Source organism: Lichenostomus cassidix, chromosome 2 (genome assembly GCF_008360975.1).
Source record: "Lichenostomus cassidix isolate B80296 chromosome 2, HeHo_3.0, whole genome shotgun sequence".
NCBI lineage: Eukaryota > Metazoa > Chordata > Aves > Passeriformes > Meliphagidae > Lichenostomus > Lichenostomus cassidix.
In genome coordinates this window covers 148313099-148383760 of record NC_139482.1, presented here as the reverse complement: position 1 = coordinate 148383760, position 70662 = coordinate 148313099, and the positions used below count along the sequence as shown (strand labels likewise).

At 49.5% G+C, this 70662-nt stretch overlaps 1 protein-coding gene across 2 annotated transcripts; it reads left to right on the top strand.

The window, feature by feature from the left end:
- The first annotated feature begins 24060 nt into the window (after positions 1–24060).
- Positions 24061–66285, top strand: PTP4A3 (protein tyrosine phosphatase 4A3). 2 transcript variants are annotated; one of them, XM_085053671.1, is made up of 6 exons: positions 24061–24195; positions 55248–56072; positions 57382–57474; positions 60726–60856; positions 61188–61262; positions 61732–66285. In XM_085053671.1, exons 2-6 carry the CDS (start codon positions 55968–55970, stop codon positions 61847–61849), a joined length of 522 nt encoding a protein of 173 aa, XP_084909797.1. In that variant the 5' UTR covers positions 24061–24195; positions 55248–55967; the 3' UTR covers positions 61850–66285. The 2 variants fall into 2 exon arrangements, with proteins under 2 accessions (XP_084909797.1, XP_084909798.1); XM_085053672.1 differs by lacking the exon at positions 24061–24195 and adding an exon at positions 49440–49568.
- Positions 66286–70662: the final 4377 nt, after the last annotated feature.

The window sequence follows — 70662 nt, the reverse complement described above, 5'->3', positions numbered from 1 at the left end:
ACTCTGGCAATGTGTGAGTGTGGGGCAGGTGGCAGGTGAACTGGCACATGATGTGTGACAAGGAAAGCTGCAATAAGAGCTTCAGCTGTTGGGAGGATACCAAGGAGGAAAAAAACACCTTACATCTGCTCTGCAGCAAGTCTCAAAAATTTGGAAGGCACAGAGTGTCCAAGAGGGCTGCTGGCATTGCTGGCACTCCAGAGAGGTAAAGCAGTGGTGTTGACAGAGGATGAAGGCAGACAGGAGGTGTCACATCACAGCCATGAGCTGTGACCTCTTCCCAGCCATGAGCTGTGACCTCTTCCCAGGAGATACCAAAGCACTTGGGAAAAACTTGCACAAACTGGGAAAATGACCTCAACTCCAGCAAGAAGCTTGAATGAGTGAGGGAGAGGAAGGAGCAAAAGAGACAGGATGCTTTCAAGGCTGGAGAAGAATCATCTCTTGAGGAGCCAGGATGTGCCTGCTCTGCAGTGGGGTGGCTCTCCATCTTGCTTGTCTTCCCTGGGTTTTACCAGCACAAATAGGACTTCAAAATCCCCCATGAGGTCCACTCAGAGGATTCAGGACTAAGGTCATGATTTGGGGCTGTACTGTGAAGATGTTCAGGTCTGAAAAGGGATGGGTTATTTATAAGGAAGATGAAGCAACCAGCTCCCTGCTCAGCCTTGTTTTTTCTTGAGGAGACAGATGTTTGATTCCAGGATTTTGGCAGACATTTGTGCACCAGAGACATGAAGACCACAGAAAGGAGAGAGCAGACAGACAAACATTTACACTGAATCCCAATTATATTTGCCTCATGGAGGTGCAGCACATATAAGAATTTCAGAGAATGACATAGCCTCTTAATTAGCTGAAAAAACTAATTTATACAGAAATTTTATAGAAAATCTTTCTTTTGGAAATAAGTAGCAGCCCTATTTAAGGCTGCCTGTTCATAAACAAACCCAGGTCAGTGGAAATTTTTCAGATTTATAGGTACACTAGGATTTACATGGTTTATTAATGATCAGCAATGTCATATTTATCAACCTATGGGCCAGAAAAAAAAATGAACTGATGGAAGCTAAAACCCGTGCTTGGTTGTGCTGACTGCTCCCACCATGGTGACTGGTATTCCAGTCAGCCCCAGACACTGAAAAATCCTGAGTCAGGCCTTAAAACCCACATGGCCCGCTTGAAAACCACAAGAGAATTTGACATTTATGAATAATAATAACAAAAACAGCAGCAGCAACAACCTTGGTGTCTTACCCTTGGTTTCCTGCTGTATTTCCAGCTTGTAATTCTCAGCTAGAATTTATTTTTGATCATGAAGTCTGAGAATATAATGGGTTAGAGGGTCCTAGGAGTTGGATGTATCAGAAAAAGACTTATATATTGCAAAACTACCAGTAAAATTACACAACAACACTGTGCTTGGCATCTTTACAAAGCAGGAATATTTCTATTTCCTGCACTTACCTAGACAAATCTACCAGACATCTTTCCTCTCCAGCATCTAAGGGACTTTACAGGATAGTAAAAACCAAATTAATAAACCCAGAAAAGAAGCAATAAATGATTGGCTTGGAAAAAAAAATTACCATACTTTTTCCACATATTTGAGCTGTAAAAACCATCAAGGAAAAATTAAGCAACTTTATCGCTGATTTCAGTCTGTGGGCTTTGGGAGAACAGGGCATTGCATCCCAATGACCTTCTGCACATGAAACATTTATAGACCCCTTTTTGTGTGTGTGCATTTGGGCATTTTTAGTTGTGTCCTTCTCTCAATTTATTCAGTTTTGCCTTGAAAAGGCGGAATAAGAGAGCAGCAATGGGAAAGCCAAAAATATCCTTGATTTTCATTTTCCTAAAATGGCCAGTTTGGATGCAAAAAGAAAAAAAAAGTTTTGCTTGGTGGATTAAGGCAAATGCTCCATTTTGAAATAAAAAATGCTGTTTCCAATCCAAACAAACCTCCTGGCATTAGGAATTATGTGATTGGATTGTGCAAGCCGAACGTGTCCCAGCAGACTGAGGAGCAAAGGGAGCAGCTTTGGGCATGTTCAGGGCTGCAGTCACAGTGTTGGCCTCTGTCCCCTTCTCCCTCCCTCTTTCTACGACCTTTAACCTGCTGCCTCAGTTTCCCTTGCTGTAAAACACACTAAAAATAGCAACACTCCTCCCAGAGGAAGCTCTGAGGAGTAATTAAGTAATGCCTGCAAAGTGCCAGCCAGCACTAATTACTATCATTATGCAGGAGAGGAGCAGCCAGGGTTTACTTTGGTCCTAATGGTGCTTGTTTCCCTGGACTCGATGAGCCACGGCATCAATGAGCCACTGATGGGGCTGTAAGTGACTCCTCAAGGCACGGCAGCAGGTTCTGAAAATATAAACATTAACAAATTAATTTAGCTCTGCAACAGCCTCCAGGAAAGTGAAGGCTCCAGCCTCCCTCACAACACAGCATGCTGGGGAAATGGGAAAGTTATTCCCGTTATTCCAGGCTGATAAAGTGCCTGGGTTGAGCTGTACATCCCCTCTCACCCTTTGATTTGCCCTGCAAATCTAATGTGGTGGCAGCAGCATTGTGGTGGCTCTGGTGCAGCAGCTGGAGTCATGCCCTGGGAGCAGGGAACTGGGAATGGGTCCAGGCTGGGGCAGGAAGGATGGGGGAAACAACCTGGTTTTCAAAGGAGGGAAAGAGAAGGAAGAACTTAGCCTATGGAGCAAGAGTCAACGTGTTCCTTCTACCTTCTGGCCAAAAATCAGGTCCTGGCCAAAATCTGGGAATGGTTTAGAGAAGGATCAGAGATAGGGACTTTACCACATTCATCTTTGGAACAGAGATTTCTGGTGGCAAACAAGCCTTTAGTGAACCCAGAGGTGTTAAGCAATAGAGGATCCAAGCTTTGCAGTGCCCAAATAAACATTTCTCTGACTGAGAGAACAACAGCTTCTCTGTTGTCCTCAGTTTTCACATCAGGAGAGGCTGCCGGGTCAATATCACTAGAAATTGTTGATCCCATGGCAGGGGGGTTGTAACTAAATGATCTTTAAGGTCCATTCAAACCTAAACTATTCCATGATTCTATGAAAATTCAGTGGGGTCCAGAACACACAGTTGCTTGCAATCTGCAGAGGTCCACCCTCTGCAGGGTCTTTCCCAAAGGATGCTCCAGAGGTGGGCATTGTCCATCACCACCACACCACCAGAGCCTGCAGAATGATAAACAGCTTTCTTCAGGTTTGAAAGAGGAATTCACATTCAGGCTAAGTGCAGGCTGGGAACCTGAGCTCAAATTGAATTGCACTCCCCAGTTAGACAATTGAAGGGAAATGGAGTTGCTGATTGCTGTCTATCTGTGAAGACCAAACGAAGCAGAGAGAAGGGAACAGTCCTTGGCCTGGACATATTCCAAGGCAGTAGCAGTAAAGACAAGGAGCTATTCCAACAGGAAGAGATAGTGTGAAGGAAACCTCTTTCACAGTTCTTTCCTCTCTGGCAACAGTTTTTCGAGTTAAATATTTATATATGTATATATGCAGTCATGTACAGACCCTCACAAAGCAAGGCAAAATGTCAAATCTTAATGTCTGAAAAGTGGATCTAATCAAGAAAAATATCTTCAATCTTGAAATTTCCCTTACAAGATTTAAAAATGTTTTATTTCAAAGAACACCTCAGCTTTCTAAGTACAAAGTGATTTATAGATTATGATTTGAAGTATATTTGAAGTCTCTTTTCAACTTCCCAAAATGTTCTGAAGACAAGAGGGTTCAAATTTACAAACCCCTGGGAAAGAAGGTGCCCCTTTAGAGCCAGATGGGCCTGATCGCCCTGCTCACTCCAAAAACCCTACAATTAGTAGGATAATTTGGAAAACCCAGCCTGTGTTACCCCAATAAGACATTAGATGTCACCCATGCACTGCATTTACTGCCCGTCCCCCTCTCCTGATCCCCACATGGGAAAGTCACGTACAGCCCATTCTCCCCTCACCCCAAGGTGATTCAAGCTTGGAGGATCTCAGGATGTCACACCCAGGAGGCACCTGGAGCACCAGGAGAAATGCCCACAGCCTGGCTTTGATATCTCAGCCTGGAAGAGGTGGGATAGGAGCAGCATCCAAGCCCCAATGGCCTTGCAGGACAGGGGTGGGTCTTTGGCTACAACCCAGCAGAGCCAGGACTCAGGAGGTCCCAGATGCTGATGTTTAACTCTGTGCTGTCCCTGACCAGTGCCAGCCGGCACTGCCCATGTCTGGGCAGGCTCTGAGGGGGCTGAAGGATTTGGAGACAAGTCCCCACTGGGATGTACCCCTAATTTGGCCAGAAGAGAGTACAGCTGTGTGGAATTTAGATGTTCTGTGCTACACTCACGTCCATGGCCAGGGAATGGGTCCTCAGAGGAGACTGGAGCCAGAGAGGGCACAGAGGGACAGGGATCAGCCCCATGTTTTAAGGCAGCCAGGGTGCTCTCTACCCCCCATACGTTCCCCTGGCTCAAGGTCTCCTTCACACGCCCTCTCCTCCAAGAACTGCTTTGCCCTCTCGTTCCCTTGCTAAAGGAGGAGAACCAAAACCCTGGGAGAGAGCCAGCTGAACAGCCCCACGCTGGGAACCACCCCTGGTGCCACTCGGGCACTGTCCCAGCCCTACACCAAGTGGGGCAGGATCTCCCTGAGGCCTGACGGGGCGGGGAGGAGGAATCCCATGGATTGGAGAAGGAGGCCGACCTCATTAAAGCCATGGAAATCCCCTTCCACATTCCCGGCTGCGGTGTTTCCTCTCTCGCAAGAGCGTGAGGCGCTGGCAGGCGGGGGGAAGCACTTTGGGGAACATGTTTACAGAACTCCTGCCAAACCACAGGAAGTCCCAGCTCCTGGAGATGAAGAATGGGAGGAGGAGGAGGCAGATGTGGCCAAGGCTCTGTCAACTCCTCTCCACTGCCAGTGGCAAACAAAAGCCAGAGCACAGCAGCGCTGTTGTGCCTGGCCATGTGGGATGCAGTAGGGCCTGCAGTGTTCTCCCTTTGCTGTTTTATCTCAGAGCAGCTCAAGCCTACCAGCAAAGGGGGAGAAAAGCACCTGGGAGATATAGGTAATTTTTCTTCTAGTGTTAAGTGTGCTTCATGGAGTGCTTCTGGCTGTGGGAGCTGAGAACAAACTCATAAATGTGATCCAACAACTCACCATGTAGAAAGCTGACACTCAGCTGTATTAAAATATTTTTTTATGATTTCTAAATACCATTTATCAGTTTCATCTTGTTTACCCATCTGAGGGATGTCATCTTGTGCTGTTCTCCTGGGCTCTCCCTGAAGGACTGGCAGCAGAGTCATCCAAGCATCCAAGGAATCTAGTGTAAGGTGTCCTTGCCCATGGCAGAGGAGTTTGAACTACACAATCTTTCATGGTCCCTTCCAACCAAAACCATCCTCTGAGTCTATGATTTTATGAATCCGCTGCTTCTCCCCTCACTCCCAGCCCCAACATGCCACTTGTCCAATGACAAAATCACTTATCAGAGATTTGGGCAACAGCCTGAAGATGCTCCTCCTTGATCAGAAGGTGTTGGACACCCCTACAAACATATCTTGGAATGGCAAAGAGCTCTTGAGGCTGCGCACCACGGGAGTCTCCTCTGCTGACTCCACCTGAGCAGGATTTGGGCAGCAGGTCCAAAATTCAGTACATGTTTCACATTCCTTTTCATTTCATTTGGGACAACAGCCTTACAGCAGCCAAGGATGTTTCTTTATCTCACACGATCTCACACTCTGGGTGGCTTTGGTTGAATCCTTGGTGAAGACCTTGCAATCACAATGGCTTAATGGCTTTAACCTGAAGGAGGGTAGGTTTAGATTAGATATCAGGAAGAAATTCTTTACTGAGGGTGGTGAGGCCCTGGAACAGGTTTGCCCAGAGGAGCTGTGGCTGCCCCATCCCTGGAAGTGTTCAAGGCCAGGTTGGATGGGGCTGGGAGCAACCTGGGATAGTGGAAGGTGTCCCTGCCCATGGGAGGGGGCTGGAATGAGATGGTTTTTAAGGAACATTCTGACCCAAATCATTCTGGGATTCTATGATAGGTATCTACGGAGACGTACTACCCACCATTCACCAAATACTCGGCACAGCTTCTCCCTGTCCTCACCATTTCACTTGTTTAATGAGAACAGACACTCCACACCCTGATTTATCTATCAACATCTGCAGGGGCACAGACAGGCAGCAAAACAACCTACCTACCAAAACATTGCCTCATATTGCTCAAGCCAGTCAGAACTACAAATTAATCCATAACAGACTGAATTTAAGACCTAAAGAAAAATGCAAGTTCATTTGCTGGACATCCTATTTCAAAATGAATAATATAGCTCTTGTTTAATAGCCACTAAAGAGACAGATTTAATAAAAGAGCAAAGTTACCAAGAGGTTTCAGCTGACAGTGAATATCATATTGAACAGAGTCAGGAAGAGAAGTTATTGTAGTCTATATAATTAGTCCCTCCCTCCACCCCTGTTGGCAACCACTTTATCAAATTACAGATGTCCAGACTGAATTAAGTGTTGCTGGAATACCTTGCAGTCAAAATCTTTGCGCAGTGTTCATTATCATTAATTAAGTGTATGCAATCCCAGTTCCCAGAAGAATGTCCTTGTCTATTAGCTGAGCTATATTTAAACTCAGGAGAATTCAGCATACATTTTTAATAGAAATTCAACAGACAGTATTGACATTTCTTTTTGGTTTACAGCAGCCTTTTACGTCACAAAAACCATCATGATGACCCAGAGAGATTGTGCTTGTCCTCTTCAGCTAAAACCCCGGTTCTTTAAACCTTTCCTCCTAAGGCAGATATCTGAGATCTTTCTATCACCCTATTCTAGACTTAGATCCAGAAATACCTTGCCCCACTTCTAAGTAGTAAACTTTGAGTTTCCTACAAGGTGATATGCTTGTTTACCCCTCCCTGTATGCTCTTTACTCTCTCCAGACGGTGGATTTCCTGAGTCACTTGTCTGTAACCCATTGCCCAAACCGGTTGCTCTCCATTTTGTCTTTGTGCAGCTGAATGTTCCTGACTTATTACACCCCACGTGCCTCCCCACTGAATCTCACCCTACTTTGCAAAGGCCATTACCCCACAAACTGAGGCCATCCTCCATCCCAACCTCACCCTCCGGTGCCTTTCTCAGTCCTTCCCAACTCTGCATGTCCTGCAGATTGAATAATCCTCCTCTGGATTCATCCATCCACCTGCAGACCCATGTTTACCATCACCATCCTGCTCAGAAGTCCTGTTAACAAGCATCTGAGTCGTGCTTTAGCTTTTTTAGAAGACCACTGATGAATGCCCTGCTGGAACCAACGCAGCTACTGCATCTCTCCTTTCCAGAACAACTCCTGCAAAGAGAATTTGATTGATCCAAAAGTTTCCTCTTGACCAGTCCCTCATGGCTGATACTCATTTCCTTGGTGCCTGCCATGTGTTCATAAAATGGTCATTTAATTACCTGTCCTTCACTTGTTTTTTGTAAGAGTGTGTGTTTCCTACCCTGTTGACTCCCATTTTGCTGTACAGGTACTGTACACCCAATCTTGCTCTTCCTCATCCTCCCTGATCCTTAGCATGAAAGAGCCCTGTTCCAGGTCACCAGGGGGGAAAAAGCCTCTTCTAAACATTCCCAGTGCCTTCAGTGAGTGTTGGGGTGCCATTCCTAACCTTAGGCCATCAGACCCTAAAATAACACTGCAAGCATACAAATAACACATCATCAGCTTCACCACAGGTCTGCAGAGATTAGACTCTGGCTCGTAACATTGTGGAGACTAAATGTCTCCATCCGTGGGTTAAAAAAATACTGGTGATGCTTATCTGTTCCGAGGAACACCTGTGAAATGGATTCACACATTGAAACAACTTGTGTTCACCTCATGTGAGAAATGAGAACCGGGGATTTCTTCAGTGCCTCCCAGCCAAACCCATACCCCTTTCATGGGAAAACATTCCCACGAAGGCTGGGCTGAGAAGCAAGGAGAAAATCCAAATGCAGTGAAGAACTGTCTCTCCCCAGAGCATCCCACAGGGGTTTTGTGTGGGAGCTCGCTTGTACCTGAAGATGCAACTGAGACCAGTGCTTAGGTGGCCTCAGGGGACTTTAAAACACACTTGACTGAAGCACCTCCATTAAAAGCTGCTCCCTGGGGTCCTTATAAAACCAAAGAAATGGCAGAACATCACTCCTGAGGGTCTTTAGGGATCCTCAAGGTAGCGAGCGTGAATCCCTGTTAGTGGGGATAGGGGTTTTCTACCATTTGGGGGCAAGTTGCTCAGTTACAACAGGGAGTAATCAGAGCCTGCATTTCTCTCACTGCTCAGCTGAGACCATCTTCAGACTGCCCATCTCTCCTGTGTGAGATAAAATTCATCCCAAAGCCAGTCCCTCCTTGCCAAAGGATGGAAGTGGTCCAATGCAAACAGGACAAATAAACCAGCCAACGCCAGTTCTCTGTCAGTCAGTCAGCCTTCCCTCTGAAACAAAAAGCAAAGCAAGTCCCAAAGGTCTCTCCTGCTCTGAGCATGGCTTTACAATTATAAATTATCCCAAGATTATCTCTGTCCCCAGTGCTGCTGAATTCACCTCCGCTGTGTTTGCTGGGGGATTAATTGCTGCTGCGTTGGCTGCATTGCAGAACAAAAGCTGGGGATGCAGCAAACTCCTAATTACCACCATCATTCAGCAAGGGGTGATAAATTTGAAGCCAAATACACAGGAAACACTTTTTGGTTTAGCACAATCTGCAATTAGCCAGCACAGACCACTACTGGGAAGAGAATCAAGGCAAACAAGACCAGGCATCCAAAAGGTATGAGCAAGAACAGGGATTATGGTAAAACAGCAATGTCCAGAGCTGACCATCCTGGCACCAGCAGGGACCATCCAAGCACAAACAGATGCTTCTTGCTCTTCCCACATCCTAGCATGCTGTTTTACAATGCCTGGGTGCAACATCCATCTTATTCCTTGATATCCTTCACTTCTACACTGTCAGGAAACTGCACTGGTGCAATTTCTAGGACTCTGCATTCAAAAGAGATGCTCCATGGCAGCCCTCTCATCCCACCTCTTTCCCTGATGGACCACACATCTCATATGGGGAAATGTGGAGCTATCTGAGGAGAGAAGATACACAGAAGTCTGGTGCCATTGCAGAGCACTTGGGCTTGCTTTCCAGATAGAACTCTCTGGTTCTCTCCTGGATATCCTGCCTGAGTGTGAAGGAGGAGTTTCATCTCCAGAAGAAAAATCTCCCACTTGCAGAAGTCACCCACAGCCTCACCATCCTCATCCCTGGTGGGTAAAAGCAGCAAACACACTGCTCCTCACTGAGTCTGGGCTGGATCAGATGAAAGCTGAGATCCATGGGATTGTAGGAAGGCCCTGGACACCAGCACTAGACCAGCACTGCTGTCATCCCACTCTGGTGCTGCAGGACTTCCAGGCACATGGAAATGTGGTGAGAGCTCTGGATCCAGAGGCTCAGATGAAACACCAGAAGCTCCACAGCCCTGAGTGGGACTGGGTTGGAAATCTGTCAAGCTTTCTCATGAGATTTCCTCTCTCCCTCCTGGTTCTGTTTGGACTGGAAACACCATGAGAATAACTTTCCTCCTTGCATTTCAGCAGTTTTGCTTCCGGGCCTGGGCTAAACAAGGAAGTGCAGAGGCGTGGGAACCAAGGGAGACACAAACACATGGGAGCACAGGATGAATGGCTCCAAATCCCTATATGCAGCTCACTGCCTCCATCACAGGGGTTCTCCTGCCAACTGAATTCCTCTGCGTGGGCTGACAATTTCAGGTGGAGGTGATTATCTGTGGGTCAGATCCTTCTCTCCCTTAGGCAGCAAAGCAATCCCAAGAATAACTCAAATTTTGCTGCTGTGAGACAAGAACATTTGGACCAGGATCTTGATGCCTTTTAAAGACACAACACCCAGCCCACAGCAGAGCACTTGGACACAGAGCCCAAACCTCCAAACCTTTGCCCTTCAGTGGTAAAAGGTTTGACTTCTTGATGCACTCATCATCTCAGCACCCTGAAAACAGAGTCCATTTCAGGTGTGGAGTACCACAAACCAATCCATGGGAGGCTGACCCATTCCTCCAGGATCCAAACTTCTTCACTACTCCATGCCTTCAGCACCCACTGACAAAACAAGTTGTGCCCACAGGAGCAGGTATGGCATGTAGGGATGAATAATGATCCTATCACCACATACATATTTCAGGATAAAATTCCAGCTTCACCACAGCCTAACGCACCACCCAACATGTGTTTACACCAAACATTCAGTATCTCAAAGCTACAAAGAATGAGGAAATGGGAAGGAGCTTTTCCCATCCCAAGCAGCTTGCAATTTAAGGCATTGCTCTTTCCCATAAGTCCCCACTGGTCTGGCATAGAAATCTCTTTGGGATTATGTGGATCTATTCAGCAGTTCAAAGGTTAATTGGAGCTACACCAGCATTATGAGCAAAAAGGAAGGGACAATTTCTAGCAGCAAGGTCATGTATCTACTGAGCACATCCCTCTGGAGCATTCATCATTATTTAATTATCACTGTACTAATAGCTAGCATGAATTAAAGTATACAGGGTCTCTTAGGCTTTGTGGAAGAAGCAGACCTTCTGTTTTTTTTAAGGACCTCAAAACAGGAGATGGTGGAGCATCCTCCCAGCCCAGCTGGCCCTGTCTCTGAGCACTTGGGGCAAACAACTGAACTTACTTGACTACACAACTAGGCAAGATTGGCCCAGACCACAGGCAAAAAAGTTCCAGGTGAACCTCAAGGACATGCGGACAACACTGGCACTGGCCAGGAGAGGACTCAGTGACTAGAGAAGCCATTTAAGTGGCTTTAATTTGAAAGAGATTAGGTTTAGATTAGACATTAGGAAAGAATTCTTTACAGTGAGGGTGATGAGGCCCTGGCATAAGTTGCCCAGAGAAGTTGTGGATGCCCCATCCCTGGAAATGTTCAAGACCAGGTTGGATGGGGCTTTGAGCAATCTGGTCTAGGGGAAAGTGTCCCTTCCATCCTGCCAGAGGCTTCTCACTGAGCAGGTTACATCTGAATTTGAGCCCATGAATACCTGTTGCAAAACCACCTTCTCCTTCTGAACAGTGCTACCTCGTACCAGCACCTAGACAGGTTCTGCTGTCCTCTTGTGTGCATCATGTTCCTGCTCTGAACGCATCCCCTGAGGCACAAGCACAGCTCCTCCATGTCCTTGGCTCAGAGAGTGAAGCACAGCCCTGAGCCGTGTCCTCCTCTCCATGTCAGAAGAAGCAAGAGAGGCAGAAATGCACCCAAGAGACACCCTGTGACTCTGGTCCCTGCCAGCTCTCTCCAATCTGCCCTGCCCAAGGCACTTCTCCCTGTCACAGTCTGGCACATCTATTTCAAATGCGGAGGATTGCCACATATCACAGGGAACAAGAACCAGATTCCCACCGGGGAAGCAGGGCCCTGGAGCAGAGTGGCGTCAATGACATGCCCTTGAGGTTCAGAGAAGGAGGACACAACTGCTTGTTAATCCTGCTTCCCAGCTGGTGATTTCTAGGGATAACCTAGCCAGGGAATTCTAGGGAAAACGTTAAAAGAATTTCTAGTAATGTACTGTGAGAATAAAATCCCCATTGCTGCAGCTCACAGGGAGGCAACACTGCTCATTGCACAATAAGCCATATGAACCACTGAATAGAGATCCAAGGATCAGGAAACAAGCAGGAAAGTCTCCAGCAAAACCACCTCTTTCATTTCTTGGTTTTAAGAACCCAGATGTGACCCTCTGTGCTAGGGTAGATTACATGGTGGCCCTAAATCCACCTTTCAGCCCCACTTTTCAGGAATCCAACATTTCCTCATGTTATCTTGTGCTTCTAATTCCTCATGCTCACATGTTCACCCCCACCACATTCCCCTCCTTGCCCTTATCCCAGGCCCTCTTCCCAGCTTCCCCAGCCACCATGAGCCCTCAGTCTGTGCTTGACCTCTCAGCATTGCAGTCTCGAGCCCTTTAGACTTTGCCTGTGATTCTACCCTAAGTGCTAACACTTTATTACTTCAAAGATGTCTTGTCTTAGAGGAGAGAAAATTAAGACACCTGGAAGCACAAGGGAAGGCCACATGGTTGCAGCCACAGTGCTCCGTGGTCATCTAGATGCTACCTGGCACAGTCCTGCCACTGAGGACCACGAAATGAATCAACAGGACAGTGCTGCACCTTTACACAGGCAAATAAAAGAGGCAGAGGTGAAGGCAAGTCATGAAATCAGAGCTGCATTACTCAGCATGGTCAGTTTGTCATTGCAGCACGATCCACTACCTGAGTCACAGGAGTAGAATTCATTCCACTTAAATTTAGACCTCAAAAATGTAGAATCTTATGTCTAGCCACGCAGATTCAGCTTCTTTTACAGTCTGTGATTCATCTGACCTCTCCTAGACACTATTGTAGATTGAATCACACTCTGATTCTTCCTATTTCTCTGCACTGGCAATGAAGGGAGCCGACGGTGACTAGTTCATCCAAAGCCAGACATCTCAACTCTACATGCCAAAATAAGAGCAAAGGAATCCCACTCTGGGTATTGTCATTTCTCCCTAATTGAAGGGCTTAAAACTTTCAAAGCAGAAGGACAATGACAGCTGAATTTGTGGTGGGGCTTTTCATGCCAACATTCAGAGACTGTTTCTTCCCTGCCAGCTCGCTCAGTTTAATTCATGGGAATGTCCAGAAACAGGAACCCCTGGAGCACAGCAAAAAAATAAGCCAGGCTCTGACATTTGAGTGAGCAACCAGTTCTTAATTATTTGACTAACACAAGAATTGTGCAGCAACCATATGCACTGAGGGGTTTGTGGAGGTTTCTTTGTCACAGGGACCTCTGTACAAACCTCCACAAGGAAGATGGTCTGGGGCTTCTGCAGAGTTTTGGGTACAAGAGCACAATGCCAAACTGCAGCTCTTCTCAGGGTTTTTGAGGAATTTATTAAAAAAATGCCCTTAAATGTAATTTAAGGGTCAGGAATTGGGTCAGGAAGGATCAGGAAAGGTAGGTTAATGCTGATAAAGTAGGAGATGCATCATAGGCATGACACAAACCCTCCCATGTTCTGCAAAGGGCTGGAGCATGCTGGAAGCAGGACTGATGGGAAAACCACAGGAATGGGGATTTCTGCACAGAAAGACACAATTACCCTGGGAGGAGGCTGCAAAGAAGGTCTCTGAGCCATGAAAATGGAGACAAAATTACTCACAAGCCTCTGGATGTTGGATATCTGTGGAGATAGGGGCTCTCTTTTCACTAGAAGATAGGTCAAATATGACTGGAAATTAGGGTTTTCTCATTTCAGCTCCCCACCCCCTGAACTATTGCTAGTTGAGGGCTCTGAGGCAGAGCAGAGCCAGGCGGGAAGGAAATGTCTCAGGCTGTGCCCAGGGGCTGCACTCAGACCCCACAGGGCTACGGCAGGGCCAGGAGGAGAGCACTGGGGAAGGAAGTCTTACAACAAGGTCGGACAACAGCTGTCTCCAGGAATGAATCCAGGAGCAGCGTCCTCCTGGGATGGGCCAGGAGGATCTTGCATTGACTGACTGCCCTTCCTGAGTTTGGGAGGAAATTAATCTCCCACCATGGGCTCCAGTTTATTTTTACATTGCAAGTTAGCCCGAAGGGAAAAAAAGAAAATCATAAAAAAAATTCTATTCCCTAAAAGGAATCACAAATTTCACAGCGACCTAAGGAGATTAGTCAAATCCCTGTGACCGTCAGCAGTTTCACTTAGGTCAAAGCCTGGCATAACTCAATCTCTGTGAGAAGGGAGGAGTGGCGTGGACTGCCCAGCTCAGCAGGCTGGCCAGCCTCTCCAAGAGGGCCCTTCTGCAATATCTGGAGGGAAATATCCCTTTTGCAGTCCCACAGCAAACAGTCAGACTGACCCGGAGTGCAGACTGCGAAAGGGAGCATTATCTCTTGCAGATACCACAGTGAGACCTTCCAAGCTGGGAAGCAGGAGGAGGACCAATTTCCCAGGCTAGGAGACATCAAAGGCTGTGTGAAACCTTCCGAAAATGCTCACCCTGAATTTCTCATGCATGGGTGGGCATATGGGATAACTCTCCATAGGGTCAGGGAAATGTAGAAAGTGGAGCAGTTGGGTTCTGATTCGCCTCTTGCTCTGGGGGAGAAAATGAAGAGAATTTCACTCAAAACCTAAAAATAAATATGCCACCCATAGGTTTGCACAAAAATTGGCATGAGTTAGGTAACCTAAGGCAGTTTTTGGATGAGGTCATTTCCATCCCCGGGCAAACATGTCTGTGTTAATGGGCTCACAGAAGCATCAGCCTTTCAAGCTGTGCCCCAGACTTCATCCAGGGGATCAGTAATGTGGTGCTGCTGCTGTGGTGCTGCTGTTGCAATGCACTCAGTGGGCAGAGAGGTGTTGGAGAAAGAAACTGAGGACAAACTTTTGGATTTGGAAGTGTTCCAGGCAAGGTTGGGTGGGGCTTGGGGCAACCTGGTTTAGTGGAAGGTGTCCCTGACCTTGGCCCAGGGGTTGGAATGAGATGATCTCTAAGACCATTCCAGCTCAAACCATTCTGATTCCATGATTACTCTAAGGAGAAACAGGGCATTCAGCTCATACTCCACAGCTTTAAAAAAAAATCTGCCTCTTTCTCAGTGAAGGGAGGGGCCCTCTTGATAGAAACCCAACAGAAAATCTCCTGCCCTGTTGTGCAAATACACTGTATTGCTTTACATGGTACCATGAAGCCAAAGAGGATGGGAAATTCCAGTGTCTCCCCTCCACTGCAGAGAGGCAGGAGGCTTTTGCAACTGTTTCTCTCTCCCTGATAAAGCTGTTGGTGCAGTTCTTAGAAGAAATAACAATTTTTGCAATTCTTAGCTCTCTTCACAATGACAGTTGCTTTCTCTTCATAGCTTCTCTGTCATTTGAACCCTTCCAGTAGTACCAGACCTCAAGTTTTCAAAATTACAAGTCAGGAACTGGGAAATCCTTACACTGATTTAGAAACTAAAAGACTAAAAACAAAACAGCAAGAGACACCCCAACTACAGGGACTTTTGAGTTGCTTCTTGTCTTTGAGCTTTTAAAGTCAGGAGTGGGACAGTCCCATTGCAGTTTTTCTGAGTACCATCACACCTGCTCTTCTGTTGTTTCTTTTCTCGTGTTGAGCTCTCTTCAGGGAAGAAAGCATCTTTCTGTCCTATGAAAGTGCAGTATTTAGCACAAGGTGGTCTTCAGGAAGGATGCATCTTCTGGGCACAGGAAAAATGAAGGTGAATTGTTACCATCAGCTGTTTTACCTATGAAATACATAATCCCAGCAAACATTTGAGGGAAAATCAAAACAGCAGATGGGATAAGGAAGCATCATTGTCCATCGCAGCTGTCAGCAATCTCAGTCTTTGGTATTTGCTCCTGACCCAGTGAGAGCTTTCCTGTGGGGGGAAAGGAACAATAAAGAACAGGGAATCATAGAACCATAGAATCATAGAATGGTTTTTGTTGGAAGAGACCTTAAAGATCATCTCATCCCAACCCCATACCATGGGTAGGGACACAGTCCAGTAGACCAGATTGCTCAGGGTCCCATCCAACCTGGCCTTGAACACTTCCAGAGACAGGGCAACCATATCATCATCATCATTGTCATAAAAAAATATATCCCTCCCTCCAATGTCAACATGTCAGAATATCTTCTGCTATTCTTCTAACATCAGGGTGACCAAAAGCACGATTTTGCACTAAGTGGGCTCAGGTTAGAGGAAATGTGGCCCTTTGCTCTTGATGATTTCACCAACGTGACATTTGTTCTCATGCCTTTCTCCAGCTTCCACCCCCCCAAAAAATCTGGAAATGCAGTTTCCCTAACTGGAAACACACATTTCATAATAACATTTTCCAGACCACTTTGCAAGCGGTAAAGTGAGACAAATTTTTTCAGCACAGCTTAGAAGCTCACTGCTCTTACCTGGCCCCTCCATGTCTGTATCCTGACATATTCCTTCAGTAATCCCCAAGTCCTCATGGCTTCATCTTTTCGTGGTGTTTGTGTCTTTGCCCTTCTTAAATAAACTATTGGCAGTTCCTATGGTAACATGCCTCATTCTTTCTCTCTCCTCTCTAAAAGTCTCTTCCCATTTAACAGGCTTTTAAAAAGGCTCTATTTATACTTTCTTTTGTTATCCTGCCCCTGCTCCCTTGCCGTCAGACAAGGGCAGGCACGGAGCAGTGCATGCACTACCCTGTGTTACTAATAATGGCCATCCATAAACACGAGAGCGAGCCGTGGGGATCAAAGCTGCGACCTTCATCGGTAGATGCTCTGCTTCTTAGAGAGAAAAAAAAAAAAGGAAACCTGAGACACGGCAGGCTCGGGAGGGAAGCACTGTTTGCAGGGCCATCCCCACCCTCCCACTCTCCAGCAATGTGGTGAGGGGCTGCAATCCCCCAAAGCAGCCAGCATGTGAAAAACAGCCTCGCTGTCTCTTCAGGCAGCTTCCACCTCCCCTCTTTCCTCAGTGTCAGACATTCATCTATATTACCGGTAATTGGATAAAGAGAAAAATATGAGCTGTGCTTCTTTTTGCTTCCTATTCCGTGAAAAGAAAAGCTCCCCTCCTCTCTGTGCTTTTTAGTTTTAAATCTCAGGGCTGTTACCAAGCATCAAGGTTTATTTCTTTAAGGTTCATTATATCATTTAAATGCAGATTATAGTTTATCTTAACCCTCAGCTGAAGTAGGTAGGTGTATTTTTATGATGACAACTCATTGTTTTTCAGGCATTTCTCCTAATGAAAAACAAAGGATCTGAAACAGTCCAAGTGCAATTTGGTTCCTTTCTCCATTGAGAGGTTTCACTTGCACGGTCAGGCTGGTGCCAGAAACCACACTTTTTTTGTCATCTTTAGGGTGTTCCAGGAAACATATTGTCGACAGATCTCAATTTTTCAGTAGGAAAAGCAAGCAGAAGAATGACTCCTCAGCCCTCCCCTTTTTTACTCCACATGAGGACAGCTTTCAGGGCTTCTTTATTGATGAAGAATGACCCCAACAGTTGTAAACCCATTTATTCATTCTTGCTTGTGATTTCTCCTCCCCAGCCAGGACAAGAAGCTGTGATGCCCTCAAAGTGCCACTGCAGAAAGGGTTAAGGTATGTCAAACTACAGCCTCAATAAGCAGCTCGCAGAAGTGTCCTGTCCCCAGGGTAGGATCAGTGTATGAGAATTTGCTCAGATCATTTAATGTTTGTAACTTGATTTCCTGCCGGAAAGCTTCAGTGGGCGGAGTTTCTGCTGAACCAGACAGAACTAGAGCTATTTCCTTCTCCAGATTGCTTGTGCATGTCCAGTCAAGCTCAACTGAATTAATAGCAACCGGCTTGTTTCCCCCACACACCCCTTCCCATTCACCTTTTGCAGTGAAAAGACGGGAAGTGAGTGATAATCTCGCTGCCAGGGCCTCAGGAGATGGGATGATCCCACAACCTTGGGCAAGTCCCGTTCTTTCTCTGCACCTCTGGTCTACTTCTTGTTAAATTCTGGAGAAAGGATGTCCTAATGACCCAGCTCCTGCCCTACTGATTTCCTACATGACCTTGGGAAAGTCACTTAACATTTGCCTGCCTCCACCTTCCATTAAATGGAGAGGAAATCAGCAGAAGGCTTCCCTCACTCTGCTGCCACCACCGGTATTAAACCACAGCCCATTAGGACTGAAAGTAGGATTGTTTCCAGTTTAAGCTTAAAGACCAATCAGTGTTGTCTCCTGAACTATGCAGATCTCTGGTGGATCACCTGAAGCACTTCTGCAAGAGCCCTGTTAGCCCCACCACACTCCCAACTGCAAATTGATTCATTCATCTCCTGCCTTGGCCATCCCAGGAACCATCAGTTTCTTTCACATTCATCACTGAATGCAACCAAATCTCCTTGGAAAGGCCAGATCCTGCTCCAGGTGCTTATGTTTTTTACCAAAGTTTTAGGTTTCATCAAAGTAGTCTGAGCTAAACCCCATCAAAGATGATTTCATCAGTGCTAAGAACATCTCCACGACAGTGAATGCTGGACCAGCCAAGTGGGATCCCATGGGTCTCACAGAAGAACAAATGGCTGGGGCCAGAGATCTACCCCAAGTACAGCCTCAGGACTACACTGGTTTGAACGGTGTCAGGTCAAGTTATTTGAGGTTCAACTGGTAATCCAGACACTTCTTTACTGAGGCTAAGGTGAAGGTCAACAAACTTCCTTCCCCCAGTCATATTTCAGCAGCACCATTCGAAAATCCTCCCCAGAGTAAACAGCACAGTCACCCCAAAACAAAAGAAATTTAGCACTGTGGGGTTTTTTTCTCACACACACTAAAGAGAAAATTCCTCTGAGGTGCAGAGAAATTTCTGAGTGCCCTGTTTCTCACCCTTTTCCAGTTGCTGTCTCCACACTAGCCTGTGAGCCCCAGTGCTGGACGCCTGGGGCAACACCCTCTCCCCCCACCCAGATAGTATCATGTCCTTAGGATGTGTCTACACTCCCAGGTGGAGCTGGTTACGCAGAATAGTCCTTTCCTTAGGCCTGGCTAAGTCTGGAGGCCTGGGCGTGAGATAGAAAGTAGGCACTGTTCCTTATCATACAAGGAAGATTATGCAAGAATGTCCTGTAATGAGGAAAACGAAGGTGCTTTGAATAGGTATGTGGGGCTGGCTGCAGGTAACTTCTGGCAGCAGCAGGGCTCTTGCAGCATGGACCAGCCCTGGTTTCCAGTGCCAGATGAAGTGGGGCAACCAGCTGCCCCACACCAACCTCCTGAAACCAAACGATCAATTCACCTTCTTTCATAAAAAAAGCACAAAGTTCGAGGACCTCATCACTGAAGGAACCATCACCAGGACCTAAAGCTCAAAATGTTTATCTGCTACTGTTAGTTCCTCTCCTTTCTGATTGCTGGCTCGCGTGCGTGGGAATGCAACATGTATGGTTTCATTTTCTTAATTGCAATCACCCTGCAGACCACCTTCAGGCACACTGGGGACCACCAGTAGTGCAGGGACCACATGTGAAGAAGCCCTGCCCTGGGAGACCCATCCTGCCTTCCCTGATGTGGTTAAAATGCCATTCCAGATGGTGGTGCTTGCAAGGATTTAACGATGTTCTCAGCCCAGAGGAGAGCCCTGGACTCTGCCCTGTGCCTGAGAAAGCAGGACTGAGCTTCAGCTGTGTAGGAGGGCAGCTGTAAGAAACCAGGATATCTGCAGCGATGGTAGAGTTCCCTTCATCGCCTCCCCCATCTATTTTACATGCAAGTGCAACCTCTGAGTCTCTGGACCCAGCTCTTTCTGTTCTGAAACCTTTGCTGGCTATTAATACCTGGGGAATCTGTGAAGTAGGCAAACAAGGTTTTGATGAGTGTGGGAAAAAGAAAGGCGTTACCACGTATGAGTGAACTTCAGTTTCGCTCATGTGCTGAATTAGTCAGTGCCTTCAAGTGAATTCCAAGTGCTGGTCCAGCTATTAAACAACTCTTCTTGAAGAGCTAAGTGCTCCATTTTTAGCCTCTACTGGAGGAAAAGCTAAATTTAAAAAAAATAATGTCTCAATCAGAACTATTACAAAGGTTTTGAGGTTGGGGTTTTTTGGTGCACTGTTTTGGGGTGGTTTTTTTGTGTTTTTTAACTTTTTTATCTCTCTCAGAAAAAAAAAGCATCCACTAGTCAACATACAGCAGTTTCTGGGACTTCTTCAAGCTGGAGAAATCCAGGTCGCTTGTCATGCCTGTGAATGTGATTTCTGAGTCAGGGAACCTCATCGCGATGTTGCAGCCCCAGAGGAACACGGTGTGATAACTGCTTTACAAAAGGAGCAGAAGTACCTGGTGTAGAGGGTCAAGACATTTGCTCCGGTGGCTGAGAAATTCGGTGGAGGACTTGCTCAATTTGAACAGTGTGTGGATGGGAAGGAGGTATCAGTGCTGGAACATCAACACTGTCATCTCAAGAATTCATGTTTCACTTCCTACCCTGGAGGAGTAGTTCCTCCTGCAACCTTTCCAACCCAGAATTATCACTTTTCTGCTGCTTCCTCCTCTAACACAGTGGCTGTGAGAAGTGCTGTCTGCTGGTGGCAAAAAGCAGAGCCATTTTTTCCATCAGTTCACTGTTAATGGTGTCCCGGCTTGAAGAGACTAGAGTTTGGCTGAAATGGAAATGACAGAAGGGGCAGGAAAAATAAAAAAATATTAAAGAAACTTAGACAAAGCAGGTGTGTGGATTCCATTTGCATCCTTTCTGCAAACACAGAGGCTGCGTGGGTTAGATCCAGGAAAGTGTCCCAGCTGTAATACAAGCACTTTGACAAGCACACATTAAAATATAGCCAGGCTTTCCACTAACACTAAGGCAAACACAGCACGCTGGGATTAGCATCTGTGCAGAGGTTACAATCCTTCCACTTTGCTTTTCAGTGCATTACGCTGAAAAACATGCTCAAGGATGCTCACGTGCACAGGCGATTGTCGATATTTGTGCTGAAAATCCATTCAAATTCAGAAATTACAGCTAGCATGAAGCCTACTTGATCCTCTTAAGTCTGTGACCTGATTGTGGAAACATTTCTCTTTGCTTGTTTTTCTAAAATACAGAGAAGCAAGGCAGGGGCTTGACTGAAGATGGATTCAGGCTTGCCAGGAGACCTGAAGGTGTTCCCCAGTTGCATTGCCCATCAATTTTTTAATGCCTCCATTTCCCCTCCAGCTTACAACAGACAAAAGCTCCCCTACTCAGGATATTCTCTGATTCTGTGGTGCCCAAGAGCAGCAGCCAAACTGGTATGAATTTACACCCCCGGCCAAGAAGCAACGCTCCCAGGCACAGCAACCCTTCAGCCTCACCCATGCAAGAGGAATCAAGCTGGGTTTGACAGCACTTCTGAGGGAATGTGGTGGAGCCTCATGCTGTTGGCCCTTTTTCTTCTGCCAGAGCTGTCAAACTGAGGTTGTGCTCGAACACTACAATTTGCCATCTGACATTTCAGATGGGAAGCAAAAGAACGGCTTTGCCAACCATCGCTCTCAGGTTCTCCGCTAAGTAAAAAACAGATTACTGACATTTGCTGAGTCTGAGAGAAAGGCGGGTCTGTTGTTTTTACAAACAATAAAGGATGCAGAAAAACAAACACATTCCCTCAGAGCCAAACACAGTTCCCCACCATGCCTGGGAATCCCCATGGAAGAGAAATGGGTCGTGCAGTTTCAACAAGAAAAGATTTGACCAAAAATACCCAACCAAGTAGAGCAACTGCAATGTTTTACTTTGGATTTTTTTGTCTGGGTTTTTTTTCAGTTTTCAGGTTTTTTTGCTTTTAAAGAAAGCAAAGGACTTCTCTGTGAGTCTCACCATCACCAACATTAGCAGGAGGATTTCTGCCTTCCAGAGCTTTCCCTGTGCTTTACCAGACTGATTTTAGCACCACTGAAAGTCACGCTCTGAGTTTTCATTAAAAAACATTGATGTGAAAAACAGATAATTTTCTCACTTCAAGAAAGTAGCAGGGAGTCAGACAGCAGAGCCTAAATGTCAATAGCAAGGGAAGTCACAGGTTTTTTTCTGTTCTCAGCAGACTTCCTTGCAAGGTGTGAATTTGCTGATGCCTAACCAAGGTTAAGCTTATGCTCTGCCATGAGAGGGGAAGGGGAAGAAGAGGATGAAAATCCCTTTCATCCAGCTGTGGGTTTCAAACTTGCAGACACCAAATGTCTTGAATATCCTTTGAAATCAATCAACAGATTCCAAAGTTTTATACGAGGATCCTTTTTATGCATTTACACATATACACTGTGGTTGCATAAGATTAAACATGTTAAGAAATGTTGGTAAAATTATTTCCTTCACTTTTTTTTCTTTTTTTTTCTTTTTCTTTTTTTTTTTATTTGTGACACATTAGGAAACTCTGAACCATTCATTTCTTTTTTTTTTCCTTTTCTTTTTTTTCTGTTGGAAACAGTTATATGCCAAATCAGCCCTTCTCAGGTCCTGCTGGAGGATTTGCTGTAGGTCCTGACAAGTTGGGATGTCAAGGCTGTGTTGTGTAACAGCCTGAAGCTGTGTCAGGGAAGGTTTCGGTTGGATATTAGGGAAAGGTTCATCACCCAGAGGGTGTTTGGGCACTGGAACAGCTCCCCAGGGAAGTGGTCACAGCACCAAGCCTGACAGAGTTCCAGAAGCATTTGAACAACACTCTCAGGGTGTGATTTGCAGGGTTGTCCTCTGCAGGGCCCGGAGTTGAACTTGATGATCCTTGTGGGTCACTTCCAACTCAGGACATTCTATGATCTATGATTCCAGGTCATCCCTTAACCACAGAGGAGGGCTGCATACTTTGAACAATGTTCTCAGAAATATAAAGCATTGTCAGACTATTCTGGTTTAGAGGACACCAGTTTAGTGCCTTTCACAGAAGAGGTAAAAATATCCCTGAAATGCAGTAACATCTGAGGATCTCCTGATATTCATCTCTACATATTTGTGTCTCCTGAGGAATCACCTCATCCCTCTGTGCCTGTGACCCCAAGCCCCCTATTATTCTTTTCATGTTTTTGAAGCCCTTGGCTGCCTCCACAGTGACTTCTGCTACGAGAGTCCTTGACAAGTCAGAAATAAATGAAAACTTGCAATGGCATCAGGTGCTCTGCTCCCATTCCTTTGAATTTATGGTGGTTCTTTACACCATAGATCTAGACAAGGGCTGTAGACATAAAGGTTGACAACCCGAGGTGAGGCCCTTGGCCACAAAGGCTAAGCAACAGCAGCTCCAGAATTGCACCAGCCCAAGTCTGCAACACTCTGGATGCTCCCACTGTGCCCCACACATACCCAGAATCCCTAACAGGAGATGTTAAATATATCCTTTACAGCCTCAGAAATGGGCAGCCTCCCCCCTTCACCAAGCCCAGCTCTTGGGGCATCATGGACACCTCCCCACAGTGGCAAAGGACACTGCTGCACTGAGACTAGGCTTGTGCTGCCTGCCCCTGCCCCCAGGACTCCTCTTTGTCTTCCTCAGCTTCCTGTTGGTCATCTTTGTTGTCTCCTGCTTCTTGTTTTCTTCTTCTCCTCCTTCTTTTATTTTTCTGCCTTTTTCCCCTTTTCCTTCTCCTCCTTCATCTCGTTGTTCTTCTCCTTCTGCTCTTCTTTTTCTTCATTCTTCTCTCTCTTCTTTCTCCTCTTTGATTTCTTTCTTCCTCCTTTTCCTCTTCCTTATTTCTCTTTTCCTCCTCCTCTTCCTCCTTGTCATCACCATGTTCTTTCTTCTTCCTCTTCTTCCTCCTCCTTATCTTCATTTTCTTCTTCTTAGAATCACAAAAACACAGAATATTTTGCGTTGGAAGAGACATCGAAGGTCATTCAGTTCAAACCCCCCTGCCATGGGCATGGACACATTCCACTATCCCAGGTTGCTCCAAGCCCCATCCAACCTAGCCTTGAACACTTCCAGGGATGGGGCAGCCACAGCTTCTCTGGGCAACCTGTGCCAGGGCTTCAGCACCCTCACATGGAAGAGATTTTTCCTAATATCCCATCTAAACCTGCTCTCTGCAGTTTAAAGCAATTCCCTCCTCTGTCACTCCAGCCCTTTGTCCAGGGCTCCATCTCTCTTGGAGCCCCTTCAGGCACTGGAAGGGGCTCCAAGTTCTCCCTGGAGCCTCCTCTTCTCCAGGCTGATCAACCCCAGCTCTCCCAGCCTGGCTCCACATCAGAGGTGCTCCATTCCCACTCCTTCCATTTCTTTTCCCTTTCCCCTTTCCCTCACACTCCCCTCACCCCTTGACCACGCCCACTCCTAAAGCCCCGCCCCAAGGACCCGCCCACACAGGCCTGAGACCACGCCCCCTCCGCGGTCTGTTCCCTTCCCATTGGCTGTCGCAGGCGCCACGTGACCCTGCGGCGGCGCGCGCGGGGGCGGGGCCGGGTGCGCGGGCGCGCTCGGGGCGGCGGCGGCGGCGACTGCATGTGCGGGCGGGGGGCGGCGAGCGGGGCCGGGCGGGCGGCGAGCAGAGCCGGGCGCGGGGCGAGCGCAGCCCAGAGGAGCCGAGCGGAGCCGGCGGGCAGGTCAGTACGCGGGCGCGGAGGCGGGCGGGCGAGGGGAAGCGGCGGCGGCGGCCGCACGTGGGTCCGCCCGCGCAACAATGCGGGCGGGAGGGGTCCGTGCGCCGCCGGCTACGGGGCCACCGCGGCGTGCGGAGGAGGCTGCGCCGGGCGATGTCCCCCCGGAGCGGGGTGATGGCTCCGCTGCAGTCATCCTGGGGCTGTGGTGGGGGCGCAGCAGCGTGCGCTCCCCCCCGGCCCCCGGCGAGGCTGCGGCACCCTTTCCCTTCTGGTTGAACCCAAAACTAAGGGAGGGGAGCTGCAGCCCCGGTGCGGGGCGAGTCACGCACGCTGCTTCCTCCCCGCCATAGCCGCGCCGGGAGCCCACGCGCGATGCCGCAGTCCCCCACCCCACCGTGCGGGTACGGAGCGTCCCGGCAGACCCCATCCCGCCGCGCTCCGTGGGCGACACGCGGCGTGGGCGCTGCCAGGGCTCCCCGGGGCCTCTGCATCCCCGGTCGGGGCCGGACGCAGCGATCGGTGTCACAAGGGGCCCGAGGGGGGAAGCGCAGTGATCCGGGCTGTCCGGTCTCGCCATGCCTGTGGATGTTTCTCTCTTCGCGAGGAAACGGCGTCAAACGGATGGGGCTGCCCTGCATCGGTGGCTGCGGCAGGGATGGCCTCTCCTGGGTCGTGTTTAGAGCAGGCTGCCCTGGGAAGTGGTGGAATCGCCATCCCTGGAAATGTTCAGAAAACATGTAGGGATGGCACTTGGTGACATGGTTCAGTGGTGAACGTCGTGGTGGTGGTGGTGCATTGATGGTTGCACTTGGTGATCTTGGAGGTCTTTTCCAGCCTGAATGATTCAGTAATTCTGTATTTGAGCATGTCTCCTTAGGCTAACCAGCCTTTCCTGGCCTTCCATGGCGTGGGGGCTTGGGAATGCCAGTAGTTCCCATTCCCCGGGCAGGCAGGTCACGTAGCAGGAGGACACCCCATGCCATGCCTTGCTGTGCCGTAGGTAAGGTGGATTTTTGCATGCTACTGGAATTACTAATCCAAGCAATTAGCCGGAATCTGTCAAGTTTGTGCTGCTGCCAATTTCTCCAGTTCATTTGGTTACAGCTTCGTCTTTCTGCTCAAAGGAGCTGAAACATAAACGGGGCAACTGAGTGTCTGGAGCTGCTGGGTTGGGTTTATGTGAATCCTTCTGGCTGAGGGAGGATCAGCAAGAAAACTGAGTGTTAATGAAGTTGTGTATTTATTAACAGCGGAGGAAAGAGAGCAGTGTGGCTAAATGGGGCTTCTTTGTATATGAAATGTCATGAATCTCCCTATCAGGTTTTGAGCTGGATTTAAATTCCACTGTTGTAATGATCACCGATTTTTATTTTTTTTTTATCACATCATTGCTAATAGTGTATGTTGAAAATGGTGCACGTGGATTTAAAGCTTAGTGCTTTGTGGACCCACCAATATTTATTTACATCCAGGGGCTTAACAGTGTGCTTTCACTAGGCTTCAGAGTTAACCACCCAGGGCTGGCTGGCAGGGGCTGATGCAGCACAGTCTCTGACACAACCATTTTTTTGGGAAGTCAGACACGACCAAATTTGACAGTTGGGCAAGTGAACAACTTTTAACCTTTGCTAAGTGCTAGAGCCTGAAATTTGTTCCTTTTAGAAATACTAAAACGTTAACTTTGGTTAACTTGTGTCAACAGTGTGCCATGGGCCGTTGCCTTGTTGGCTGTGCTTAGGGAGAGGGCTGTTTGCAGAAGCAAAAAGCTTTTGTTACAGCTATTTTATTTTTATGTGTGCCTTGATAGCTCAAAAATCACTCATCGGCTTCCAGTCAAGGCGATCCTGGATGAGAAGCATCCACTGGGATTGGCCTGTTAAGTGCATTTCTTTGATTTGACAGCAGAAGTGCCCATAGAAACATCAAAAACCCCAGCATTTAGGCATGTTTCCAGCTCCATCATCCCCTGCAAGCCATGGATATCAGTGGCTTGAAATCCAGCAGCACTTGTTGTTAAAATAGCAAACAGTAAACATTGTCTCCTATCAATAACTTTAATTATGGTTTGGGTTTTGTCTTAAATAGACACATGTTGTCATAGGGAATCAAAGTTTAGCATCCAGACATGCTCAGCAGGGTGGTAGCGTCTTTGGACAGGGTGTAACATGCTTTTATAGCATAAATTAAAATAAAAAAGAGGTTTAGCAGTGTAGCATGCTGTTGTGTAAGGAAACTGCCAACTTTTGGGCTGAGACCGCATGGTTTCTGGGCATCGTGTGCCGCGGCGTGTGTTGGCTGGTGGCGTTACCAGGCAGCTTTGGACGGGGAGAGCGAGTTTTACCGCTCTGCAGCTGAACCCTGACGGGATTTTTCAACCATAAAACGAAGTGCAGAGGAGGCTTTGTGTGTGCCACGGATAGCCAAACCGAAAGCAAAAATAAACACCCGCGAAAGCTGGGTTTTTTTGGTCATTGACAGAAAAGGAAAGTGCCGGTCTAGGGGCGGGTGTGAAGTCTCGTGTTCGTTACGCTCCTAATCGGGAAAATACAGACTGTGGCACATGGCAGTGGCGTGCGTGGCTAATTTTACATCTTGTCTTTTTCCCTTCTGATTTAGCCCAAAATTAAGGAAGGGAAGCAGCACCCACTGGCCTATTCAATGTTCATTTTTGCCAAGTTACGCCACTTTGTGAACACGAGACACGACCGGATTCCTGTGGCAAAGAGCCCTTAAAATTTCAACAGCTCTACCTATAAATATAGTCACCGTGAAAGGCAATCCGGCTTTAAAAGAAAAAAAAAAAGCAACCATGCTCTTTTTTTAGTCCCACTGTATCTGCCTGACTTTAGTGCCATGCGATGCATCTCCAGCCAGGCGGTGAAGCCGAGGCGGTGTGGAACATTCAGTCTCCCAATTCCTCTTGCTAATTTATGTGAAGAATGGGTGCAAGCAGAGAAAAAAAAATCGTTTTAGTTGTCCTGAAGATTTTTGGGGATGGGATGGTGAGGCTGGATCTCTGCAGCCACTTGGCTTTTGCAGAGAGACTTTTGGTGATTGCTTGATCCTGGTGAGTTCCCAGGAGCTGCTGCACCACGGGGCAGTGCAGGATGGAGTCTGAAGCATCCCTTGGCTGCAAAGCCATGTCCCAGATGAAAATTAAAGGGAAAAAAAGAAAGAAAGAAAGGAGCTGGCTGCCACCTTGCCCCAGAGGTGTCTGGGCTCACCCACTGCTCTCTGATGCAACCACAGCAGCCCAGGGAGCTGAGGGGTTGGTTTTGGACATGCCCAGGATTGCCCAGGGACAGGCTGGCCTCGGCGGCGGGTACAGCATGTTCTGGGCACTCCTCCAGGCCAGCGGGATCCCCCACCAGCCCCAGATGATGCAGTGGGGTGATGGCCACTGGCACATCCTGGTGGAGAAGACAGCACTGCCTGCGGGGCTGGGATTTAGGTGGAGAAGCTCCAAGGGAGGATGGTTTTGCAGCTTGGTGATGCTTTTCAGCGTGCCCTGCACTTGCATGGCAGAAATCCACCTTTGTAGCCAGAGCAGCTGGGTCACCCTGCAGTGCCAAAACCTGCTGTGTCTGCTTGGGATGGGGCACAGGATGGGCTGGGAAGCGTGTGGGAGTGGGGTGGGAGAGCTCGGCGCGGGGAATTGCTGCGTGTGCACTTGGGCGAAGTGCTGAGCCCGGGCTGCGCGGGAGCTGCAGACAGAACCCACACGTGACCGTCTGAATTTCAGATGATTGCTGGACCACTTTGCCAACAGCCTCTCACGGCTCATCAGCTGCAATATCACTTCTTTTTTTCCCCCCCTGTTTTTTTTTTTTTTTTTATTTCCTTTCCTCTTCCCCACCCTGCCTGATTTCCAAGCTGAAGCAGGAGGGATGAATACGACACTGAGGGTGGCTGCAGCTGCGCAGGGTTTGTATCCAAATGGTTTCCTGGAAGGCAAGTTTTTTTGTTGTTTTTCAATCTTAAAAATATTTTTACAGCGAGTGTCTCGTATCGGGGCTGTTTGGATGTCAGGTTTAGTTTCCCATGACATGGAGTGATCAGAGGAGGGAGGGGAAGGAGGGGCTGGGTGCTGCTTTATGTGCAGATCTCTCTGCAGCGGTATCATCGCCTATTGATGGTAAATGTGTTCCCTCTCATCTCTGCAATAGTTCTAGGAGATTTCCTCTTTTACGTCACTGCAGTTAATAAGATGTTTAACTTGGGAGCTGGGGGCGATGTGCTGTGTTATCATGTTGCAAGGAACAGGGGGTATGATGAGTTCCCGCACAGACTTGTGCTGGGGAGATCATATCAATGCTGGGGAGAACAGCTGGGTTTGGAGTCAAACCACTGCCTTTCACCCTTAATGAACCTGACCTGGCTGCATCTTATTTTTTTTATTGTGACAATGATTGTTTTCCTTCTAATACTAAGAGAAGCAACTCAGTCCTCTCTATCTGCTGCATTGCTGGAGTAAAGGGTGCACCTTGATTTTATTAAGCAGATTGTGTCTGCCTGCCTGGACTTTGGCTCTTTTTTCCCCTTTCTTTGGAGACCCTTGAAGCATTTCATGAGAGCACCTGATGGCTTTTTGTGGTGATGTTGCAGGTGCAGTAACTGCAAAGCTGGAACCCTCCCCAGGAAAGTCCTTGACCGTGTGTTCTGTGTATCACTGGTTGATTATAGAGTTAAGAAAGTGTTGCTGCTGTCGTGCTAGGAATAGCCTCCCTCCTGCGACAGTTTGCAAGGCCAGGTCGTCAAGAGCAGGCGAGTTGGTCAATAAGTGTGCTAAGCAGCACCCTTGGGAGTTCTGAACCAAAATGGGAACACTTGTGTCCTTCAGCTCCTCCTTCCTTGCCAAGTTGTTTTCTTCCCCCAGCTCCTTCTCCAACTTGCCACTCAAACCCTCTCCATTCTGCTGTGTTTTTCCACAAATGTTTTTCAAGCATGGCAGCAGGGAGAGGAAAGCTACGAGTGCTGCAGGGGGCTGATGCCTATCAGGCCAGGCCTTACCTGTGGCTTTGGGGGCCCCTACACTTCGGTGACTTGGTGGCCACAGGTGGGTTCACTTCTGGCAGCTGTTGGGCTTGAAGCTGCCTCTGTCTGCCACCCATCCCACCTGCCTGTACCTCTTGCAGGGCTCCCAGCTCATCCCCAGGGCTTGAGTCAGGTAGGGTGACCACGGTGTCCCTATGTAGGTGTGGAGGGAGAAGGGCTCCATAGCCCTCTCAGAGGAATGGGGACGTGGAGGGTTTGCAGGAGGAGCAACCACAGCTCTGGTGGTGGCATTTTCCAGCCTTCCAGCAGAACCTGTCACTCACAGTCCTGACGACATTTAGCTGCTGCACTGCTGTCACTGTTTTTGCTTCAATAACCCTTTTCAAGACCAAAATGCTTCTTTAAAAAAAAAACATGCTGCCAGCACGTTGGGATGTTGATTTGCCTTTTGGGAGGCTCACAGCTTCCCAGTTCTGCTTTTGCTCTGGGGAAGAAGCAACATGGTTGGGTGCAATTTTCAGCCCTCATGGGAACAGGGTCTTAAAAAATAACCCTACCACATCCCAGCTCACACCCTCACTGCTGGAAGTGGGAGTTAATTTTTCTCGCTCCTGCCATGCACAACAACCCCTCTCTGTGCTTTTGCTGCAAGCTGGGACAAGGGGAGTTTTGGGTGCAACTCCAGGCAGTGCTGGCTCGGCACATGTCCCCAAGCGTCCCAGCTGGGTGGCTGCCCGGGGCCCCCTTCATGCAAACAGGGTCAGCAGCTGGGAAATTGCAGAGCAAAGTGCCTCCCTGGTAATTCCCAGCTGCCGTTAAAGCGGCTTTAAAATAAATTCCCTCAAAGAGCAATTCCAAGTATTTGAGGGTTTGAACTTTTCCGGTGAAGGGTTTGGGAGCTGCTGGCTACCAAGCTGCACCCTGGCACACCGGGGAAAGGCACCAGGGCAATTGCCCTGATTATCCCAACATCTAGAAAACACTTTTAAAATGTCTGTGTGATGTTTATTTATTAGCTGCATGTGCAACACAACAGTCAGAAATGGGGCGCTGCTGGAAGCAAGGTTGTGTTAAACTGGGAAGATGGGTGGCTGAGCAATGTCCTGGGCTGGAGGCAATGCCCAGGCTGAGTGACCCTCACTGTGCCATCCTACCTGGGCACCACTGCTTACCCAGGGGTGCAGCCCAACCGGGTGCCCCTTGCCGCACATTCCACAGCCAGCTCTGCTTGGTAACGTGGGCACAACAGAAAACAAACTTTGCAGCAAGCTTTGCTCTCCCAGAGCCCCTGAAGCTTGCTTTAAAAAAAAAAAATACTTTGGAGCAATGTGGTCTTTCTTTTTCTCATGCTCATGAAAATTCTCATACCAAACCAGTAACCTCCGCTGCCCCCGGTTCATTATTTTTTAAGGTGGCGTTAAGGGGCATTTAAGGGAAGGCTTGTCCCAGCCTCTGTGTCCCCTCCTGTCCTACATCCCATCATGGCAAATTACAGCTTCATCCTGCTTGTGTGACAGGCACTGAAAGGGTGATGTTTGGTCAACAAATAGCAAAGTTGGTCTCATCCTTGAAAGGCTCTGGCTGTCCCTGTGCTGGTGCTCCCCAGGGTGATGCGTTGCTCCATCCCGGCTGGTGCAACTTTCTTGTCACAGGAATGTCCCCATGAGGCTGAGTACCCTGAGCTGGGGACAGCCAAGCTTTTCCCTGCAGAGACAGTGCTGGGCTCTTGCCCAAGTCCCCTCTCCAGGGCCCTGGCACCAGTGCAAGCACAGCCAGGCTGAAGGCTGGTGATTAAACCCATGATCCAGGTCACTCCTGCGCCTCTCAGTGCCCCAAACAATAAGGATGCTGATAGCAGGACCACATCCAGCTGGGGATATTGCACCTCTCTAAGCTGGTTCAACAGGTTTGGTGATGAACTGAGCTAATTTGGGGTAAAATCACCCCGAGAAAAACCACTGCGGCAGGGGTTTCTTCCCCACATGCCCTGCATTGCCATGGCTAAGCTGCTCCCAGCTCAAACTGATTTCCTTCATGGGCTGACCTTTACTCTGGCAGCTTCTTACTGAACTTTCTATTGTGTCTGTAACTCTTTAAAAACTTTTTTCTGTGTGGACATGACATAGCTGTCTCCTGAGGTGTCAGAAAACACATCTTGCTTCTTAAGGAGAGGTATGGAAACCTGTGCATGGCACAGGGGGGTTTGCTGTGGATGGGACAACACTGGGTGCAGTCCCAGCCCAAAGTCACATCCACTGGACCACACATTAAGCTCCCTTTTTTTTTCCCTCCCAAACTAATCCCTCCAGCCCCTTAGATTTTTTTGCTGTTTTTGTTGTTGCTCCTCTCTGAATTCCTTCTAATTTGCAGGCTCACTGCCAGCATCCAAAATGCTATAAAAAGGGACTTGTTCTTCAAGCTTCCCTCCGGTACACAGCATTTGCACAAATAGCAACACGCTTGACAAGTAGGTCTGATTCCCCCTGCTATTACCAAAATGCTTGTAGGGTGCTCAGGGAGTAGAGCCACTGTCTCAAGACAAGCCAAGTTGAATTTCACACAGGGCCCTGAGCCCAATTCCCAGCCGGTGTTTAAGCTCCTGTCAGCTGGAAAAATGGAGCTGTGCATTTTTATTTTCCTCCCTGTACAGCTTCCCTCTCTCTCTGAGAGTGAGCAGATGTGCTTTGCATCCCTCTGTATCCCACCAGAGCAGGTGGGATGTGGGCTGTGGCAGAAGACACCATGTCCTTCTGAAGGCAGCCCCAGGGCCACCACCATTTTTTGGCTGGTCCCCCTCCCGCCCCCGTTACAAACAGCCATGACACAAACCCCCTGCCAGCTTCCTTCTTAAAACTAATGAGCTGTTTGACCCTGGCAAGTCCTCTGGGAAAGCTGTTGCCAGAGCCTTGCTGCTCGCACGGATGCAAACTGCTCTCGTTTCCAGCTTAAATTTATTTGTGGATGACTAGTACCCATTTGGCCTTGTTCTTCTTGTACCCACACTGGCTTTTAGCTTGGATGGCTCCTTTCCCTGCTCTGGTATTTATTCTCTGGCAAGCTCTACCAAGTGCCGTGGGTCTGCCAACCTAAATAACCCCAGAGCTCCTGGTAGAGCATGGCTGGAGGGGGTGTAAGGGCATCTAGGCTTCCTCATTCCTGCAGTGGAGACAGCCCCAGCAACTTGATTTGCAGCTCACCCGTTGAAAAGGAAAATCCACCATGCAGCCTCTTGACATCCTCACTGGGGCTGGTCCCAGCCTGCAGAAGGACAATCTCAACCATCCTCACTGCTGACTAAAGCTCTCTGATTGGAAGCCATTACCTAATTTCATTAGCACACTTCTCTTTGGCAATGCAAAAGCCATTTTGTCAGAAGATGAGGAGTTTTTTTCCTGGAGCAGCCTTCAGTAGCACCCTTCCCTCTCCTTTCTGGTAGCACCAGGGCTCACACTCCCGCCCGCGCTAATCTCATGCTAATCTCAGCCCTGGTGTTGTGGAGCAGAGATTTCCCATGCACAGCTGTGCCAGGCACTTTGCTCAAAGGCTGAAGTGGATTTACAACGTGAAGGTTCATCAGTGCAAAATACACACGTGGCTTCTTACCACTGGTCTCCCTTTGGGGCTGTTGGACCATCCAGGATGGATGGGAAGAGCTGCAACGTGTTCGCTTTCTCCCCAGGATGGTAATTTCTCACCTTGGGGCTCATTTTCCCTATATTTCCTGCTGCCACATCTTTGCTGTGGGTTCTCTTTGCGTATTGATGCTTTTAGTGTGCTATCTTTGGGAGGTCTGTGCTTATTCCTAGTGGTGCTGAGACGCTGGCTTATCCATCCTGGTTTAGACCCCTGCCTTCTCCTTGGCAGGCAGAACTTGGCTGGTACCTTTGATGGAAGGAAGGATGCACCAGGTACCATAACTCACCAGCTCCTTATTTCCTCCAAGCTTCCCTTTAGTTAAGAATCTTTTCTTTCTGTTTTCATTCTGCCTAATCTAAACTGCATCAGCTTGTGTCCATTTGAGGCAGGATTTTCTATTCCCCTGCAGTGTCCTTCCATCATTCCATGCCCTCATTAAACCACGCGTAAATTGGCATCATCAAGGAGGAGCTGGGCTCTGCAGTTATTAGCAGGATTATTCTCCTCTCCCAGTTTCCAGTGAAGCTGCTGGGCTGGTGTAACACAATTCTCACTAACACTCATCTCCACTGTCAGGGAGAGTGATGCTGATGGGGCACTGAGCATCAGCAGTAGATACCAGGAGGAAACCAACAGACCCCATCGTATCTTTCCACATTAAGGGATTTTTGAGCTCCAGCTCCTCTCCTCCAGGCCATGGTTGTTTAGCACATCACATTGGGCATTAACTTTCCATTCTGAATTTTTCTTGAGCAGCCCGTGGGCTCCTTCACAGCTGCAGCTCCAGCAGAGGAGTGCATCACATCCTGGTCTCATTGCTAGGTTTGCGTTGTGCATGGTGTTTTCTCACTGCCTAAATCAGCATCCACAGCCTTTAGCACTCAGACTGGGTACAGCTGGGCATGTTCTGCCTGCAGTCAATCTTTCTTGCTCCTCTCTCCCTGTTTATTTGATTTCTCACTGTATTTAAAGATAGGAGAAGCCAGCGTGTGTTTTGCAACCTTCGTCTCCTGTTATTCATTTCTTAGAAATGAAGGGGAAGGAACCACAAGCAATAAAGAGCCTGAGGTTTGAGGACTGGCTGTTTATTTGACAAAGCTAGAAATGCAGTGACTGAAGAGGACAAGAAAAAATCCTCAATGCAGATGTACCTCATTTAAGTTTACACTTGTGTAGGTCGAATTTGGGGGTGTGTGGATTTCCTTCTGCTGCAGTTTTAGATGGAACTGTTACCACTGCCATTACTGCAAACAGCATCTTAGTTTTGCTTTCTGCACCTCATTTCTGAACCCCCAGGCCTGACTTTCCTACACCATGCCTGTCTGATGCTGGGGGAGCAGTGGTGCCCATCTCAGTGGGTTGTGGCAGTCCTTGCAGTGGGATTGCACATGGCTGATGACAAGTGGGTGGCAATAAACCAGTCCTAAGGGTTCAAAGGTTGGCAAGGAGGCTGCTGGGAAGAGGGGATAAGGAGCAGCAGTGTGGCCCAAATGCCAAAGCCAAAGATGCTCAGAAGCCCAAAAGGGACAAAAATAGGTGTTTGGGTCATTTGAGAGGGTTTGAGGACCGCTTAAGATCTTTTCCCTCGGAAGCAGCAATTACCAGATGAAAGGGAATGTCTTCAAGCAGGCATTTTGGAGCATCTGGTTTGTATTTGGCACATTCACTGGGGGAAGCGGGGAAGGCTGGAAGGCTGCTGGCTGGGTTGGTGGCTGGGCGAGGCAGAGGGTGTTCTTCAGGGGATGAGTCTGGTCACTTAGGAAATGCATTTTGACACCAGGAGCATTCCCACATATCTCCTCCTTTTTGGACTGTGTTGTCAATCACTTTCCAAAGCATTAACTCTGGGCATGAGCTGTATTTCTGCTCATGGGAGAGCAAGGGGTGTCCCCACATGAAGTGGCGAGTAGGGGGATGCACACGTGGTTTTCTTTTTAGGTTTCGCCCTTCCTCACTACAGAGGAGGTATTGGCATGTAACTACAGCCAGCTTTAATCCAGCCAGACCAACTGCCTTTCTGGCAAACCCAAATACAATAGGAGCCAAAGGTTATTGCATGCCCTAAATAAAACCATTACAGCCCTGGGGCCTCACCCAAGCCCAGACCGCAAAGCATCCAGGACCGGCTTCATTCAGTTTTTCTGAGCCTGGAAGATTTGGTTTGATGGCAATGACCCGTAACTTTTTTGTTTGTTTGTTTTTTTCCTTCCTTTCCCCCTGCAAAGCCACCTGCATGCTTGCAGCCACTGTGGCACCTGCCAGGAGCAGCACATCTGGCCAGCGTTAGCAAGCCTGCCAAGGTGCACTTGGTTCAGTCTTTTCCTGCTAAAATCATTAGTGTCATTAATTGAAAGCAGAGGTGGGTGAAGGCACGCACAGCTTAGCCCAGCATGTGGCTGTGACCAGTGTCCTATCAAGCTGCTGCCAGATACAACCCAATGTCCTGCCCATCTGTGGGATGGATTGAGATCTCAGGCACCACACAAGGACCCACGTGGCCTGGAGTAGCCACCCAGGAGGCAGTGCATCCCACCAGTGCTTTTCTTTTGCTCCAAGATGGGATTTACTCTGAAACCTGAAGGATTTAACTCTCTATCCCTAAGCAAATACAGCCCAAAGTGATGCAAATGCATGAACTCACCCAGATCTCAAAAGCTAAATATTGCATCATGATTAGCATGCTGTATCCTTTGCCCCAGTCTGAGACACTCTGAGTCCATCCTGCTGCAGGGACAAGCCAGGCCAGGGAGGAGCTTTATGGTGGGAAAGGCTTTCTCCTCACCTCCCAGTTTAATTATCAGTGTCTCATGTTTGCAGTGTGATGGACATTGGTTCTGCTTCTATGCAAGGCTGCTCTGGCTGCTGGCATCCCCACAGAGCTGCCAGCAGGACGAAATTACATTTCACAACCCGTCTTTCCAGGCTCCCACAAGATTACTGGAGGGAGAGGAATGTGCTGGAGAAAATATCCCAACTACTGTTAAAAGGCACAGCTTTCCCTGCCCCTTTCTGGGATGGCCATTCCTTCACTGAACCAGACATCCTTCAGCTGGCAGCACCCACTGGAGCCAGCACTGTGTCACCCCCCCATATCACCCTGGGGTGCCTTTGCCCTCCTGGCCTCCCCTTCATGTGCAAATAATTGCAGTTGTGATAAGCAGGCTCTTTTATGAAGAAACTCTTCTTTTCCCTTGCAGTGCTCCTGGGACAGAGCTCAGTCACTCATTTTATATCTGGACAATAAATCTCCAGGCTCTCCAGGGCACACCCACCACACAAGGCAGTAATGGGCCTGCCAGATGCTGTTCTGTCTGGGTGAAGAGCATGCCAGCCAGGGCAGCATCTATTAATCATTTGCCAGGAGAGCACAGGCAGTGAGGGAGTCTCAAGGCAAATCCCTTTTGGCCAATCCTTTTGAATCACAGTGAAGTTTTCTGGGCTACCAGGAGCTGAAACACCTGTGAGCTGCAGCAGCCTGTGATCCCAGGCTGAGATACATCCCACATGTCTCAGGAGGAAGGTAGAGAAATCTTTCTCCTTGCTCCTTCTTCTAAGAGGCTTAAAATCCTCACCAGGCCAAGGCAAGGTAGCCCTTTTCATTGATCCCACTCATCTTCTTTTGCTTCAAAATTCTGTGAGCATCAGATGAGATGTGGTCCTGGGCAGTGACAAGCACTGGGGAAGCTTGACCTGGTTTGGTGTTGAGTCATCTCCTGGGTGATGGCACATGGACAAGGCTGAAAGTGGGGATGGCTTTCTCTGATGTTTCTTCTCTGTTGAGTCTTCTTTCAATATTCCACAATCCCAGTCCACACATTTTGCCTCCAGCAAGTAGAACACCTACAGGTTCTCCGCAGAAGATCTTGTTGTATCTGGGTCAGGCTGTTGCACTCACTCTGATTTCTCTCCCAGGCTAATTACGAGTCTCTTGGACTCTCTCAGGTGGCTTTGGCAAGTGCTCTCCTTTTCCAGTGCCAATGCCGGGGAGCCCTGGCCACAGCTATCACGTCTTTCCCCAGCTATTAGAAAGCAGTTACGCTCCTTGTGTGTCTTTTCATTGCCGGAAGCTGGTAAGTGGATGGATCCTACACAAATAAACTTCTTAAGGGCAGGGAGTCAAAATATCCCTGGGCTTGTTTGGTGGGAAAAGGTTAACCAGCATGAAGTCTATGAATTGCCGCTGACCCGACTTTGTTGACAAAATACAGTGTTATTAATTGGGCTTGCAGGCAAACTGCCTGGGGATGTTTAGAAGGAACTTGTCCATCGCAAGGGCTGAGATCTCCCCGGGAGAAGATCTGTCTGGACTCTTTGGGGATGCACCTAGGCCTTGGCCATGGCTCTGGTTCGAGGTTTTGTTGTTGAGGATAAGAGTTGTCAGGGTCTCAGTCTCCCACACTGGCCATGGGGCCACAAGGATTCACCCACAGCAGAGCTGTAGCAGAGAAGGAGAGGAGGAGCCTGTCAAGAAGCCTGGGACCAGGAGACTGAAAGAGTCTCTTGATCTACTGGAAGGTGTCCCTGTTCATTGCAGGACTAAATATTGTTGGACTAGACAATATTTAAAGTTCCTTTCCAACCCAAACCATTCTGTGATTTTGATGTTGACTCTAATGAGGCTCCTGGGTTCCTAAATTCAGGTTTCTGCTCTCAAGCTGCTCTCCTACACAAGGCATCATTACCTGAGCAGGAGCAGCAGCATCACGATGAAGGTGATGTTCAGGACTGTGACCTGTGCTGTTCCCAGTGATCCTAAATCCCAGCAGCTGTTCACTGCTGCATTGACACTGATGCCACTCACTGTCACCCTACCCCCAGACCGGTGGCTTATTTTTGGCTTTGGCAGGGCAGTGATCGATGCATGTCCCTGGGTGCCATCACAGCCTTCCAGCCACTGTCATGGCAGCTCCAGAGCCAGTTGCTCCTGTCGTGGCTGGCGAGTTCCTTCACAGCATCTCACAGCCGTGCGTGACAAACAGCTTGCTTCCGTCAGCCTGAGAGCGAGCAGAACACCCGTGCTGGCACCAGCCCAAGACAGAATCTTTGGGAATCCTCCTCAACAGTGTGACAGCAAATGCTCCTCTTGAGCAGGGCCAGTGCTGGGAGGCTCTCAGCAGTAAATCCCATCCCAGTGCAGGAAGAGCTCGCCTTGGGCTGCAAGGTTTCCTGCACCTGCATGACTGAACGTGCTGGAAAGCACCTTCCACGTGTGCCAGAGTGGTGGAAATCCAGCTGCCAGCAGATAAACGTGCCGGTGCCTGTCCTGCCGTGCTTTGAGGAGGGGGTGGCACCTAGTGGAGGTGGGCAAAGGGGCTGTGCCCTCTCCTCAGTTTCCCCAAAAAGCTGACAGTCACCTCCTAGGTGAGGTCAGTCACATCCAGGTGGAGGCTTGTACAGGTTAACTGTGTTCGACAAGGGCTGCCAACTCCCTGTAGTCCACAGGTGAAGCCTCCTCTCCTGGATTGCCTAATTCGAGTTGGGCCATGCAAACATGACCTGGAAGAGCCAACAGGAGCAAGATCCATTTGCCTGTTCCTTTTGCACAGCCTCTGGACATAGTCCTGCCCAGGCTGAAGTGGCCCCAGGGGTGAAATGGTCCATCCAGGCTGGAGTTCGGAGCAGCTTGACCGTTCCCTGAGAGCAGCCGTGGCAAGCAGCCCACGTTTCACAAGTGGGGTTTTCCCATCAGGCTCTCCAGCTGCTATAAATAACAGGAAACGTTTTGTCGTTTTCTGCTCCGGAGAAGGTCAGGAGCTGGATTCCGTGGTCTTTGGAGCTTTAATAAGGTTGGAGATTTATGCAGTGTACCCAGAACTCCCCTGAGATAGCCTGCCTGAGGCTGTTTGCCTCCTTGGATGGAGAAGTCCTGAATGCCAGCCTTTGACAAAGTTACCTTAGCCACCCTTTCTGAGCTCTCAGGTCCTGCTAAATCCTTAATGTGCTCTTCATCTCCAGGCCAGATGCTAACTCTTGGATTGCTGCCGAACCAGCTCACCAGAGGTTTGAACCATCCTCTGTCAGTGGTAGGAAAAGCTTCCACCATGGACCCCATGATGGATGGACATAGGGACACCAGCCACGGATCTTATGAGCTTACTGGGCACTCTTCTTCATAGAATCACAGAATCTGCTCTTGTCAGACCCCACCTGGAGGACTGTGCCCAGCTCTGGGGTCCTCAGCTCAAGAAAGATGGACCTGTTAGAGCGGGTCCAGAGGAGGCCACAGGAATGATCAGAGGGCTGGAGCACCTCCTCTCCTCATATTTGTGTTTGCAGCAGGATGGAAACCCAGCAAATCAAATGGGAAGATCCATCCTCAGAGGGTTGCTCAGACATCCTAAAAGTCTTTCTGGGTCCTGGAGAGCCCCAAGCTCAGGTCTGAGCCTCCTGTCGCCCCAGCAGCTGTGCAGGGAGAAGGCAGAGCCCTGTCTGCTGCCTCTCCCATTTCCCCAGCAGATGCAGGAATGCTTTGATGTCCACTTCCCCAGCCCCAGTGCCCAGCACCAGGATTAACCACCAGTCAGATGCCTCCATCGACTCCAAATAAATCTTCTAAACTCAGACAAGCACCACTCACAGGGGTCCCAGCATTCCCCTCTTGCAGAATGATGGTTAAAAATAGTTTTTCCCCTTGCACCTGCCCCTCTGAAGCCAAGGCTGTGTTTTATTTTTAAAGCCCAGGTTTCTTGGTGGTTGGCTCCTCTCCTGGGGCATACAGGCCAGGGACAAATAGAAAAATTGTCCATCTCAGTGGTACAAAGAAGGTGGGCAGTGTGGAACGTGCTCACATGGGTTGTGAGCATGGAAGAAACTCTTCCTCCCCCAGTCTCTTCTTTCTATAGCCAAGACAGAAATGCAGCTCTAGGGATGACCCTTCAGAAAAATACAGAATTTTCCTTCTTTTTGCATGTTTATGAGCGTGTTTTATCTGTCTCTAAGGGGTTTTTGGGTCAAAGTTAGTATGCCCTATGCAGATCTCTGAAGCCTGGCTCAGTCCCACTTAAATGGTTTCAGTGAGGCTGAATTATTTTTTGTTAAAGCCCATGTGTTTACATTTCATAAGCTTATTTTAAAACATGTGTATACAAGAGCAGGCTTATTTATAAGGCAGATTGGCCTGCTGTGTCCTTACCTGACTTAAGTGTCAAGGAAGCAGCTTTTTTTAACTTTTTACAAGCACAGTTTAAAATAAAATACTGTTTTGCTGTGTGCAAGTGAATCTGCCCAAGAGAGGAGGTCAGGACAAGGTCTTGTTTTCCAACTGCAAAAAGCTATTTTGCTTATTTAAAGAGCTTCCTCTCACCAGCCATCATTTTAAGTTAATATGTTAATGACAGCTATAGGTAAAAAAAAAAAAATCATTTGTATTCCCCAGAGTCCTGGCAAAGCAAAATCCCAAAGTAGCCAGGCTTCCCAGTGAAACAGCTTTTGGGAACTTTCCATCAGTAAAGCAGGATTCGCTGGGTGACCCATTCTCCTCAGGTTCCTGGCAAGATTTCTGCTTTCAAGTACCCCAGGGAAATACTTGAGAAAAGCCTTTGTGGAGGGATCTTGGCATTTTCTGCTTGCCCTGGTGGAAAGATTTTATTCTCTATTCTTGATTTTATCCTGTGAACTGGTAACACACCAGTCCAGCTGCAGGAAGGTGAGGAGCACTTACGGTGGTGCAGTTCCATGTTGGAGTGTGAGTTGTGGATCTTAAAGCAGGATGGGGAGGGTGAGGAGAGCCCCAGGGAAATATGAATTTACACGACAGCAAAGTGAAGCTTTGACTGTAGGACATAAAATCCATCTTTCCCAAGGGATGAGAAGCCCATGTGTTCTTATGCCTTTGCTTGGAGAACTTTTCCTGCTTCTATCAAGCTTCCACATGAGACTGCTGGTTATAGATGTGGAGACCTAGGAGGTAATGAGATGAGTGTTGACATTTACATCCAGGAGAGAGCTGGAGCAGACACGGAGTGAGGGATGGTTTTCCATCCAGCAAAGCTGTAAACCAAAGCCCTGACCACTGGTGGTTATTTAAAGACTCCAGCAGCACTTCCTGCCATGGGAAGGTGCTTGGCCCGCGTTCAGCCTGGGCGACTGCTCCCTGTAAAGCCAAATAAACAGCAGCCACTTGAACTTTCCACCTTGCAGGCTCAGTCAGATGCCTCATCCCTGGGCACCACGCCTGGGATGGGCTTTGTGGATGAACCTCCTTGGAGGATCCAGGGTGGTCACCACATTTTGGGGTTGAGGAGTGTTTTTCCTGTCTCTGAAGGACCCCAGTGGAAGAGTTTGGAACTGAGAGAGGGCATCTGGGAAGGGAGATGTGTGTCTCAGGAATGGGCTGGGATGCCCTCCGTGCAGGTCCCTGTCCTTCAGTGACCTTGGGCAGGGCAGAGGGAGGAAATTATATGCTTTAACCCTAGACATGTGCTTTAAATGCGGAATTTCCTCAGAGGAGCACAATTCAAGGCATGGTGGTAATGCATGACTGTGGTGACCATCTGGTCTGCAGGATGCCCATGAAGGTGCCCAGGGCATCAATGGTGAGATGCCCATAGCGATGCTTCACCCACTGGGGAAGTTGGAGGAGGTCCTTTCCAACCTCAGTCCTCCTGTGACAGTCTGTGTGAGAAGGCAGACAGTCCCCTGTAGGTATTTTGTTGCTCTTACTGAATTGTAGTTACCACGATGCACATTCCTCCCCACTTCTGACCCTTCCCCGGTGAGCTGAGAGGTTTCAGCAACTCACACGAACCCTGCAGTGGATGCTCCTCACATCCAGCTCCTCAGCCTGGGAACTTCTGCAAGACTTGGCAGCAGGACTGTGGCAGGAGTATTTCACACAGGACCCAAAAATATTGCTGTCGGTGCAGCGTCGGCCGGCCTGGACGCGAGGTCAGGTCCCTCAGAAATCAGATTGTTGACGAACAAGCTTGAGCGTATTCAAATGTTTCATCTGATTTTCTTGGACTGCAGAGTTTCCAAGGGAGCCAAAAAGCTGGCTGCTCCTCTTGTTGACTCTGCAGACCAGAAATACAGCCAGGTTCAGTGAAATAAGGAAGCTCCCAGTTCTTGTGCTGGTGTAGCAGAGAGGCAAAAAGCTCAATTTGGAAAAGCTCAAATGTCTCTTTAGAGATAAAAATAATAGTCCAAAGTGGTGCTCTCTGCCTGTGCTCAGCATCAGGGATGATTGCTTGGGCAGCCCCAGGACCAAAATCCTTGCTTGACATCCCTCTGAATTTCTAACAAAAGAAGCAAATCCAGGGACATCTCACTTGATCAAGGTCAAAAAGTGTGTCCACACAGGCTTTGGGGAGTACAGAGAGAAGCTGTGCCAGCTCTGAGCTGGTATGAGAGCACAGGAGACTTAAGGCAGGAGGAGAGCATCACTTTAAACTGCAAATGAACCCTGAAATTACATAAAACTTGAAGCAAGCCCACATTTCAGGTCAGGCTGGCCATGAATCAGCTCAAGAAAACGAAAGACAAAACTTTCTGACTTCAGTACGAGTTATGAACTTATAAACTCTCGTTTATCTGGTTTAGTGGACATGAGCCAGAGACATTTTTTGAGGTTAGTGGATGGGACAGCTTCCTGAAAATGAACTCATTGAAAAAGGCATGATTTGGAGACAAAGTTTGTCTCAGATTCTCATATTGTACAAGGCTGGGTTAATGTGACACAGAGATATTTTCTGTATATTCCAGAGCTGCTTTTGAGCATCCTCCATCCATTAGTGCTCTCCGCTGAAATGCAGAGGCATGATAAATCACTTCCAAAAATGAAAGTTGAAAAAAAGTAATCACATTTTAAACCCATCTGAATGATAACCAATGTCCAAAAAGCTTTTGCACAGGACAGCAGTGTAACCTTACTCCATTCCCCTGAGATAACAATCACAGACTGTGACAACTGGAGCAGCCCATGGTCCAGCTTTGTGATTTCATGGCCTGGAGGTGGGGATCAGAATAGGAGTGTCTCATATGTAGGTGCAGTTTTTGTCAGCAAATCTTAGTACTTTTTTTTCCAGAATACGGCTATTTTTCCTCCTCTGTTTCCATTTAAAATACTGATTTATTTTCACTGTGTCTTTAAAAATGTCTCTATTCCCCAAAACTGTATTCAGGCATTACAAAAATCAGAATATCTGCCTGAAGCTAGGGATAAAAATGCAGCAGAGGCGTCATGCAGGCAGCTGGGCTAAAATTGGCATCTGCTGAAGTTAGGGGAGATTTCATGGACCTGTTTTATTGGAGTGGACCAGGGTTTTATCAATGCCCTGGCATCGAAGGGATGCACTAGTGGTCCTGGATGCTGTGAATCTTCCTCATCCTTGGTGCTGTGGCTGGAAGGATGGGTGGGATGTGCTCCTGGTGAGGAGCTGGTGATGTTGTCACCAGCTTTGGAGGCAGCGATGCCTCAATGATGCTCCTGCCTGAGGCTGTGCTGGAGAAGTGGGTGAGCTCAGAGCTGATCCTTAGTGCTAACTAAAATCTCCTACTCCTACACTGTACCAGTCTCCTGGGAGCAGATTTGGAGCAGATGTTCCGCTGTGCCTGAGTCAGGTGAAGGCTCCATGGGTACATCCGTCCAGATGCAGATCGCCACAGTCCTGCCGGCTTTTGAGGCTCAGACAGGGAAGCTGTGAGTCCAGCTACATGGGAGAGGTTGGTTGGCATTTCCAAACCCTGCAGGGAAGCCTCTTGCTCAGGTCCCCAGAGTCTTTCAGGTGCCGCTGTCTGGTGGAGCTTGAGGGAAGTCCCTCTGCTGCATTTCTAGTAAATGCCAGCCCAGGACGTGCTAATGACAGCAGAGAGGATGTGCTCCATCTGCGTGACAAATGACACTTACGGGAGATCTGGGAACAGGATGGGGATGTTTTATCGACCAGCTGATAAAGGAAAATGCCAGAGAAGTTCCCATATGGGAACACAGAGTAGAGTTTTACCCCATGCCTTGGCATTGAATTACAGTGCTCATTTAGCAACCCTTGGCTGCTTGTCCCAGTTGCTGCCCACAGTGCCCTGCTGGTACAGCTGCCTGTTTGTGGAGAGATGAGCTGGGAACGGATCGAGCTGAAAATAAACTTTTTTATTTATTTTTTAATTCCCCCAAGGCAGGATTGACTCCATGGTGCCTTTGCCAAGATGGCCATCGATGTCACCATGGCCTCATGCTGGTAGAACTGAGCCAAACCAGTCCCTGCTGACTTTGCACTGGAGCAGATGGGCCCCGTGTCCTGTGGCTGAAGGGGACATCTTCAGTGCCCCTTTTCTCTGCTCCCTCTGTCTCACCATGGTCCAGCCTACCCTGGGCTGGTTGTGCTGTTGGTTGTCACGTGCAATGCCAAATTTAAATTATTTGTGAGAGAGCAAAGCATCCTTTTTGTGCTGGCTGCTGGAGTACTCTGTACACATCTGTGCCTGTAGGGTTTTTCTGCTAGGATAGTTGAAATAGTGTGGATTTCAGCACGGAGCCAGGTATATTAATAGGAATGCCCTCATTTTGCTTCTCCTCTGTACCAAAAGCTTTGGGGAAATTGAGCCCTAAGTCAGCTCTGGGTGTTCTTCAAGGTCTCCATAGATATTCCTCAATATTGTGTTTTCTGTTTCCTGCAGCCTGGCTCTTTAGGAAACAGCATGAAAAAGAGATGGGAGAAAAACCCTCCCAGGGTACACCCATGGCCAGCAGGATAGGGAATGTCTGTCTGCCTCCCTCCCCAGGCTGAAACCCTTTTATGTGCCCCTGGAAGAAGCAGGGGGACAGGGGTCATGCTGGATGGATCTCAAAGTCAGTATTTAACCTGGACAGCTTGCTACTGGTGCTGCTTTTTCATTCACTTCCTTCGCCTTTTTCCCTGCTGAGAGGCAGAGCATGTGCGTGTGCATCTCCAGAAATATTTACTATCATCAGTCGGCTTCATCATAAATGATGAATTTGGGCTTGCAGCTTCATTTACCCAGGGAAGCTCGTTTGCTTTCAGCTTGATTAGAGCCTGCTCCAGCGCAGCAAGGATGGCTGGGAAATGCCACCCACGCCGGGGTGTCAAAATGCATCTGAAACCATCCGGGAGCCATGGAGCCAAGCAGAGCCGGGAAACCAAGAGGAGCTGGAGCAGCTTGCGTGTCTCCTGGCCATTAAAGCTCACCCCTGGGGCTGGGGAGGATGTGCAGAGCACGGATGAAACACTGCATCCTGCCTGTCCCATCCCTGCTGGATCCGGCTGTAGGAGCTGAGGAAGTTTTCCTGCTTAGCAGGGTGGGGAAGCTTCACATCTCAGCCTTTATTTAATTTTCAGGTGATAAAAGCGTCGCTTCCTTGCCTGGCGCGTCGGAGCAGCCAGCGCCTTCAAACGTTCCCCTTTCTCCAGGGAATTTGCATTTCCCTAAAGGCAGCACCGGATTTATGCAAAAATCTAGATGAAAGAAAGGCAAAGCCAAAGCATGCTCCTGAGTAAGCTTTCCTGGCCACTTCCTGAACAGTCAGACACTCTCTTTGCAACCTTTTGGCATTTTGGGGAGAAGCAATGCTGACTGCAGGCTCTCCCAGCCCCAAAAACACTGTGTGATGACCACTTCACCTCCATGTTGTCCCAAGAGGGATATCAGCCTGGAAAGGTGCTTTAACATTGCAACATCTTGGTGTTGGATTTTCTTTTCCTGGGTGCACCTTTCCATGGGATGTGGCATCTGTCCCCTCTTGCTGTGGTGTTCAGCTGATGTTTCTGCTCTAGACAGGATGGATTTCCCCCTCATCCTCCCATTCCCCTGAGGATATGGTCCTTTTCCTTTGGTGATCTCCAAAATCACCTGGGCAGCCAGCTGGCTGTGCTGCATGACCTTCTCCTTGCTTTCCCTGGAAAAGAATGGGAAGAGCACCAAGTGTCATCATCCCACAGTGGCTCTGACACGAGCTTTTTGCTCATGCAAATCATTGCAATTTCCCTTCCTGATATACCGGGGCGTTTGCTGGCTTTTGCAAAGCCACTGCTGGAAATCCTTCCTGTGAATGACAGGAACAGGATTGGATGACTCTTCATCCTCTGTTTTCAAAGACAGTTCATTTAAGTTCAAGAAGCATCAGGATCTGTATAGTTTGCTATCCTTTTTTAGCTGGTTTCACCTCAAACAGTGGCTGGAAGCAGCCTTGGCGTGCCAGAGCATCTCGGTGTGACAAGTGAGGATGTGATTTAAAATATGCTTGTCTGGAGCTGCAGCAGCTGCTCTCTGCTTCTGGTGTGCAGCCCAGAAAGGTTCAGGCTTGATGGTAATTGGGGAGCCCATTTTTGTGGTCCAAGACCACATCCAAAGCTGCAGCATTATAGGACTACAGTCCTAAGGGATTTTTCGTCCCATTTTCCCAATTCTCAGAGTGTCCTGTTCCAGCAACGTTTTCTTAATGCCTTGGTTAAATTTGAATCCAATTTGAACCTCACTTCATGAAAAGGCAGGTGGGGAGCTGGGTAAGAGCTGATGTGGAGAACTCAAGGAATGGTCATGGTGACACCCAGCCACCCTGACCACCAGAATCATGGAATGGTTTGGGATGGAAAGTACCTTTAAAGATTATTTAGTTTCAACTGTACTGCCATGGCCAGGAACCCCTTCCATTACACCAGTTGCTGAAGGCTCCATCCAGCCTGGCCTTGAACACTTCCAGGGATGGGGCAGCCACAGCTTCTGGTGCCTGTTCCAGTGTGTCACCACTCCCATCATAACAAATTTCCTCCTTATGTTTGATATCAACCTGGCCTCTTTCAATTTAAAGCTGTTGCTTTTTGTACTACCCCTACAGGCCCATGTAAAAGGCTTTTTCCATCTTTTTTTTTTCTTTTTTTTTTCCCACAACCTCCCTTTAATTCACTGAAAGGCTGCAGTGAGGTCCCCCTGACCACCAATTCCTGAGCTGGAGAAAGAGCCACAGCCACATCCTCACCTTTTTATGCCCATCTGAGCCCAGCTGCAAGGTGCATTTCCAAGGGGCTTTGAGTTTCAGAAGTTCTGTAGCTGGGAAAAGGCCACTGGGAAATGACTCAGCCTCACCCAGGGAGGTTCAAGTTGGATATCAGGAAGAATTTTTTCACTGAAGGAGCAATTCAGCATTGGAATGGGCTGCTCAAGGAAGTGGTGGACACCATCCCTACAGTATTCAAAAATGAGCAGACATGGCACTCAGGAATGTGGTTTGGTGGGCAGGATGGGACTTGGTTGAAGGCTGGATTTGATGATCTTGGAGATCTTTTCCAGTCTGAGTGATTCTCCAATTCTGTGTTTCTAGTTTGCAGACTCTGAGCAATCTGAGCTCTGCACTGCCTTAATCTCCTTCCTCCAAAGTGATGCTCAATCCTCCCTCCTCCTTTCAGTTTAGTCTCCCACCTCCCATGTGGACAGGGTGTGAATCAGGCTGAGCACATTGGGCAGTGCCTTCCACACCAGGCAGGCTCTGCAGAGACATTGACGTCCCACCAGCGAGAACAGCTGCGACTTTCAGCATTTCATGCCCTTTGATCTTTTATTTGGAAGAACACCACCTTTATTTACTCTGCAAGCTCCCACGGGTGGGGGACAGCTCTTGGCACAGCGCTGGGGTTTTGCGCAAGGGCGGCACGAGCAAAGGATTTTGTCCCTGTTGCTGGGGGTGGCTGGGTCCAGGAGGAAAGTAGAAGGGTGCAGGAGGGAAGGAGAGGGTGCAGGGGAGCACGAGAGTGTGCAGGATCAGGCCATGCTGTAGCCATGCATCCAAAACTGGCAGCTTGGAGGTACCCACTTCTGTCCCTAGAGTTGTGTCAACGCGTTGCTTTTGTAGAGCGCTGGTCCTGTGGCAACTAAGGAGCTCTGCTGTGGCTTTTTGCTGGAGCTAAGGAGTTTTCAGGAAGAGGGTTTTAGGGAAAACTGTCTCTGCAGAACCTGGGTTTAGTGGGAGGAGCCAGGAGCCTGGTGTGCTGTGGGGTCTTGATAACACTGCCAGACCTTGCTGCATCCCACCCAGGAGCAGGCTATTTTCCCATTTCTTCACTTGCTCCATGGCTTTTAATTATCCTGGCTGACACTCACCATGTTTCCCCCGGGATCTCTCTGTATGGTTAATAGCCCTGAGGGGACACTTCTCCCCTCTATCTCTGTCCTGTCCTGCTGGGAAAGGGACATCCCTGGAGGGGCTCTTTCAAGGGGCAGTTTTTGTTAAAGTGACAGTGCTCATGGCTGGTGAGGATGAGGAGGAGGCAACCCAGGGTTTTCCATGCAGCACTGTCCCCATGCACTGGTGGCTACTTTCTGAAGTTCTTTGGTGTCCACCATGAAGGAGAGGGCAGGTGGTGCTGCCACCCCCCAGCCTCCTGTCATGACATGTGAGACCCTCTCTCCATGAGGTGAAATTTGTAAACCAAATAGTGCAGAGCAAAAGCAAGATGGTTTTGGAGGACAACCCCTGACAGCACAGGGTCTAGATGGTGGGGGAAGCTCAGTGACCCACAAACACCACCTAAACCTGGTGCCATTGACTTGGAAGAGCTGCATTTCTCCAGAGCTTGGCTTCTCTGAACAATGCTGACCATAACTTGATGCCACCAGCAATCTTTCCATGGGACACATCGCAGGCAGAGCATGTTCTGTCCTGTGTTGCATTCCCAGCATGTCACAGAGCACTATTTCAACATTGCCTGCAGGTCAAAATCCACCCTTTGAGTAGGTTTGAGTCCCCTGGAGCCCCCTTCATCATCAGCAAACTTCCATCAAAGCCACCACAGCCTGTCTGGGTTGGGGGTTGTGCAAGAGGCACCAGTGACGCAGACAGGGCTCTGGTGGCCTTGGGTCAGGGCTGCTGGTGACCTGACAAGGAGGTAAGAGCAGGTAATGTAGGGACAATTTCCCATCAGAATCCCAAGCACCAGAACCACCAAGCAGGGACATGGCAAATAGCAAAGTTCAGGTCTGGTGGGACACAGGCTCTAACTGCACTTCTAAGGGGAGGTCATGACAGCCCCTCCATGCCCTTCCCAGGACTGTGCTGCTGTTTCTCATGTTTACCCCAAAAAAGGCATCATTCTACACCCCCACCTCCAAATTTTGCCACCTGCCACAAGTATTAAATTCACTCAAAATACTGCGAGAAACCACAAGAAAAGCTGGGCAGATGTTCAGCTGCACCAGAGTTTCAGGGTGAGAGAGACACGTGGCAGTGGCACTTTTTTGGGGGGGACCACTGGGGTCAGTTTGCCCCCCGTATGTGTTTTGGGGTGAGGATGCTCCTTCGGGATTCATTTCTTTCTAAAGATACTCTTGGACAAGGCTTGAAGCCTGGAAATGCCCAATCACACACAGCATTGCTTTTTTCCCCCTGATTCTTCTGGCCAAAAGAAATCCCTGAAGGATAGGGGGAGCTGGCCCCCAGGATTTGGGGTGCCTGACTTCCCTGTGCATCGGGAGCGTGGGGATTGTCCGTCCCCAAACGACCGAGCCTTTCACCCCTCCCCGAAAAACCCTCTAGGGCACACCCTCTGCAGATCTGGGAGGCAGCCAGCCTCAAGCCTGTTAGTACTTTTCCCCGTGGAGTTGGCCTCTCTTCCTCCCCCCTCTTTTTCTTTTTTTGTTTTTTTTTTTTTTCTCCTTTCCCTTCAAATCCAAGCCAGGAAAAGCCTCTGACGTTGCCTCCACGGCTGCAAGCTCCTCGTGGCTGCTGGGGGAAGGCGGTGGCAGGGATATCCCGGATCATAAAACCAGGATCTCGCTGCAAGCAGGGCCACTTCTGGCTACCTGTGAGTTATCCACTGCTGGGGACAGGGTGGGAGGGAAGGATGGGGACTGCGTTCAGCTGGGGGAGGTTCCTTTTCCCTGCCATGCAGAAGGTTTAGTGCTTTTATGTGGTTTTTATGATCCTCTGGTGGCTGGCTCTCTTGTGGTACAAGAGGGAGTTAGGTTAAATAAAAAGCTGTCCATGGAGACCTCAAATTCAAGTTGCTTGGGGGCTGCATGTGAAGGAAAAAGCTGAAACTCCATCTAAAGGGCTGTTGAAAGGGTGCTTGAAGCATCTTATTTCCTCCAGAGCATTGCCCCACAAGCTCTGGACAGGAGAGGCAGCCCTGACACTAGTGGCATCACAGGAATCCCAGTGTCAGCACAGGGTCCATGTCCAGTCGGGGTTGTGAATCTGGGTGAGAGGGAAAAACAACTCCCAAAGGACCTTTATAGACACTTTCCACACTGTGCCTCAGCCTCTCTTCAAAGACAAAAGGTGTAAATACAAGATAAGAAAGAGTTGATCATGTTACCAGTGCCTCCGGTGCATTCCCAGCTTGCACAGTGCTGGGAAGACTGTGCTCTTCTTTTTATCTGGCTGGCTGGCTCGCTGCCTCAGCTTCCCCATTCCTCCCTCTTTCCTGGTGTTCTGAGTGCCTCCTGCTTGCAAATCTCCATACCAGCATCATGCTGGCACCTTTCCCTGCTCTCTAAATACTACCAAACTCCTTAAGTCCAACTGGAGATATAAAATCAGGGGCTGTGCAGCTCTCTTTGTTAAAATTTTATGTTAGCCAGAATTCAGTGCACACCAAAAAGGATGTGAGGAAAGATGCATGACCTGGTTTATCTTGCAGGTGTGTTTTTGTGGGCTGCCAAGAGCTCCCCATTGCTCATCCTCTGCACCTGTGTGTTTTTAATCCTCCTTGTTGCGTTTTGCTCAGAAAACATATGCAGGAAGAGAAACAACCCAAAAAATAAACCCTTGGAGGAAAAACCCCACAATGCTTCCCTGGGAGATCTGGCAGCAAATACCCCACAGCCACCATGGTACTCAGCATGGCTTTTCCAGGACATCCCATCTGCTCTGTCCAGCTCTGCACCTGGAGCAGGACGTGCTGGTGGCTGCTTACACCTCTCCCCACAGATGCTCCTGCTGGGCGTTTTGTTTCCGTCGCTCTCCTCCCGGACCTTTCCTGTTTCCTTCCGTGCAGATGCAACTGGAGGAAATCTCAGAGCATTGGCTTTCCTCTGGCTGTGTCCCAGCTGCAGTCATGGACTGGGGACAGCACTGTGGCTCAGTATGTCCTGGGACCTGTCCTCCCTGGCAGTGATGGCAATGGTGACAGTGATGGTGCTGCTCATGCTGAGGGAACCCAGTGGTGACAGTGGTAGTGTTGCTCATAGTGGTGGCAGTGGTGACACTGGTGGCAATGGTTGGAGTGGTGACAGTGGTGGTGATGGCAGTGATGCTCCTCGTATTGATAGTAATGGTGACACTGGTGGCAGTGATGGTGCTGGTGGCAGTGGTGGTGCTGGTGGCAGTGGTCATTGCAGTAGCGGTGCTGGTGGCAATGGTGACAGTGGTGGTGCTGCTGATTCTGGTTGCAGTGATGGTGGTGGCAGTGGTGACACTGGTGGCAGTGGTGATGCTGGTACTGATCTCATGTGTGCCAAAACTTCTGCATGGTGATAACTGGGAGTACTCAGAAACTTGGATTCAGTTTTCATGGTGATGGAGGTGCTTGTTGGGAGCAGGGAGAGCAGGAGTTGATCAGCCTTAAGGGGAAAGGGCTGCTCAGTGTCTTGCTACATGGCTGAAAGCAGGAGAGAGGTCGAGGAAGTGTGACACAGCTGGGTGTTTTGTTGGGTTTCTCTGAAGGTGAACTTTGAACAGGAGATGTGCTCACTCTGAGATAGCTATATTTATATACGGGTGAGATACAGATTGTTTGGGTGAGTAAGAGCCTTTGTTCTGAGTCCCACTGCTAAAACCCACATGGAGCGACAGTTTGGCTCTGCAAAGCTTCCTTTTCCTTCACCTTGGGAGTTGCTGTGTTTAGGAAAACCTGACTCCATCTGTGTCCCCTTTGCTGGGTACCAGCAGCACAGCCATCAGGTCAGGCGTCTGCTCGCTGCTCCAACCAAGCTCTTCCATTAACTGGGTGAAGATCTGACCTTTATTTTCCATCAGGTTGCCATGAGGAAGATCAGCCTCATCCCTCTGTTGCAGGCTTTGTCCATGGACAGCTTGGATGAGACCAAGGCACTTGTAATGGTGTTGCCACACTGCAAAGGAATATTTTGGAGAGCCCTGTGATGCCCTCTGCTTTGGGGTGTAAGACAAGAAGATGATGGCTCAGTGGTCCCCATCCCCCAGAGCAGCATCCTTCATTGCTCTCTTGCCACACCGGTGTGTGTTCATCCTGGATCCTCACGGGGCTCTTGGCTGCAAAATTCTTGTGGAAGAACCAGAAACTCCCATAGTCATGGTGAAAAACAAATATAGAATTACTAAAGTTGAATTAGAATTACTAAAGATCTCTGAGATCATGGAGTCCAACCATTAACCCATCACTGCTAGGTCTACAACTAAACCATGTGCCACATCCAGGCCTCTTTTGAATACTTTCAGGGATGGTGATTCCACCTCTTCCCCTGTTTCAATGTCTGACCACCCTTTCTGTGAAGAAATTTCTCCTAATACGCAATCTAAACCTCCTCTGGTGCAACTTGAAGCTGTTTCATCTTGTCTTGTCTCTTTGTTACTTGGGACAAGAGACCAACCCCACCTGGCTATGATCTCCTTTCACTGGGCTTTCCCAAGATGGGTTTGATCCTGACAGGCCAGTGCTGCACTGCTGAGCATCCTCATCCAGGACTTGCTCACTGTGTCCTCACATGCTTCCTTTAGATGCCCTGGAGCGCTCAAATCAGAAGGATTTATATTCCACTTGGCAGGTTATTAATATTAGTTGAAATTCTCTTTTCCACATTGTTCTGCCACACTTAATATGGAGATCAGCATCGTAGCCTGAAACGCCGGGGATGACTTGTGATTGAATATCCATTAGGGATTTATGGGCTTCGGGGCTGAATTGCTGGGATGTGCAATTGCCAAAATACTTGAAACGCTTCCACTGGAGAGGAGACCTTGTGGGAAAGGAGCACTCGCTGTTCTCGTAGGCAGGCAGTTCCCACTGAGCCTCCCTTACTGGCAGTGAGCACACCCAAGCCAATAAAAAATGCTATGGGATCTGGAGCACCAATGGAGCATGAACTGTGTGTCGGATGATGACAGGGGGCAGCGCAGGCATTGGTGCTGGCAGCAGCTCCTTGTCCCACGGGGCTGCTCAGCGGGTGGGATTTAATCCAGGACACGGGTAAACATGGGCACAGTTCGTATTAATGTCCCTGGCAGCCAGTTAAAACGAGGTATGAGGTTGTTTGGAGGGAGAAAAGTAATTTTTTTCTGCTTTGCCTTGTGTGCCTCTGGTGCTGGTGCATCAAATCTGATGGGAGAGATGGCATTAAACATGCTGGAAGCCTGAAGAGGAAAGGCATAAAAAGTAAAAGCAAAAGATCCTCAAGCCCTTTGTTTCTGAGAAACTGGGTTTGCAAGAGGATGGTTTGGGGCAATTCCTACTTTGTATCAGCTCTTCCCTTTGAGCAGGCAGGTGGACCTGCCCATCCCTCCTACCTCCCATCCCTTTGGAGGGTTTTAACCTCTCTTTTCCTTAAAATGAAGAAGATGAACCTTGCTGAGGGGATTGTCAGCCGGTTTTCCTTGGGAAATATTCACTCACTGTGTTGCTGGCTCTTTTTGTGGTTGTGCTGGCCAGCAGCTCAGCAGCTGGACATGCAGGAGCTACACAGCCAAAAACAGCCCAAAATTACCCTCCAGAAATACCACACTGGTAGTTACCTAGTCATGGTGAGATTGTCTCAGGGAGAAGCAGACCCCACAAACAAAGTGATGGGTGGGATCATCACTGAAAAAGCATGGTGAACACTGTTGGGAGAGCAGGTTTCCCAGCCTAATTTGCAGGATCATTGCAAGCTTTGAGCAAAAATTCCAGCTGCTGTGGTCCAGGTGGGGAGGGTCAGGTACCCTAGGGGGTTCAGCATTGTCTGTGGGCCAAGCTGCTCTGAACCACACATAAAATGCTGTGGTGAAGCAGCTCCCACCTCACTCCCATCCCTCAGCCAAGCTTCCAGCCTCCATCAACTGCTAAAATTTTATTTTCTCAATGGGGACAGGAAAGTTTTCCCCCGTGAATGTCCCACTCATCCTCTGCAGCCCAGGCTGAGTTTGAACTTTTCAGAACATCCTTGCAGGGCTCTGGGGTAGCATTAGCCTAGTTTCTGTAGGGAAAAAAAAGTCAGGAGTGATGGAACATGGTTGATGGGAAAAGTCCATGATTTTAGCAGCTAAGCTGGGCACTTTGAGCAGAGCAGCTCTGCTTCCCCTGACACCTCAACTGGCTTTTTTCCCATTGCTATTTAACTTTTTCATTCCTGGGTACCACTGGAGAAGCAGCAGCTGTTGAGCAGGTTGTGAATGATGCTCAGGCCTGGAAGAGCCCATTGTGAGCACCCAGGTGCTGTGATGAGCTGCTCAGTGCTCAGCTCATCTCCCTGCTCCCACTTTGTCTCATTGCATCAGGGTGAAACTATCCAGAGGGGAAAGTTTCTGGCTGCTGTGAGGAGAGGCAAGGGGGTGCCTGCTGGCCTGGCTCGGGTTACTTATGTGCTTATGGTCTATTTTGAGGCTCTGGCCATGCGGCATTAAGCAGCCGCTGACCTGGGGGAAGGACCAGCTTCAAAACAAGAGTCCAGTGGGGAACAACCTGGGCAGGCACCAGGGTTTCCCTCAGCTCCAACTGGGGCTGGTAGAGCCCTTGCCTCCCTGCTGGGCCCATCATCTCTTGGATTTGGGCATTTCCACAGCGGGAATTGATTTCCTTTTTTAATTCTTCTCATTGCCATCCTTGAAAGCAAAGACGCCGCGGGATGAGGGACTGAGATCTGTTACCAGGAGCGATGTGCCGGTGGTGTGGGAATGTGGATGAGCAGGCAGGAAGACAAATCCATCACTAACACTGGCAAAACCACACACACGCGACCCCCTCCTCGGCTCCCCCCTCCCCAAGAAAGCTCATTTGCAGGCAGCTTAGTTCTCCTAAGAGCATTAGAGGTGCATTTGGTGGCCATGAGCCCAGCGCCGGGAGCATGTGGCCGATTAGCAGCAGCGGCAGCTGGTTTCGGGCACGGCATGCATTTGGGGTGGAGAGACTCAGCATGCTTTTTGGGGACACAAAGGTGAGGTCTGGAGGGTCTGAAGGGGTGTTGGGGGGGTCAGCTGATGTGGATTGGGTGCTTAAATCCACCGGCAGGTGCAGGTGTTGGGTGGCAGATGGGAGCAAGCCCTTCCCTTCCATGTGTTTTTCCCTTCTGCAGGTGAAATGTGAGTTACCCCTCTGGCTTTCCAGTGCCGTTTCAGTTCTCCAGATGATATTTCAGTTTTAGCTTTAAATGCCACCTCGCTTTCTAATCTGTGGCCTCCTGTGAAGATGAGCATGGTCAGGGATGCTCATATGGGGTGTATTGGGTGGTGGTGCCTTCAGGGCAGGGGCTTCCTTGGGGAGGAGAACACTCTCATCACCGCGTTTCTCATCACCACTTTCCCTCCCCTGCAGCCTTGCTCTCCGCTGGGATTTATGGATGTGCTGAGAAGCAGCTGTGAGCCCCACAGCCCCCAGCAGCTCACCCTGTGAAGCAACCCCCGGCCGCCTCTCCTCGCCTCGCCCAGCATCCCAACCCTCCGACTCAACCATTCAAGGCTCCCGTGCATGGATCGCCCCAGCGAGGCGCCGCTGCCCGACGCCGCCGACGCCGCCCCGTAGGCTCCCGGCCCCCCGTGCCGCCCCCAAGTACTCCACATACCCCGATGGGGTAACGTGACGGGGGTCACCCTCCCGCCACCACCACCCCCCATATGCAGAGGCCTTTCTAGAGCGCCCGGGAGCGCGCGTCACCGGAGGCGGCAGCCGCTCGCCGTCGCACACACGCAGAGGACGCCAACACTACAGCAAAGGGATTTCTTTTTTTTTTTAATTATTATTATTATTATTATTATCGTTAATATTATTTTTTTCCCCCATCTGGCTTGTTTTTCCCCTCAGGGGGCTTGTGGTGTGTCAAGGAAGCCAGCGCGCTCCCAGGAGTTGGGATTATTTGCACAACGTCTGTATATTGAATTCTCGATCCTGTTTTATTTTTATTTTTGAAGCGCAGAGGTGTTGTCGGGTTTTTGGTTGTTTTGGTTTATTTTTTTTTTTTGCCCCTCCACGCCACACTTTTCTTGGGTTTTTCCCACCACCACTGTCAGCACCACCTCGCCCTCCCACTGTCCCACCATGGCCCGGATGAACCGCCCTGCGCCCGTGGAGGTCTGCTACAAAAACATGAGGTTCCTCATCACCCACAACCCCACCAATGCCACACTCAACACCTTCTTGGAGGTAAGGAGGGGAGGCTGGAAGGCTGGAGGGCCCAGTTGCATCTTTTGGGGCTAAAAGCTGATGTAGCTGAGAGGGCAGCACATCCTCTTTGGAACCACGGCCCCTGATGGCATCCTGGGGCAGTGGGTCCAATCATTGCCAGCTTTTTGGGATGGGATGATTTTCAGGACTCCAAGTGTGATGTTTGGGCACAGAAGAGATGGAGCAGAGTTTCCCTGTTCCTGTTGCATCCCCTGCCAGCTCCACTAGCACGTCATGTCACAGAGCTCTGGAGTGATGCACATGGGTGAACAAAACCTGCTCTGCACCTCCCAGCACCTCAATAGCAACTTTTCATCCAAATATCCCAGCATATTTCCAATGCCCAGAGTGTGTTGGGTGGTGCTGGAGACCTCGGTGTTGCAAGAGCCAGCACTGGCAGCAGCTGTGTGAGTGCCACTGGCTCAGGGGGACAGGAACGTGGCTGTGATTTGGGGACAGCCACCCCATACCGTGCACGCTGTGCGCAAAGCGATGGCGACCGCACCAGTGCGAAGGCTGAAAAATTCCCCTTTCCTTCAGCCTCTTAGACTTCTGGCTGGGCTGCTGGGCATGTGGGGGGCTCACCACGGTCTGGTGAGCACACATGGGGAACAAAGGAGGTGGATCATTGGCGGGGATGATCTCATGGTGCCTGGCGAGGCTGGTGCACCGGGCACGTAATCCGGGGGCAATCCTCGCGCTGGGCAACGAGCCATGCTGGAAGCATCCCAAGTCCCACGCCTGAGCCTGCAGCATGTTGGAGTGATGATGGGATACAGCAGCGAGGTGGAGAAGGAGCCCCTGAGCCATCTGTGAGATGCTGAGCTCAGTTGGTGGGGCATGCTACAACTCCCCCCCAGCTGCCTCTGTGCATTTCTGCATCAGGAGTGTGACCTCACCAGGCACAAATTTCTCCTTCAGAGGACTTGCACCCATGTCAGGGATGTTTCTTTGCCTGGGGAGTAAAATCCCTGCTGATGTGGCTGTCAGGGCTTAAAAATAAATGGCCCCATTGGCACTCATGACTCTGAGGAGTCAAGAAGATGCTGGTTAAAAATTCTGCTGTGGCCACGTGGCTTTGGTGTCCTGGGATTTCATGTTTCCTTGTGCCTGCGAGCCTGGATGGACGGTGGGGGGTTTGCTCGAGTGTCCAGAGATGGGGCACAGCACTGTTTTAAGGACCATGGTGTTCCACATGGCTTGTGGAACAGGGCTTGGATGTGTTGGGGTTAAATGGGGTGCATCTGGCAGAATCTGTTCAGACCCCTCCTTCTCCTTCCCTCCCCAGGACCTGAAGAAATACGGTGCCACCACGGTGGTGCGAGTGTGTGAAGTGACCTATGACAAGACCCCCCTGGAGAAGGACGGCATCACTGTCATGGTAGGAGAGCAGCAGGATGGGCACCTGCAGGGCTGCCCCAACACCACCCTGAAATATCTCATCTCTTGGGGCTGTTGAACAGCCTGGTAGCCCAACACGGGAGCAGAGTTGGAAGCCCAGCTGAGCTGAGCTGAGCTGAGGCTGGTGCTTTAAAAAGAGAAGTGCTGCCCACGCAGCCGAAACTGTGACTCACCCGGCTGAGTCGGCAGCTGCCTTCCCTGCCTGTTGCTCAGGCTTTAAACCATCCAGGGATGAGAGCGCCTGATCCCACGTGGAAGATGCGCGTGGTTCCCATTACCCCCAGCGTTATCTTATCCTGGGGGGTGGTGGGAGGGTTTTTTTTCTCTTCCAGCAGCCGGCTGGTGCAGCTGGGGGGGATGAAAGGGAGCAGGCAGCAAGCTGGGAAAGGCAGAGCAGGCAGCTGCCTGGGCTGTATCTTGGCTGATAAGTAATTGGAGATGATGTCAGGCATGATAGCCCTGCCAGGGAGTTCAGCTCCAGCTGGGAAGTGAGGCTCTGCTCATTATTTAGGGAAGGGTTTGGAAGTGCCTCGTGGCTCCTAGGGTGGTCCTGTGTGTGTAGGACCTTTTTATGTAGCTCTGTCTGCATAATGCATATCCTAGAGAGAGAGAAGGCTGTATCCTAGATCCTCAGGGGTAGAGGTGGATAATCCTGTGGCTCTCTAGATGCAGATCCTCCAGATGCAGATACAGATATAGATGCAATATGTGTCTCTACAGAATACGTCTTGGAAAGATAGCTGTATCCTACATATAGAATCCATATGTTGGAGATCATATGTGCTCACTTACACACCAAATTCTGCCTTTTACCCCATTTCTAACTGGAGCACTCCAGTCTGAGTATCTATATCTAGGATATATGTACCTCTTTACATCTCTCTTATGTGGAGAGATATATATCTAGGCTATGTTTTATATAGGGAGATAGAAAAACTATGTTAGACACTGTATAGAAACTAAATAGCTTCTACATCAAAGCTTCCATAACCATACAGAAACTATATAAGGTAAATCATAAAGAGATATATCTGTAATGGAGGTATCTATAAAAAGATGTGTCTATGCAGATACAGAAACATCCCTATATAATTATATCAAATACATCTATATATATATATTTTATATGTATCATGGTGTATATTTGGTATATACATTTTTGGTATATTTTTTAATACATATCTTGATACATATTTGACAAAAATATGTCTTGGTGCACAAATCTCATGAGGAGCAGCTGAGGGTGTTTAGCCTGGAGAAGAGGAGGCTCAGGGAAGATCTTATCCTCTCTACATCTCTCTGAAAGGAAGCTGTAGCCAGGTGGGGGTTGGTCTCTTCTCACAGGTAACAAGCAACAGGACAGGAGGGAATGACCTCCACTTGCTCCAGGGGAGGTTTAGATTGGATATCAGGAAAAATTTCTTCACTGAAAGGGTTGTCAAGCATTGGAACAGACTGCCTAGGGAAGTGGTGGAGTCACCATCCCTGGAGGGATTTAAAAGAGGTGTAGAGGTGTGACCTGGGGACATGGTTTAGTGGTGGTCTTGGCACTGCTGGGTTAATGGTTGGGCTTGATGATCTTACAGGGCTTTTCCAATCTAAATGATTCTATGATTCTACATATAGACTATATATAGGCCTGGAGAAGAGAAGGCTCTGATGAGACCTTAGAACCTCTTCCAGTCCCTAAAGGGGCCACAGGAGAGCTGCAGAGGACTATTTACACAGGCATGTAGTGATAAAACAAGGGGGAATGGCTTTAATCTGGCAGAGGGCAGGTTTAGATGAGACATAAGGAATAAGGTTTTTATAAGAGTGGTGAGACACTGGCACAGGTTGTCCAGAGAAGTTTTAGCTGCCCCATCCCTGGAAGTGTTCAAGGCCACGCTGGATATGACTTTGTGCAGCCTGGGATAGTAGATGTCCCTGCCTGTGACAGGGGATTGGACTAGGTGGTATTTGAAGGTCCCTTCCAACCCAAGCCATTCCATCATGGGATGATTCTGTGATGTGCTGTGTCATCCCTGGTGTGAGCCCCTGACCTGCACTCATGGCTGCAGGGAGGAGATGGCCTTGCAGGACAGGCACAGGGGGGGCAGGGGGTGCTGCTCAAGCACCAAAAATGCCCTCAAGCCCAGTGTGTTCCTTTCCTATCAAATCCCAACAGAAATCACACCACCTGTTCAAACACTGAAGTGAAGCAGCTTATTTTGCCATCTCACACCAGGGATGACTCCAGCACAGCAGCTTAGTGACTCACTGCTCAAAATCTAGGATTAGGGCCTGGTGCCTCCCACACTTTGGGGCTCACCAAGCCACATCCCCTCCAAGTGATGCTGCCCTGCCTGTTCCCCTCTCCCACTGCTGCATTGCCCATGCCAAATCTATTTTGGGAGAGAAATCCCCACTTTGGGACACTTAGCCCTCATAACTGAGCCCAGGGCCAAGGGGTACCTAATGCAGAACCCATTCAACCCACTTCCTGATCATGCTCCAATTTTGTGTCCATGAAGTTTGAGGATGAAGCTTAGAAAAGGATGGGATTTTTTTCTTTGTTCCTTAATAGCCTTTCCTGAAGGATGATATTTAAAGGGCCCCATCTGGAGTGATCTCCCTCCCGTTGATTCTGTCTAGGACTGTGTTAGAGGATCCCCAGACCATTTTTTTGGGACTTGTGTGTTCCCCTTCCCCTCCATGTGTAGCAGGAAGCTGAATTTCTGAGACTGAAATTTCTGAGGTTGAAATCTGAGATTTCAACCATCTTCAAGCCGCCTTTGCTCAAATTCCCTACAATGTGCTCCCAAGTGCTGGAATTAGACAGGAGCTGGCAGGGGAAAGGATGGCATCAGCCCAAAGCTCAGTGAGGTCATCTGGATGGGGAGGGGGCAGGGGGTGGCCATCCTGGTCTGCACAGGCAGGAGATCATGAGGACCATGTTGTAGGTCCTGCAGGTGCTCCTGAAGGCTGAACCTGTCCATAGGAGATGGAAAGACCCCAGGCCTAGACTTGTATGGCTTCAAACCCTGAGCAAAAGAAGCCAGGGCATTCCTGTAAGCTGGATGATGCCACAAAACCCTCAGTATCCCCACAGAGCTGTGCTGTGAGCCCAATTCTGGCACTCACACACTCCTCACTGCCAAGACCCCAAACACCATCACCCTGAGTAAAAAACAACCCCTGAGAGTTCTCCCCTGGAGTCTTGACAGTGTTTCTCTCTTCCCAACCTTGCAGGATTGGCCATTTGATGATGGAGCACCTCCTCCCAGCAAGATTGTGGAAGATTGGCTCAACCTGTTGAAGACCAAGTTCTGCGAGGACCCTGGTTGCTGCGTGGCTGTGCACTGTGTGGCTGGCCTGGGGCGGTGAGTCTGAGCCCAGCACCCCAACTGCCACCCCTCTGTGAATGCAGGAGAGCGAAAACCGTGCCAGCACTCCTCCTTCCCTTCACCAGTCCCCCTCTGAGCAGGGTTTTGTCCCAGCTGCCACCCCCTTGTGAAGGCAGGAGAGGGACACCCCCTGTGCTCCTCCTTCCCTTTCCCAGCTCTACTTGGCGCAGCGTTTTGTGAAACCTTAGTGGGAATAGGTGCTGATAGGGGGATCTGTTACCTGAGCTTCTCCTTGAACTTTAAATGATGAATATCAGCCTCTGGGCTGTATGAGTGGGGAGTGACAGCCACTGCTTTTGCCTTTCAGCGCTCCTGTCCTTGTCGCGCTGGCCTTGATCGAGAGTGGGATGAAGTATGAAGATGCCATCCAGTTCATCCGACAGTAAGTGGAGCAGTGTTTTTGTGTCAGGGCAGAAAGTCCCTCTCTGAGGGAATGAAGAGATCTGGCATGTCCCAGGGGTTTTTTTGTGATGCCAGGGGGTTGCTTTTCTCTCCTTTGGGAGAGGGAATTGGAGGTGCTGGCATGGAGCACCCTGTGCCTTTGCAGCAGGGCTGCAGGAGGCTGGGGCAGCAGCTGGCAGCATCTCCGAGGGGCTTTTTTTAGTCACTTCACCTCTGCCCCACATGTTTCCTCCCCAGCTCTCCATGTCCTGAGATTTCCAGGGTGGGTGAGTGAGGAAAGCCTCTGGAGTCAGTGCCTGTCTCCATCCATGGAGGGTGCACTTAGCTTCAGCCTCCAAAATCCCTTCCTGCTTCAGGCAGGGGGACTCAGCACCCTGACAGGAGTGGTTTGGAGTGGGGGGATCTCATTCCACACCTCTGACTGCTCTGGCCCTTCTCTGTCCCCTCAGGAAGCGCAGAGGAGCCATCAACAGCAAGCAGCTGACGTACTTGGAAAAATACCGACCAAAGCAGAGACTCCGATTTAAGGACCCTCATAACCACAAGAACAAATGCTGCATCATGTAACCTCAATGACCTCTTGCCAAAATCCGTGCACAGACCCCCCGGGCACTCGCACACATCCCACCCCCTCACCTCCTCACCCAGCCCTGTGCTCCCCACGCACCTCTCTGCCAGGGCTGGGCTGGGGGCATGGAGCTTCTCCAGTGTGTTCCAGCACTCACAGCACACTCATCTTGCTGGAAACCCCAAAAATAGCTGCTGTCTCCAGCTGCACCCCCGAGGAGGGGAGGCAGCACTGCCCTTTAACTCTTGGTGTTAGCAGGCAATGAGCTCCTGTGACCATTCATCATCACCATCTTCTTCCTCCCTTTCTCCTCCCGTTGCACTGAGAGGGGTGGGCAAAGGGTGCTTAGTTTGGGTGATGCAGGCAGGGCTGTGCCAGCTGAGAAGGGATGGGGTGCAGGAGGGTCAGAGCACCCCCAGAAAAACCTTTCCCCACCTCTTCCCCATAAATAAGGGCTGCAGCAGCGGGGATGGAGGTGGGGATGCCACAGTGGTTTCGGGGGAAGGTGGTGATAACTGGGAGAGGTGACAGGAGCTCTTCGCTCAGTGCTGGCTTTGTGACCACGGGAAGGGCTGAGCTAAGACCCACAGCACCATTCCCTTTCTCCTGGGCCCTCTGTCACCTCACCACCTTCCTGTTGCCTCGATGGGATGCTGCAGATGGGGCTCCTTGGAGACTTGCTGCAGTGGAGGCAGAGCTGCTGGGAACCTCGGGGACCACGGCAGGCTTTGAGGCACTCAGCTTTGCTGGGATGCTGGGTCAGCCCTGAGTCCCCCCAAAATGTGGGGTGCTCTTATTTATAGCTTCTAAATTCAGTGCCCAGGTGGTGAGTCCTCTGCTGTCGTGTCCCCATCCCTGAGCTGTGGCACAAACCCCAGTTCTGGCTGCAGTGCCCTGGAGACACAGTGTGCCTTTCAAGGCACATCCATGTCCTCCACTACTGCCTTTGCTGGCTGAGGGGCTGGGCTGCAGCTCACCTAGGGGATTTTGGGTGTTCCTGGCAAGAGCACATCACCTAATTTTGCACCTGCCTTTTCCTTATCTGTACTGAGGCGCCTGGCACCCCCAGCACACGCCCTGGTGGGGTGAGCTCAGAGCTGCCCCTGCGCTGGGACATTAAACATCTCTCAACTTTCTGCCTTTGAACGCTTGCAGCAGCTGGAGCAGTGGGCACGTAGGGGGTGTGGGGGTGTTTTTTCTTTTAACAAGGATAAAAAGAAATTTGCTAATTAAAGGAAAAAAAAAACTTTAAAAAAATACCCTGTTTGTCTTCCGCACATCCTCTGGCCTTTCTTTCTCCCATCACTGCCCAGCAGAGCCCATGGTCACCCAGAGTGGGTCACAGCTGGCTGCCATCTGCTGTCACCAGGACACACATGTGGCCCAGGGGATGCTCCAGGTGTCCTTTGGACTCAGTGCTGCTCACCCCTCAGCTGCATAGGGTCACAGTTGTTGGGACGAGGGTTTGTCATCCACCTCTTGGGGTTTTAGGCTGCCCACCTTGAGATGCTTTCAGTGCCCTGTGTTGGGTATCTCCAAAGGTTTCTGTGCCTTCCAAAACGTAGATGTCCAGAGACATTTGCTTCAGGGGGTTCATCCCTTGGGACAGGTGGTGAGGAAGGCTAGTTAGACATGTTCAGTACCTGTAGGAGGGTAAGGGACAGCTTTGTACCACTACATGGGTGGGCAGAGGAGATGTTTGGAGCTGTTTCCAGCACTTCTTCTGTCCCTATGTGGGCCAGCCCCACTGCAAGGCAGGGATGGCCATCCTTTGGGAAAAGCTGTGGCCCTGGAGTTGTCATACCACACACCCTGGGCTGTCCAAGCCTCCACAGTGTGGGACAGCCCTCAGTCCCTTGGGTTTCTCCTGCCCTATCCTAGGCTTCTGGTTTCCATGACTGATGGAGAAGGCAGCAGTGGTCAGAGGGTCTGTGTTGGTTGGGAATAGTGTGGAACTGAGCTGATAAAACTGACCCTGTATTAGAGCACTCTGCTGGGTGGATCACCATCTCCTTCCTGCTTGGGTCTGTCCTCCTGCTGCTAAAACAGGTGCTGCTTCATCCCCAGGGACATAGGAGGTGGCTCAGCATTGTGGTGGTGACAGCCCCAATCCCTCCTAGCCAGGAGGCCTCATGATCTCATGCCCTTCCTTGTGGGAACTGTTGCTCTATAGGCTTGAAGATGTTTCTGTCCTGGCAAGATGAGTTTTCCTCACCCATGCTCATGGCAGCATCACTGCCCAGGGCAAGTGGTCCTGGGATTCAGCATGATGCCTTTGAGCTGGAGTCAGGCTGGGGACAGAGGGCTTTGAATTCAGCCTCCTTTGGCCACTCCTGAGCAAGAGTTCACTCAGCCTGGGGGGCTGGTTTGGGGGGAACATGACGGGGACAGGCTTCGCTTGATGTAGCATCAACCCAATCACCTTAACAATAGGGAGCTTCTGGTATAAAAGCAGTCCTTGACAGGCCATGTGGCCAAATCCTCTGGCTGACAGAGTGGCATCTTGATATTCTTCAGTTTATGAGTCACTGAAAAAAAAAAAAAAAAAAACCAACAAATCATGCTGCTTTAATTGTCCTAATTTTTTTTTTCATGGATATCTCCCCCCTAACCCTAAAATGTGCTGCTTCCATGGGAAGGACATCTTGGCAGCCCAGGAGCTGCAGCCCTTGCATGGAGGGCTGCCTTCAAGGTTTCTCTGGGTTTGACTCCCAAGTATTTGGGATTTTTTTGCTATGGACTCAGGCTCCTTCCTCTGAGGTACCTGCTGCTCAATGTTTTGGCCTAGAGAGGGTTACAGAAGCAACAGGCTGGGGAAACTGAGGTGTCTTCCAAGGGGGATTTGTGTTAGGAATCTCAAAGAGCTCAAGGCAGAAGTCTTGAGACAGTTGGGCAAGAGGGAAAGTTGAAGCTCAGGAGACACAGCACCAGAGCGAGGCCTAAGCAGTCAAGGGCTTATGGTTTGGGCTGGTCTTGGGGTCCTCTCCTTGTGCACTAATCCTTGTTTCACCTCAGATGCCAAGATGAAAGGAGAGCAGTAAAAATACGATGTATTTGCCAATGCTCTCACTGCTCCAATTGTTTCCATCGTGTCCTGGCAGGTGTTACAGGGAACAGACAGCCCCATGGCTTTGTTTACAAACCAACCACCTCATCCTGCCCTCTTCTCCACAAGCAAAGGCTCAAACTGGGTTCTATGATTTCTCACCCCTATCCATCTCCTCACCCTCCATGGAAAGCCACCATCCTTCCACTGTTTGCAGGGACAAGGCTCCAAATTGGTGCAAGAACTTTGGAGGCCCAAGGGATGGCAAAGCAGAGATGCCCCAAGCATCAAACCAAGAGCCTGTAGCCTTTTCCAGGAGTCAGTCATGGCTGAGCCTCGTGTGAGGGAATAAATCTGAGCAGGAATTCGTAGCTGTGTCCTCTCACCAGTGGCACACGTCACACGTATGCCCTCATATATCCCTCTGGTCTTTGTTTTCCAGTCAGATGGAGCACGTGGAGGGGGTGGGATGATAGGAAGGCAGGAAATGTGGCTGTCACAAATGTCGAGCTCTTCATTTAAGAAAGTCCTGGTGACGCACATTTAAAGACAGCATTTGTAGATTCACATTACGAGTCTTGCAGTAAGGCTGACACTGTGGTGCTTGGGCTGGGAGCTTCAGAGGTTTATGAGGAACAGATTTCCCGAGAAAGCAGAGTCTGGCTCTATTCACAACAGAACGAGTCGTTTCCTTTTTTTTTTTCACTGGGTTTGTTTGGTTTTTATTAGTCCCAGCGGGAAAGCGCACAGGGAGATTTCGTGACTTCCATGCAGTTTCCAAGGTCTTGTATCTTATTTGCTGCCAGCACGCTGGGTAGGTGCAGCTTGGCGGGTGGGTTTGGATGGGATTCTGTCTGGTGGGAGACAAATGTGGCTCTTTGAGACTTTCTTGGCACACTGGGGGGGTCCTGGGCCAGGCTCTTGCAGACATTCCCAGGGAGGGGGCGTTCCGCTGCTTCCCTTCAGACGGTGATCTCCCAATGAACTCTCCACTTCCCTGCTGTTCCTTTCTGTGCAACAAAGCACTGCATATTTTCCTTTTTAACCCCCTGGGTGACCATAGTAGTATGTAGATTAAGCCCATATGACTTTTTTTTTTTTAATTGGTTTTTGTTGGGTTTTTTTTTGGTCTGAGCCATAGCTAAATTATTGTACCCAATGCTTTTTGTAACAGACAGCATCACTTTGAATATGCAGATGAGGTATAGGATCTTGACACTTTATAACCTTTTTAAAAAGAAACTTGTCTGTTTACTTAATGTCTTGTGTAAAAAGGAAAAAAAAAATGTATGCCTTCAGTAATCACTTTTTTGTTTGTTTTTTTTGAGTTTTATGAAATTACGGTGGTTACACTCCAGCATCGAAATAAAAAGCGTTCACTGTTTTGTACATCCCTGTGTGCCTGGTGCTGGTAATGGGAGTTATCAGGATGTGGGAGGCAAAGGCAGAGCTGAACTCTGGCCAAGGGTGGAAGTGCACAGGGGGAGTTATTCAGGCTAGAAAAGAGAGCATCAGGAAGAGCTTAGAGCACCTTCCAGTGCTGCAAGAGAGCTGGAGAGAGACGTTTTCAAGGGTCTGGAGTGCCAGGACAAGAGGGAATGGCTTCAAACTGGCAGAGGGTGAGTTGAGATTGCTTATTGGGAAGGAATTCTTCCCTGTGAGGATGGTGAGGCCCTGGCACAGGTTGCCCAGAGAAACTGTGGCTGCCCCATCCCTGGAAGTGTTGAAGACCAGGTTGAATGGGACTTGGAACAGCTTGATCTAGGGGAAGGTGTCCCTGCCCATTGTGGGGCAGTTGGAACTCGATGATCTTGAAGGTTCCTTCCAACCCAAACCATTCTGTGATTTTATATCCAGTAGAGCATGGCTAACCGTGATTGAACACCCTGGAATACACCCAGAGGAGACATCACACACACCCCACCTGATCTGCTCATGAAATCAGTTGAGTTTTTAACTCTGCTCCCCATGACCAAAGAAGGCAAAGACCAGATTGTCCATGGAGGCTGCGGAGTTGGAGTTTGCATAAACAAGCTGGTAAGCAAGGAAAGGTGACACAAAATTTTGTGAGCTCCCAAGTAATTACACAGTTGTGTGGAAGGGAGGGGAGGAAACTCCCCTTGTGCTGCTGTAGGCTCAGGAAGGCTTTTAAGCCTGATGCCAGCTTGGAAGAAGATAGAGGTGAAGCAGGGTGGTGTGGCCAGAGCTGTCCTTGGATTCCCCCAGCACTTCCCAAGCACTCAGCACGGCAGATCCTTATCTCCTGCAGGCTTTGAACCGCAGCTGCAAGGGGCACTGCCTCCTCCTTGTGCAAGAACCAACTGGGCCTTCAATCAGCCTAATTGCTGCCTCTCCTCTCAACCAGGAGGGCCAGGGGGACTGCTGAACACAGCATGTGTGCTGGAGAAACACCCACCTGCCCTCCTGCCTGTACATGCTGGCTCCTACCTGCTGCATTCCTCTTTGCTCTCTGTCACCCAAAAATGTGCACCCCTTTGCAGGCCAGATCCCAGCTCTCTGTGTTAGGCTCCATGCACAAGTTCCTGCCCTCCCTAAGAGGAGTACTATGAAAGTTCATTAGGGGTTTCTGGAAAAGTCTGAGTTGGCCACTCACAGGGATCTGCCCAGAGAAGCTGTGGATGTCTCATCCCTGGAAGTGTTCAAGGCCAGGCTGGACAGGGCTTGGAGCAACCTGGTTGGGTGAAAGGCGTCCCTTCCCATGGTGGGGTCAGGGGTAGAACTGCATGATGCTTAAGGTCCCTTCCAACTCAAATAATTCTCTGATTATATTCTGTGATTCTCTGATCTCTTCCCAACTGGTGCCATGTCCCACAGTGCCTTAACCCGTTCTCAGCAGAGGATGTTGATACCTGCAAGCCCCAACACAGCCCCATATTACAGTACCTTCAGTCCTGGTGTGAGATCCACACCAGCTCAAGGTGGATGTCCACAGCTTGGTTTCATCCCTTTCCAGTCAGCAGAGATCAAGGGAAAACACTGTAGATTCAGGAGAGACTGATCTCAGAGTGTCACAGACACTTTCAGAGCTCCACCACCACAGAGGGACCCCCAGAACTCTCAGCTCACACAGACATCCATGCTGGAGGCACCCAAAGCTTTGGGAGATGACCCATTGCTCACAGCTCCCCCTGACCATGTTCCTAACCCACCTCAGCAAGCCAGCTCTCTGCAGAGTAAGGAGGCAAAGGCTGCAGGGTCTTCAGTAAAGTCTAGACCAGCCACAGTCCAGGCTAATAAGGTTGGATTATAAAATGTTTTCTGAGAGCTGCCTTGGTACATTCTGAACCATGACGAAACCTTTGATTATTTCGGACTGCTGCTGGCTGCCATGGCCAACACTGGCTCTTCCCAGGCACAGCACAGCTCTCACCACTGCTCCTATCAACCTGCTTGGGATCAGCCCTTTTGCAACACCTCCACCTGAGGACATCCTGCTGCCTGAAAGGGTCTTCCCACTTCCCTCAGTGCCCAGGGAATCTTGCACCATCAGCTGGGCAGGGTGAAGGTCTCAGCTTCCCCCAGGGGACCCCATGGGTATGGGCAGGAGGTACTGGAGGGTGGGAGGTGCTACCCTGCTTGAGCTGCAGTATCTGGAAACTCCCATGCTCGTAGGGATGAAAATGTAGGGCAGCTCTTGGGTTGGGAAGAAAATTAAAATGTTTGCAACAAATATAGCTGAAAAGTCAAGTGGGGAATTAGGCACTGCTTGGCACAGGTACAAGAAGGCGGATCACCAGGGGTGGGTTTTGCCCTGGGAGCTTTCCCTGGGAACAGAACAAGGAGGGGAAGGAGAAACTCTGCCTGGGTTCACAGGAAAACCCCCGCAGTTCAGAAAGGAGCTCCTGCAAATCCCTGCTCCATGCCACGACCACAGCAAGGAGCAGTGCTGCCCTGCCTGAGCCGCTCGCAGAATTATTTTAGTAATTCTCGGGGCAGAATTTGCTTTAACCATCGGAGAGAGAGAAAATTTGAGTGGCAGGAGGAGAAGAGGCTTGCGGGGAGCCGGGAAAGGGCTGAGTCACTCGCTGTCGGCGTCAGCAACCGAGGAGAAAAGCGTGACTGCCAAACAGCCACCTGGAGCTTCGTCAGCTCATCCTTAAAAAAAAAAAAAAATGGAAAAAACTCATCTGACAGCCTCTTCCGCATCCCACTGGAGAGCTGAACGCGCCGCACTCAGCCGGGAGTTCCGTGCAGAAGCAGTGGCTGTGAAAAATGCCCTTCCCTGGCTGCAGGTGCTGCTTTGTGTTGCAACATCTCCCTTGGGGCTCGCAGAGCAGAGGAGGCTGCTCCTCTCTCCCACAGCACCAGGGCAGCCTGCAGGCATCTGTCACGGCCAAACCGGGGCTCGGTCCAAGGACTGGGGGTGGAAGTGATTAGAGAGAGCTGGCGGCTCGGCGCTGGCAGAAGGACGACGCAAGAATTGCCTCCGCCTCGCAGAGATAACTGCGCCTGACTTCAGCCAGGCACTGACTCACCTAAGCCAGGGCATCTTGTCTGGTACGGTATCAGGTGGAGACAGGGAGAAGCAATGCATTTAAATGAGCTTTGATCTTTAAAGCAAACAACGCCGCCTTGTTTTGCAGCGCTCGGGCAGACGTGGGTGACAGGCAAGGACGGCCAGGCTGGTTTTGGGGGGCCCCGTTTAAGGGTTTTGTGGATGGGTGCTCAGCGCTCAAAACAAGGGCTGTGATAAAGGGCTTATCATGACAACTCACCTGGAGCTGCCAAATACCATCTTGGGGCTCTGTCTGAGCTGCAAATCTGCCAGGTTGGGTGAGACAACACAGCTGGGTGACGCAGAGAGACGTGTCTGTAACCACCCCAGCTACAGCCAAGTGACACATCTGGGAAGAGAAGTCTAATCCTTCTGTTTGCAGTTCTTTAATTTGTTCTATCTAGTCTCCATTCTGGGAGTATTTTGGGGTAAAGCTGTAAGCAACTGGGCTGACCCCCCTAGCTGCCCTGCTTTGAGCAGGAGACCTCCTTCCAGCCTGAAACATCCTGATGTCCTATGATGATCCCAGAGAAGAAAATATCTTATAGCTCACAGGGTGCAAAACTGGGTCACTGGAGATTCCAGTGAGATACTCCCCTTGGGGGATGTACCTTCTCCTGACACTGCACCTGTCTCCTCCAGCTCCATTTGTTATGGTTAAAATGTCCATGGCTGCACAGCGAATTATGTCCAGACTGCCTGCTCCCCCCTCAGACAGTTCAGTATCTTCTCCAAAGTGTGACTGTACTTGGTTTCATAGAATCCTGGCATCACAGGATGGTTTGGGTTGGAAGGGGTCTCAAGGATCATTCAGTTCAAGCCCCCTGCCATGGGCAGGGACATCTTCCACTATCCCAGGTTGCTCCAAGTCCCATCCAATCTGTCCTTGAACACTTCCAGGGATGGAGCATCCACAGTTTGTCAGAGGATTTCGACATCCACAAGTTGTCAGATGTGGATTTCAGACTCATCTAAAGCAGTTAAATCACTTCCCTACGTTCCCCTATAACTCAACCTGCCATCTGCTTTCTCTTGAGAGTGCTTCTGTCATGGGATGCAGATTCACCAAATGCAAAGCCCTGCAAAGAGATGTCTGTGGCTCCATCAGCTGTTGCCACATAATCCACCATGTCCTGAAGAGGCTGAGCTGTGGCTCCTCACATTTTGATCCTTTAATCCACGTGGAGGAGGTTGGAGCCAGGAGGGAATTGGTCTCTTGTCCCAAGTTACAAATGACAGGACTAGAGGAA

Bases quoted from the DNA above. Each gene is read 5' to 3' on its own strand.
- PTP4A3 (XM_085053671.1), top strand. From the start codon at position 55,968: ATGGCCCGGATGAACCGCCCTGCGCCCGTGGAGGTCTGCTACAAAAAC. The intron at 57,475-60,725 runs GTAGGAGAGCAG...CCAACCTTGCAG, and splicing joins AGGACGGCATCACTGTCATG to GATTGGCCATTTGATGATGG. The intron at 61,263-61,731 runs GTAAGTGGAGCA...CTGTCCCCTCAG, and splicing joins GCCATCCAGTTCATCCGACA to GAAGCGCAGAGGAGCCATCA.